This window comes from Prunus dulcis, chromosome 5 (assembly GCF_902201215.1).
Source record: "Prunus dulcis chromosome 5, ALMONDv2, whole genome shotgun sequence".
NCBI classification, from domain to species: Eukaryota; Viridiplantae; Streptophyta; class Magnoliopsida; order Rosales; family Rosaceae; genus Prunus; species Prunus dulcis.
Window position 1 is genome coordinate 10,358,323 of NC_047654.1, and position 56,274 is coordinate 10,414,596.

The 56,274-nt window shown below is 36.7% G+C and overlaps 9 protein-coding genes across 9 annotated transcripts in view; 6 read left to right on the forward strand and 3 right to left on the reverse strand.

The window, feature by feature from the left end:
- Window positions 1-856: 856 nt before the first annotated feature.
- On the reverse strand, window positions 857-1,971 carry LOC117628518 (protein LURP-one-related 17). Its single transcript, XM_034360996.1, has 2 exons — window positions 1,528-1,971; window positions 857-1,380 (listed from the first exon to the last, which is right to left on the reverse strand). Exons 1-2 carry the CDS (start codon window positions 1,798-1,800, stop codon window positions 997-999), a joined length of 657 nt encoding a protein of 218 aa, XP_034216887.1. The 5' UTR covers window positions 1,801-1,971; the 3' UTR covers window positions 857-996.
- An 8,336-nt stretch (window positions 1,972-10,307) lies between these two features.
- Window positions 10,308-19,073, forward strand: LOC117627705 (respiratory burst oxidase homolog protein A). Its single transcript, XM_034359906.1, has 14 exons — window positions 10,308-11,379; window positions 11,492-11,651; window positions 11,791-11,839; window positions 12,465-12,578; window positions 13,888-14,310; window positions 15,888-16,274; window positions 16,359-16,454; window positions 16,598-16,713; window positions 16,851-17,018; window positions 17,126-17,285; window positions 17,393-17,590; window positions 17,685-17,813; window positions 17,976-18,054; window positions 18,162-19,073. Exons 1-14 carry the CDS (start codon window positions 10,674-10,676, stop codon window positions 18,269-18,271), a joined length of 2,895 nt encoding a protein of 964 aa, XP_034215797.1. The 5' UTR covers window positions 10,308-10,673; the 3' UTR covers window positions 18,272-19,073.
- Window positions 19,074-29,510: 10,437 nt separating this feature from the next.
- Window positions 29,511-30,323, forward strand: LOC117628371 (late embryogenesis abundant protein At1g64065-like). Its single transcript, XM_034360802.1, has one exon. The coding sequence runs from the start codon at window positions 29,586-29,588 to the stop codon at window positions 30,135-30,137; it is 552 nt and encodes a 183-aa protein (XP_034216693.1). The 5' UTR covers window positions 29,511-29,585; the 3' UTR covers window positions 30,138-30,323.
- Window positions 30,324-32,566: 2,243 nt separating this feature from the next.
- Window positions 32,567-33,148, forward strand: LOC117629008. The gene has a single exon (XM_034361540.1). The coding sequence runs from the start codon at window positions 32,567-32,569 to the stop codon at window positions 33,146-33,148; it is 582 nt and encodes a 193-aa protein (XP_034217431.1).
- A 12,185-nt stretch (window positions 33,149-45,333) lies between these two features.
- On the forward strand, window positions 45,334-45,915 carry LOC117629009. The gene has a single exon (XM_034361541.1). It carries the CDS (start codon window positions 45,334-45,336, stop codon window positions 45,913-45,915), a length of 582 nt encoding a protein of 193 aa, XP_034217432.1.
- A 982-nt stretch (window positions 45,916-46,897) lies between these two features.
- On the reverse strand, window positions 46,898-47,536 carry LOC117629011 (secreted RxLR effector protein 161-like). Its single transcript, XM_034361542.1, has one exon. The coding sequence runs from the start codon at window positions 47,534-47,536 to the stop codon at window positions 46,898-46,900; it is 639 nt and encodes a 212-aa protein (XP_034217433.1).
- A 2,749-nt stretch (window positions 47,537-50,285) lies between these two features.
- On the forward strand, window positions 50,286-50,867 carry LOC117629012. The gene has a single exon (XM_034361543.1). The coding sequence runs from the start codon at window positions 50,286-50,288 to the stop codon at window positions 50,865-50,867; it is 582 nt and encodes a 193-aa protein (XP_034217434.1).
- Window positions 50,868-52,945: 2,078 nt separating this feature from the next.
- Window positions 52,946-53,542, forward strand: LOC117629013. Its single transcript, XM_034361544.1, has one exon. The coding sequence runs from the start codon at window positions 52,946-52,948 to the stop codon at window positions 53,540-53,542; it is 597 nt and encodes a 198-aa protein (XP_034217435.1).
- Window positions 53,543-56,002: 2,460 nt separating this feature from the next.
- Window positions 56,003-56,274, reverse strand: part of LOC117629014 (secreted RxLR effector protein 161-like) — an 858-nt gene continuing 586 nt past the window's right edge. The window contains exon 2 of the mRNA XM_034361546.1: window positions 56,003-56,116. Coding sequence (XP_034217437.1) covers window positions 56,003-56,116 — 114 coding nt within the window. The remainder of the gene's footprint in view (window positions 56,117-56,274) is intronic.

A 56,274-nucleotide genomic window follows, 5' to 3' on the forward strand; every position in this document is an offset into this window, starting at 1 on the left:
TTGATTTTAGATAGAATGAGAAAATCAAATAAAATCCATGAAACACACATATAAATGACATACGAAGACATGAATACAAATATAGATCGTATTCATGTTTATTATAGACATTTACATTTGTGAGAAGGATCAATAGTAAGTATAGCTTATTTTGGTTGTCCACAAATTCTACAGCTTAAACTGCTAAGACTCCTATGAACCAAAAAAAAGAAAAAAAAGAAAAACTGTTAAAGACTGAAAAATATGGGTTAGGCTAGCTAGCAATGACAGTATTCTTACTTCACTCGAGTTTGATTTCATTCTCCATCTACGTTCATATACAATTCGAATATTATCTACTAACATCACTGATTTGAAAATTTAAAGTGACTGTGTTGATTGTTTTGTAAATGTAAGTTTTCTTCTTTTGCGTGTAACAAAGAAATGACTCAATCAATCAAATTTCAGGAGGCTTCATGAAGTGCTTCTTTAGAATTAAATTTCCATTTATTGCTATTTAAAATTAGGGTAGTTGTTTAGACTTGTTTATTTAAATTTAAAAAATCACATTTGGTTCTTGTAGTTTGTCAGTTTTTTTACTTTGGTCTCTATAGTTTTAATATTATCAGTTTAATCCATGTTGTTTAATTCTATCGCAATTCAAGGACACATCCAAATTTCTATCCAAAATACCCATCCACGTAAGAGACACATGGTGTTTATTCCGTCAAGAAATTGGACGAAAATTTGGACGTGTCTTTAAATTGCAATAAAATCACACTACAAGAGTCAAATTGCCAAAATTAAAATTACATAGATGAAAGTAAAAATTTCGTCAAACTAGAGGGACAAAAATTGACTATTTGCGTTATTTAAATTTGCAAAACCCTTAGATGTTTAATAGAAATACCTAAGAAAACTTCTTCACCATAAACATTATTTTTTCCGCTTGGACTTGTATGGCATACAGCATATTCATACCGAGAAACATAAATCATAATGAATTAATAGAAATACCTAAGAAAACAACTGATCTAATACTAATACAAGAGCCATTGCAAATCCAGCATCAAAGCCAGGATGCACAATCAAATGAAAAACCTCTACCCCATAAGAAACCCCTCCAATATTTGTCTCCTTCCTCTTGATCTCAGCTACCACATTCCTATACTCATCCAATACCTTGCAAGATCGATGCGTGTAAGAACCTTCAATCAAATATGCATATCTTTTATGACCCCATGCCTCTCGATATACATAAGCAAGTATGTTGGGATTGGCGTTTAACATGTTCATGTTCTTCCTCACGCAAAACGTTGGGCTGCTTTTTGATGTTCTTGTTCTACAATAATCACCCACTTCTCCTTCGTGCACAAACCAACTGTCAACTAGAGTAAGCTTCTGCCAAGGAAACGCGTTGAACAGTCAACATCAAATCCAGTATTTTATTTCTCTCTTCTATACATGAAATTATGAATATAAACAAGCACAAAAACGTTATGTTGATAGATTGTCAATCTAAAACGACAAATCAAGTTATACATATACCTTGCGACGACGCATTGTGAGGACGGATTTTCCAGAGGCATCCATGAGAACGACTTCCTCAGGATGCCCGACGTAGTTGTCGACCCGATAAACGAGATCTCCGTTCGAATCGATCACCGTGAACCCTTTGCAGCTAATCAGGAGTGATTTTCTCCACACTGTTAATGTTGTGCAAGCCCCAACAGTATTGAGTTCCTGCTCATCGTGCTGATCATGTTGTTCTTGATTATGGACAGACCTTGACAAAGATTTCAAGAAAGGAACAATCTTCATCTCTTTCTCTCTCTCTCAATTGTTAAACCGTAAGCAGAGGTTATGAAAGCAGACACTTATCGCCGGAGAATGTTTGAGATTGAGATACTGGTCTTACTAATATTAGGAAAATTCTCTGTTTTGTACACAAGAGTTGTATATGTATACAATCCTTCTTATAGTTAATGACGTGACGATATATTATTATACTATATATATAGCTGTGTATGTGTATAATTGTATTGTATATATCTATTGCATGAAAATTAATATTTTGTCGTATAACATTGGTCGCCAGAAGCATGACACGAGTAGCTCTGAATGAGTGAATCTGGGTTGTTTTTTGCAGTATTTATATACATTGTGAAAGAGACAACTAGCCAGAAAAGTCATTGCTGGTTTCCTAGGGACACTTTGATGGGATTAATTCTATACTAATTAGTAATTAGCATAGATGATGTATCGTTATTAATTATTTTTTATTAATTCACATGTAATACTAGTATTAAAAAGGCGACACGTGTATGTTTCCCTAAATGGTCTCTGAGGTTCCAATTTTTCTCTTCTTTTGATTGAATTGGTGAGTTAGGTTTGTGTTTGTTTAATCGGAGATTCACAAGCACGAGACAAAAGGGGGAGCCATAAAAAATTAGGGAGGGTGCATAGCCTGCAGGGAGGGGTGAGACCCAAGAAATTTGCTCAAGTTATATCCGTAACCATTCATTCGATCTCTGTTTTACTGATCTCATGAATGACCTATGGTCGAAATAATATTACATTTTACTAATTGGCTATGAGAGAAATGCTTTGTTATATTTGTAGTTATTGACTTGCGTTGACCAACTATTTACATCATGTGTCGCATTGATATTAATTCACAACATTAGGTTTGTTCAGATTTTATACCAGCGATATTGAGACGAGAAAAATTGAATTTAAAACCTCAAGTGCAGAATAAATACTCTTAAAAACTTGAACTACAAATCTCTTACAATATTAATATGGTTGTTTCAAAATTTAAAGTTGTGAGGTAAAAAGTGGCTCAATTATTCACCACCCCCATCTCATGAAAACAAATCAAAGAAGCAGCAATAATATACTGTAGCTGCGTCATCAGTCATATCACAGTCAAATACGTCCTCTTGGCTTTTATATATCCAAAGAAGAAAAAAAGAGAAGACTTTTAATTACACTTGCATTGGATACGCCTCATGACAACAAGGGTGGGGACGAGATGTAGAACCTTTCATTAATTGTCCATTTCCAAATATCCATACTTGCACATCCCAGGGCTCTTCCCAAAGCTCCCGCATTTTGTTCCAATCGATGCCTTTGAAATTTTAGTCCCTATACTTGGAGCATTTACAGTGAATTTTCTAAATTACTTTATTAGATAAAATTTAATAAGGAAGTAAGAAAATCTATCTCTAAGTTCTTCCAACTATGTTCTCCATCCAACTTCTAAAATAAGGAGACTTCTAAGTACTCCTAAATTCGAAATAAGAAAGGACTCGTAGTGACACTAACTCCCTATAATTAAATGATGCTTTACTTTAATGCTATTTTTAAGTAAATGATGCTTTACTTTAATGCTATTTTTAAGTATTTATTTATTGCTAATTATTTATTATTATTATTTTATATGAAGAGGGACCATTTATACTAAACTAAAAAAAAGAAATAAATTATTTATGATTTTCTAAATTATGGAGCATGGTTAGAGTTTTTATAAGGAGCTCCTAAAATAGTTTTCTAGTATTTTTAACTAAATTTTAACTAAAACATAAGGAGCATGATTGTAGATGCTCTTACAAATCAAAGAAAATTTGCATGGGAACAACTCTAATTAATATTAGATCACATTCACTAATATAATTTCTCTCGTTGAGTAGATGCGAGATTCATCTCAGTCAATGGGGTCATATCATAGTGGAAAAGTATGTTTGGTCTATGATCAGTCAGTGATCTCAGAGTTCAAAAACCCCAAACACTAATGTGTGTATGTGTGTAAATCACTCTCCCTTCCTACCTTTGACCCAAAAAAAAAAAAAAAAAAAAATTATAGATTGGTAACGTGATATTTATATATTGTAGAAATAACATTATTCGCAAGTATTCTCAAAGTTTTCTTTGGATATTATTTTTTTTAGGTTCATATGTTGGCACGTATTCTCTATTTATTAGCTAATGGCTAAAAGAAGATCCTCTTGCAGTTTCGTTGCTAATAGCAGCCGATTGACTGTAATTATGATTTGAATTATATCGCCATCTTTCTAATTGATCACTTAATTTTCTTTCTACCTTTTCATGTTCTCCATTCATATTTTTTCAACTTATTCAAGCTTTCGGTTCTTCCTTTTCAATGTGTCTATGTATATAGAACGTAGCTAGCTACACAAGTTAACTGAACATGCCTAGACAAATATGGGTGGGTCTGCAAACCCAACCAAATTCTCACACGCCCAAAACTCCCATTGGCCTAAACTCTTAAGTCATGACCACCCTACACTATTTTGAATTAGACGTGTACGTCACTGATTATGCACGAAAGCAATTTTGCAAATGGTAACAAACATAGTTAGAACGTTAATTAAGCAGCACATCCTTCTAGATTTTCATTAATAAAAATCAAAACCAAACTTCCTATATATCATTATCATATATATAGAAGACAATGAGTTAGAGGAACTTTCCTCCATTTCTTTTTTCTTTATTATTTTGTGTGTGGAAGGGGGTGGCGGAGGTGGAGGGAGGCCACCCAATTTTGATGACTCAGATCATAAGATTCATGCATGGAGATGGGACCGGATCGCAAAACAGTGTTTAGGATTAGACTAAATCAGGCTGAGGGCCCCACTTTGATATTAGTCACTGCTAAATTTAGTAAGAAAAGGCCGTGCTTGAGCTGGGAGCCTACCACGTGTGTATATTTACTGGTTGAATTTCAGTGACTTGGCATCCTTTTAGGTATGCCTTATAATGATCTTGGACTGAATCTTGACTCGTAAACCAGGCAAATCTACATACATTCTAAAATAATGATCCTTTTATAGGAGGAGTTGCTTAATAAAATGATTCAAACACTTTGTGTCTTTGTTTTGTTAGGAAGGTAGAAATATTTATTATTCAACTGAAGCAAAGTGATGTAATCGACACAGGGAATTTGAAGAGTTAATTTTGATATTTGGAGTCTAAGAAAAAAGAGACAGATGATACAATGTGATTGGTACATGCCAAGCGAAAGGATATTCGGGTGTTAATATAGTAGACACGTGATAAAATATAAGTGGATGATAATAATAGTTTAACATAACGGTGATCAAAATCTAGTAATTCTTTAGCATAACTATCACACGGTCACACCTAAGTATTTCTTGAGAGCATAGCACGTTCTGTCAAAAAGCATGCCACTTCATACTTGTCCCTCGGACTTTAGGTAAGTTTTTAGGAGTGACTGACGTGTACGGCATCACACTCATTAAGGGGTTGGAGCATCGTAAGAACAAAATTCATGGGCTTAAGGTCTTCACATCCTCAACCTCTATGGTCCCTTGCACTGTTTGAGGCAATACTTTGTTGGCATGCATTGATTCTAACACCGCCCCTATTCGTAGCTCCCTCCATCAACATTGCTTAATTGGATTTTCATGCAGCGTTAAGTAAACTGATTACATACAATATACGTATTTCGTTTGATTTCTGGACTCTTCCTTGACCATAATATATTTGTATTCCTCATGGAAATTAATAAGTAACTCAAACTTAATTGGTAATAAAAAAAATTAGTTATATATCGAAAATGGGAAGCAACTCAAACTATTTCTTCTGGACTAGACCAACCTTTCCAAGACCAACTCAAAATGGGGAGCAATATATCTGGAATGGGTTTTAGCAGGTTTCAAAGGCCTCAGTACTAGGAATATTCTTAGCCCACTCCGGAATTCTGATTATTATTATTATTATTATTATTATTATTATTATTATTATTATTTCCCATAATATAAAATAAAAGAAATTCAAGAAGGAGCAAAGACAAACCCAATTACCATAGGCCACAAAAGCCGATCCTCAGACCGAGTCATACTATAGTGACGGCTTTATATATGACCCTTAAGGGATGTCCTATTTCTTAACTGTTGGATCAAATTGGTTAGCATGATTCAACGGTTAAGAGATATAACTCACTTAAGAGTCATATATAAGGACCTCAATATAGAATTCTTGCCCTCACACCATCTCATGCAAAATAATGGGCCAATAGAATGACCAGGTTCAGCCCAAATATAAGGCCCGTGTCTAAATCTTTTATCAGGCTTGAGGCTGATTCGTACATTATACAAGTCCACGTCTTGCTACGAGAAAGCTCTTATGCAATTTTTACCCCTATTTCAATGAGAGCTATCGACCAAAAGAAAAAGTATTGCCAAATACTCTGCATTTAGATTTAGATTATGATGCATGACCTAGCTAACTAAGGAAAATGACTAAAACGGTTTAAAAAATATATGGCAAAAATTCTTAAAAGTGCTTATGAGTTAGGCAAGTGATTTTTGGTGCTTTTTCAGGATGCATTTCCAAAGTGCTCTTGTAAATTTTAATAAATTTTTTAACATGCTTCTAAATTCTAATAAAACTGTTTGCCAACCTCTGTTGGGCTCCAGTCCACTTCGGCTTTTTAGATTACTTTGGCCTCAAGATTTATAATCAATGTAAATTTCCAAATACTTGTCACATTAGAATTCGCTGTATCACTATATATTGTATATGTTATGTTATTGATGAATGAAAATCAGGAAAACACATTTCTATAAAAATCAATCTAGAAAAAGTGCTTCCTACAAAAACAATCTCAATCAAGCCTCAAAATTTACCAAAAAAAAAACAACTAATGAATCTTATTGATAGCCTTGTGTAACACTCGGACAATGAACAGAATCGTTTGGTTTTGTTTTCTTGTGTTTTTTTGTTGTTAGCACACATAGCGCATGGTACAAACAACAGCGACCTGCACTGGTGGACTTGACACAGACTGTTTTTGCAAAGTCTATACCTACTCATTTCATCAGGACATCAGGCATCTCATTTAATCACCAGTACAAACTAGAAAGACAGAAATCAAGAAAGGCTTTCACTTTCAGTTGCAGAGATGAGGTAATGGGGGGAAGGAAGAGGTCTTTTTTACGTATGGCATCAAGCCAAGTAAATATATATATATATATATATATATATAAATATATATATATATATATATATATATTAATTGTGGTCAAGATGAGCATCTTGTAACCCTACCAACCCCCCAAAGGAAAAAGGACACACCGTAACGGGTGAGACAACGACCCGATGGGTTCACTCGTTGACCGCCAGTCACTGATTTGCCTTGTAATGGACGGGTCATCGATAGTATTACTTGCTCTATATTTCTCAATTAAGAAATAGTTACTGTCAATTAACTTCTAATTACTTTCACTGTCACTTCTTCATGTTTTCTATATCAAAATGAAATCTACAATCATCAAGAGCTGCAAAGTGTTTGACTAAATAGACAGTTATGAGAACTAATTAATCAAATGATATATTGGTATCGTAAAATTTGTAATCAAAGATAATTTTTAATTTCGTGCATGACAATCATAACATGCCGTAAATGAGAAATTATTTAGTGTGACAGTAATATTATATTGCAAATGAGAGAATTATTTGGGAGAGAGGAATCAAAGAACCAAGCTCGTTAATATTTTGTGGCCACTAATTAAATGACAAAAATTCTGATATAATTCAGAGTTGTTGAGTAATTGACTATAATGTAGTACTCTCTAATGGTGGACCCTTCAGGCCTCTGCGGGATTTGTACGTAAACATGTTCTAGAAGCCCACCTACTCACCACGACCAAATTCTTGGCAAGTAGTTCTAGGTTCTTTGTCTTTGAGAAACACGAACTTGTTTGGGATGAACTCTCAGAATACATGCATTCTTTTACTCGTTGCTTTTCACGTTTCCGCCAAGACTTAAAAACCCACTAATTCAACATCAAATTTTGCATTCATCGCATAAGAAAAAAGTGGTCTCAAGACCTTAACGATTGACTTAGAAAATTGGTACCTTAATTTAATATATATATATATATATATATATAACTTCTGTGCATGCGTATATGTGTGTATGCGAGTGTGTCTTTCTGCGCATGCACTTAGTGAATTTAAAGTCCCATTCCCACCACAAATTTTTGTGGGAACATATATATATATTGGGGCTTAGCTGTTAAGATTGTACCGTCAACATCCTAAATTCCTCAACAAAGAAAATCAAATTTAGTCACATACAGTTTATGTCTATATCCCTTAGATATCCACGGTGGTCCGGTTTTGTCTAACCTTTTATCACATTAAAGCTGACATAGAATTGTCTTCGGGTTCAAGATGGACTACAAGTTTAAATACGTTTGTTAATGAAGATATTGAAAAAAGATTGCATCATTTTGATATTCTAGATCTTTTGTGATATAGAATTGGACTTGTCCATAGTATTATCTTATCATAGTCCCATTATAATTGTGTTACCGATCGACATTACTAGCTAGGTTTCAAAAATTTAAACTGTTAAAGAATGAAAACATAGTCTAGTACACATCCATATATAAGAAGCTATATATTGTCGTACAATATATATTCGTAAGTGTGTACATACATAAATCTACGCGTTTTTTAAGTTACTAACATTTTGACCTAGTGTCAAAAGTTGGAAAATGGCTACGTATTGCACGTAATGTGTGGCTATATGAACCGATATCTTTATTTCTCTCTTGTTTATTTTTCAGTTAGCAAAGCAATGTTGATTGATGCTTGTCAAGTCGGTATAGTTTTTCGAAGACTAGTATGAATGCTGGTTAAATTTATAGCCTCCGAGAAGTCTTAGAGGACAAGTTATTTGCTGTGGTTGGGAGGAACTTCGTCTATAAAATTAAATTCTAAGGGAAAAAAGAAGAAGCTATCAACTTCAAAAGTGAACATCATCTTTGACCCTAAACACAATTGTTCTACATTTCATTACCTTAATTAACCATGGTTTTTAATAATTAAGTTACGTTAATTATAATTTTCGTGTGCTAGTTGCGATTTTTTTTTTCTTCCTTAATTACCATGAGATTATTATAAAATTCAAAAGTATTCAAATAATCGCATCTTTAGTTCAGAAATCGAATATTAAGTTTTTCAAAGATCACGAAAAGCCGTGGCATGCGTTGTACATGAATAGATTAGGTTATGATGTAGACTGTCGGTCACTGCATCACGACACTATTATTTCTATCTTTGGCATGACTAAGATCATGTCTTTAGGCACAGGATGAACATGTGATGAAGTCTGGGAGTAGTTGTCAAAGCCCTAAGTCTCCCTATAAACCTAATTTTCCTACTTATTTTAGTTTAAAATTGAATAGCACACTGCCACACTTTTCGTTTCGTAAATAATAAGGAATTATACAGTAGCCAACCATGGAAGAAAAATTGAAGCCACCAATTTCATTACACATATAGCAATTTAATTACGCATATCATGGTTTTTTAAAGCAATTTTTACTCGAAGCCTGTCATGCAATAATTTTTGTGGATAATAATGTATTTATATTATTGGATATATATAAGTTAACGAGATCTAGCATAGTGAAAAATAGTATTAACTAAGTTACCATTTATTGAGGCAATTATATCCATCCCAAGACATTAAAGACTTTTCATTGATGGAATCTTAACTTGTTATAGTTAAAAGAATAATTAAGGATATTATTGTTTTTGTAATTGCATATATAAACCATCACTTTTTATTTTTCTTCCGAAAAGCATTTGGGTGTCATCATTTTGACGAAGAAAAAAAAAATGCTTCTATTTTGTACAGCACGGTAACAAAATGTAGGCAATTTCTGGATCTAGTAGAATTGGAAGCTATAATCTAGCTCAGAGCATTGGGAGTCTAGGTATTCAGATCCACCTACCTCATCCTCATCAAGCCTTAGAAGCTCGTAATTCACCAATTCCTTTCTCAAATAGAAACCTTTCTTTGTTTTAGTTTCTCAACTCCACTTCAGCAATCAAAATACGAAACAATTCAACCAAAAAATAAAAATAAAAAACAAGAATATCTGATTTCCCATCGTTTTCTTTCCTGTCTATTCGGGAATCATTTTCTTTGTGCCTCAGATATTCAAACGGTTTATATTTAAGTCTCTTCATTTAAAGTTTGTACTTCGAAAAAGTAGATAAAATAGACAAATACATTATTTCAAAAAAATACTAACATGACAATAATTTAATTGAACGATTAAATGGTTTCGTATTGGACTGATTTTTCAGATACAATCTTTAGAAGAATACTCAAAAATAGAAGATTTATATTATTAAAATACGAGACATAAAAGAACTTTACCATAATATCTCTGAAATAACTTATTCGAGGAGCTTCCATCTTACACGTATAAATACATGTATTATATATATTGGGTGGGTGTATATCGTTTTGCATGGTCCCGGGGATTATTGGGTCCCCTTTTCAGCTCTCTCTCTTCCTCTGCTACAAAGCTTGAAGGTTTGTCTGTTTCTCTCTTTTTACTCTGTGTCTAATTGCTGCGCTCCGCGTTACATGTCTTTTCCCTGAGATTCCGAACAAACCGCGTTCCACGACCACTTCACTTGTTTTCCCTTTTCTTTTTTAAACACACTAAAATAAAGTCTCTCTCTCTCACTCATCACTCTCTCCTCTGCATTTCCACATACATCTTATAAACACCTCCAACCTCCCCCACATTTTTATATTATATCACTCCTTATCACCACCACCCTATCAATACATATAATTTATAAGTCACTGTTTGTTTCCAATTTGAGTTTCTTTCTCACCAATGAGGTCTCATCCGAGGCACGAGCGCCGATGGGCCTCGGACTCGGTTCCCGAGAAGTCGCTGGTCAGCGCCGGAACGTCGCCGGCCATGACCGAAGATTCAAGCTCGGGAGCCGATCAGGAATTCGTAGAAGTAACTCTCGATTTACAGGACGACAACACCATCGTCCTCCGCAGCGTCGAGCCTGCCACCGTCATTCACGTCGATGACCTCGCCGGCGTCGGCGCCTCACCCGGAACAGAAACTCCGGCTTCTGCCTCGGCCTCGGCTTCCCGGTCGCCGTCGACGATGCGCCGAAGCTCCTCCAACAATCGGATACGCCAGTTCTCTCAGGAGCTGAAAGCCGAGGCGGTGGCGAAGGCGAAGCAGTTCTCTCAGGAGCTTAAAGCCGAGCTGCGGAGGTTCTCGTGGAGCCATGGCCACGCCTCGCGCGTTTTGTCTGCTTCGGCTTCTCAGAATGCCGGTGCCGGAAGCTCCACCGGCACGTTCGACTCGGCGCTGGCGGCTCGGGCGCTGAGACGGCAGCGAGCTCAGCTGGACCGCACTCGGTCCGGCGCGCAGAAGGCGCTTCGCGGGCTGAGGTTCATCAGCAACTGCAAGAGCACGAAGACCAATGGCGTCGATGCCTGGAACGACGTCGAGGCCAGCTTCAATAAGCTCGCCAAAGACGGCCAGCTCCTCCGGGCCGATTTTGCTCAATGCATCGGTACTAACTACTTCAATTCATCGCCGCATTTTGAATTTCGGTTACGATTTTTAGAAAATGACCGTACAGTTTGTTATTTTGTGCATTAAAATCTTCGGTTTTTTTTTTGAAGGAATGAGAGATTCGAAGGAGTTTGCTCTGGAGCTGTTCGATGCGTTGGGCCGGAGACGGAGAATGAAGGTGGACAAAATCAGCAAGGACGAGCTTTACGAGTTCTGGTCCCAAATTTCCGATCAAAGCTTCGATTCGCGGCTTCAGATCTTCTTCGACATGTACGCAGTAATTAATTAAAGTCATTAATCATTTGTTCAACCTTGATATTATATTCATTCAAGGCAACAATTGGACGAACAGGGCAAAACCGTCATTTCACTTCATTCTTGTTTTTTCAATGCATTTTGATTCTCACAGGGTGGACAAGAATGAAGATGGTAGAATTACTGAAGAGGAAGTAAAAGAGGTACCCCATTTTTTAAATCACCTTTGAACATGCTTAAGCAGCCACATTAAATTAATAATATAAATTATGGCTCATGATCCATTAGCCCAAAATCTTCTCCGCCGACCCAACTGGGCCGTCTAAAATTATACGAGCGTCTTGCATAAGCTTCTTGGTGGTTTCATTTCATGGTCTACAGGGTGTCATTTGGGATAAAATAATCCAGGGTAGGCGGGATTGGGTGACCATAAATACATGAAAAATTCCAAAACTAACTACCACACTTCAATTAACAATAATAAATCCATTTTAAAGGAATTAAAATGTTTTCAATTTTCTCTGCTTATGATGTTTACCATGTTCCAAGGCATCTTTTTCTATTATTAGTTGGGTTATTATTATTTTTGGATGTTTGATATTGGACACATGGCATGTTCATTTTCCTCTTTTTTATCAAATTTTTGGGAATGGTCTTATCGTTTTCAGTGGGGTTGGTGGGGGCTTTTTAGTCTATTTCTGGTACTAATTCGGTCGTCGTTTTTAATATGAAGTCAGTGTTTGCTGGGAAAAAAAAAATTTAATTAACTACAAATTTTTTATTATATTTGGTTTTTAATTTCTTTATTTTAAAATTTTGAATGGTTAGATTATTATGTTGAGTGCCTCTGCAAACAAGCTATCGAGATTGAAGGAACAAGCAGAGGAATATGCAGCTCTCATCATGGAAGAGTTGGATCCCGAAAGACTTGGCTACATTGAGGTGGGTCCCTTGCTACAAATTTTTGTTGGATTTTTTTTTTCTTTATGTAGAGATTATTAAACTTTAAAAACTAGAGTCTTGTCTTTGTTTATTATAGTACGACTTTCAATTATGTGTAAATTAGTGTTGTCACATAATTAATTGGGTTGGTTTATTGTATGTCAAATAGGAGAAATTAAAGAATACTATAATTGTATGGTTACGTGGTATATCTTGTATACCTGTTATAATATGGTGGTCGATATAGTTTATTTTTCTATTTTAGGGTAGTATTAATAAATATCACTTATATTATAACACATGTACAAAATGTACCACGTTGCCGTACTACTGTAATTTGCTAATCACTTGTCAAATAGGGTATTGACCGGTTAGACTTGACTTTTTCATTTTTAACTTTCATTAGATTTTTTTATGTAGTTCAACCGTACACGAATGGAGAAGCACCTAACTCTCTATTCAATAACTTAACTGTGTTGGAAATTTGGTACCAAAAGCTAATCTCTTAGGTTTTTTTTTTCTTCTTCCAAACTTCCATGGAGAAACATCAATGACAGTTGAACCATTTTCGTTATTGTTGACTTATAAGGCCTCTTATTTTCTCATTCCTTGGCCACCTTACTTTTGTATTTGCCTGAATTTTTTGATTGCTGCTGCTAAGTGTTGATCGAGACTTGTTATTTTGTCTATGCAAAATTTGCTTCAATAAGGCTAAGAAGTAGTTGGTGCAATTCCAAAGACTTTAACCTAGTGAGAGATTTAATTTCCTAATTAAGCTGGCAAATAGGTGATCCGCCCATGCATCTTTCCTATTATAAAAAAGCCTTCACGACTGTTTCAAACACTATTCTTTTTATTTTCGTCCAAATATATTATAGCGGATATGTTGGAATAATCTAGAGATGTGACTACACCTTGTACATTTCAAAAGGGTATTATCGCAATTTCAATCGAGACTAAAATTCATCCTCTCACCTACTGCACTTTGCTAGTGCCATTTCTGACATTCACATATAGTCGTGTTCCCATGTGGCCTTTCCGTTTGCAATCTTAATTCTCACTCAAACACGTAGGCACACGTGTGCCATTTCCCCACCAGTTGTAGTGTTCTGAGTTGACATCATGCACATTTTCTGATATCTTTAAATTTTTCTTTAATATTTTGATTTATACAAGCAATCTACGGATGATTCGAATTAGTGCAAAGTGACGGACGCTCATGACTAACTGGTCTAATTTACGTCTACTTTGATGTCGTATATTTGCGCTGTAATATCGTCAGCCTCTAATGATGGAAATGTTGATGCAGCTGTGGCAATTGGAAACCCTTCTACTACAGAAGGACACGTACCTAAACTACAGCCAAGCACTAAGCTACACGAGCCAAGCTCTAAGCCAAAACCTCCAAGGGCTGAGAAGGAGAAGTCCAATACGCAGAATGAGCACAAAACTGCTCTATTATTTGCAGGAAAACTGGAGGAGAATCTGGGTTTTGACATTGTGGGTTGCCATTATGATCGGCCTCTTCACGTGGAAGTTCTACCAGTACAAGCAGAAAAAAGCTTTTCATGTAATGGGTTATTGCCTTCTCACGGCTAAGGGCGCTGCCGAGACTTTGAAATTCAACATGGCTCTGGTACTCTTGCCTGTTTGTCGAAACACCATCACTTGGCTCAGGAACACCAGGCTAGGGTTCTTTGTGCCTTTTGACGACAACATCAACTTCCACAAGGTACAAAAATACCACCAACCTTGAAAATTCTATCTTTGCTTATTTTATACGTCGGTCTCTTGTCTTGGGGCCCATTTAGGGGAGACTTTATAATATTTAGGGTGAACGCCATGAGCCATTATAATGAGAGTTTTGTTGCTTAGAAGAAAATAGTGAATTGGTTATGAGCATCACACGTCTATGAAAAATGTGCACGAAATAAATAGCATTATAATTTATACACTTGCGTTTATGGGGTAAAAGGAAAAGGATATTGCATGCCTTCTTTCTACAAATCACAGGTCTATACATATACAAAAATAATTCATAAAAAACATATTATTATTATTATTTTTTTTACACATGTCACATTGCTATTAACAGAAATATAAAAACTCCTACTTTCAAGATAAAGAGGGAAGTAAAAAGCAAAGACAATCAAGTAGTGGAAACCATTGACTTCAACTCATTCTCATGAAAAAATAAAGCAATGCTCTGCATGCGCGTGTTGACTAAGGTTCTAACTTTTGTCCCAGACAAATAATAACACCGCATGTTCTTTATGAATAGGAATTAATTAAAAAGAAAAAACACATTCATACTGTTAACAATATATAGAAGACGTGATTAATGATTAATTCATAACATAATACACAGACTATAATTAAAACGTGGTATTTTAATTTGATCAAATTTGTTCTGATGATATCTTAATTGTTAATGATTCGATAGCTAATATTCCACTTACTAAATGGAACCAAAAACAAAAGAAAAGAGACATAAACGATAGTGATGTCTGCACAATCAGTGGTTGAAATAAATGTAAATATTATATATATATATATATTTTTTTTTTTCTTGATATATAAAGTGTCGTAGGTCTAGAGATCAGCTCCATCCAGTCTTTCAGTATGCGAAGAGACAAGTGTCACCCATGCAAGATGCCACGCTTTTAGTAAAATTTTTAGAAAGGGCTTTTAAGAATGGAATGCTCACGGACTCACTGATCACTGAAATCTAATTTGATTGCTGTTGCTATCCTAGGTTTGACAAATAATGAAACAGCACATGCATTCTTAAGATTAAAGGTTAAACTATGTATATAGACTTGAATCTGAGTGAACTATTCAATTTATTTATATGCCAATTTGATTTTAAGTTACAAACATTGAATCAAATAATCAATGGAATAATTTGGTCAATTTTGGACTTATGCATAGACATGAGTGCTGATTTTTTTTCTTTTTTGGGCAAGAATTTTAACTTGGGTACTTTTAAAAAAGTTAAAAAAATAAAATCATCCTTGCATTGTGGCTCACAGCTATGTCTGGTGTATTGATTTTAAATGTGACATAGAAATGTCTTTATGTATAAAGGTTTTGGCTAAAAGACTCTTCAAGTACCATCACATGAGTTCATGACACATCAAAGTGAGACTGTTTAGCAGCGCAATGACAGAGTACTTGATTTTGTAGAGGTCCTGAATTGAATCAATTCTGTCAATCACCATCTAATTAAGCTCATTTCTAACTCGATCGAACGCCTGAACATATGTGTCGTCCCTCTAAATTGTGCTTTACTTTGATAAATCTTTGCAGACCATTGCTGCAGCCATTGTAGTTGGTGTCATTCTCCATGCTGGGAACCATCTTGCCTGTGATTTTCCAAGGCTTATAGAGGTCTCCAAATCGGACTACGACAAGTATTTGGTTCAAGACTTTGGAAAACATAAACCCAAATATATAGATTTGATCAAAGGAGCTGAGGGCATGACTGGAATTATAATGCTGACATGCATGATAATTGCTTTCACACTCGCTACACGATGGTTCAGGCGCAGCATTATTAAGCTTCCCAAGCCCTTTAACAGGCTCACTGGCTTCAATGCATTCTGGTATTCCCATCACTTATTTGTCATTGTCTACGCCTTGCTCATTATCCACGGCGTTTTCCTCTATATGGTGCACAAATGGTACCTTAAGACGGTATAATTTGAGATCCTCTGTCTTCAAATATTGCAGTCACTATGTTTAAATTGATTAACTAAGAGAGTTATCTTCATGTTTCAGACTTGGATGTATATTTCTGTTCCTATTTTACTATATGCTGGAGAAAGGACCCTGAGAATCTTCCGGTCTGGCTTCTATACTGTTCGACTTCTGAAGGTGAGCATAAGTGTGCAATTTTGTTAGTTAAAAAATTTTGTTAGTTAAATAACTAGCATATGCTGCTACTTCTTTGCTAGTAAATTACATTTTTTCTTCTGAATTATATGATCATATATTAATTATGAACCTGCTCTGTATAGGTTGCTATTTATCCTGGAAATGTTCTCACATTGCAAATGTCTAAGCCTCCCCAGTTCAAATACAAAAGTGGACAGTACATGTTTGTCCAGTGCCCAGCTGTTTCTCCCTTTGAGTGGTAGGTCACCATTTATTGAATAATACTACTCTTCTTATGAGGCATTTAATTCCAATAAAATTATGTCAATTCTATATCGACATCGTGCCTGGTTTTCTCAATTCAATATGTTGATGTGTTATTTTTATGTATGTCAGGCATCCATTTTCGATTACATCAGCTCCTGGTGACGACTACCTTAGCGTTCACATCCGCCAGCTTGGTGACTGGACACAAGAGCTTAAGAGGGTCTTCTCAGAAGCCTGTGAGCCTCCCTTAGCTGGGAAGAGCGGCCTGCTAAGGGCCGATGAAACAACCAAGACAAGGTGTATATCATCATGCTAATTAGTATTTCCATCGTTTCAGATTTCTTCCTTCTTATTTTGGTCACATTTCTAGTATAATATCTAAATATGTGTTCTTTGTACAACAGTTTGCCCAAGCTTTTAATAGATGGACCTTATGGTGCCCCAGCACAAGATTACCGGAAGTATGATGTCCTGCTACTTGTTGGTCTTGGAATCGGCGCAACGCCTTTCATCAGTATTCTAAAAGATTTGCTCAACAATATTGTCAAAATGGAAGAGCAGGCAGTAAGTATACATAGCTTGTTCAATATCCCAATCTTTTATTATAGTCACCAAGTCTTTTGAATGACTGGAATTTGCAAACTCACAATTCTGCTTTCTTTCCTCTTCAGGACTCTATTTCAGATATGAGTAGAGCATCAGACCTAAGTGCTGGGAGTACAGATTCTCCGAATCCAAACAAGGTTTATCCGAGACGGAAAAAGACTCTGAAGACCACCAATGCCTACTTTTATTGGGTGACGAGGGAGCAAGGCTCATTTGATTGGTTCAAAGGAGTGATGAATGAAGTTGCAGAACAGGATCAAAGGGTAATTGGACATGTTCTGTGGAAGCACATACGTTTATGGTTGAACATGAGTTTGATTAATGCTAACTTTGTCATGACTTTTGATTTAATTTCAGGGTGTTATTGAGATGCACAACTACTTGACTAGCGTGTACGAAGAAGGCGACGCTCGATCAACACTCATCACCATGGTCCAAGCTCTCAACCATGCTAAGAATGGGGTCGACATTGTGTCCGGCACAAGGGTAAGAGTTTTGATCTCTGGCATAATTTTGTAGCACTGAAACTGCAACCAATGCCTTAACTTGTCAACAGTTTATTGTTTGACAGAAAAAGTCACGAAAATTGAGTGGAAAAATGGTCCATTGCATTTTTACTGATTATATATTCCTGATTCTTATAAATAGGTAAGAACCCATTTTGCAAGGCCTAATTGGAAGAAAGTTTTCTCAAAAACTTGCTCAAAGCACTGTAATGCAAGGATTGGTAAGTCAATGTGCTGGAGCTATATCCACACGCACACACGTATATATATAATTATGCAGAGTTTGCTTTCTGTGAATACTGATACTTGTGTTGAAATATTGGAACAGGTGTTTTCTATTGTGGAGCACCAGTTTTGGCCAAAGAACTTAGCCAGCTCTGCTATGAGTTCAATCAAAAAGGTTCAACCAAGTTCGAATTCCACAAGGAGCACTTTTAAAGCACTCTGGGAATACATATATAGCTACCACTTTATGTAGCTTCTCCATTCAAATCCACCTCTAGCTAACACACCTTCCTTCACCTGCAGAGTAAGAAATTTTTGAAATAATCTTAGATTGATAAATAAGAAAAGGGTTTCTGTACAGTCTTGGGTAGAAAAAGAAAGGAAAAAAAAAAAATCAAGTATATAAATATGTATTTATACAGAATACTATGTATTTAGTATTTAGCCATATAAATTATTATAAAGTAAGGAAGCACTAGCAGAAGAAATATTCTGGTTAGTGAGAAGACGATAGGAATTTGAATGCTGCATTGGGCCTGCATTGTACACGTGGCCAGAGATGATAGGTGGGAAGGTGACATAAAAAAATGTCATTGTTGGGGAGCTAGTAGGGAGCTAGAGTGCGGTACAGCCAGAAGTTGACCTAATTGCTAATGGAAGAAGACATTTTCATTGGTGGGGGGTAGAAGAAGACAGTTTGGGGGAAAAAGGAAGATGCCAAGAAAGTAAGAAGGTTCTTTGGACTTATGGAGGTGGTGGGGGTGAGATTGCTTTTGTCTGTTGGAGTGATTCATCTCCTCCTTTTGTGAAGTGGGCTCAGAGAATCCTTCTAGAATGTGTATGATTATGATGATCTGCAGAGGATCCCATGCAGTGCAATTATTTTATTATACCTTACTTTTACAATAATAGAATTTTGCCTGTAAATGAGGATCATACTTTAATTATTTTTATTTTTCATTGTGGTAATCAGATCCATATGAATGAAAGATAAGATTGAAGTATCTTCGGAAGATTTTGGCATCCAGTGTAAAGTAAAGAATTGGGTCCATTGTTTTAAACTTTTAAAATGATTCTGTTAAAGATATTTTAAGCTAGCCCAACCAATAATTTTGATTTGAAACAAACAATTTGTAATTTTGAAGTTGAGTTGTGTTTTATTTTTTAAAATATACTTCCATAAATCATTGACAAAGTAATCGTTATAGAACCATAGAATTGCTTTAGCCCTAGGTTCGATTTCCCCTTTTTCAATATCGCTTGTATTTTTTGTTTCTTATTTTGGTTATAGAGGGCCGCAATGCTAAGGTCAAGCTCTGTTTTTTCAGTGGGCTAAGGTTTTTCAACACTCTCCTTTTTGGGGGTGGATTTTGGGCCCAAAACTGAACAACAGAAATAGCCTGGGCTTCGCAACCCTAACTGGATCAATGATCATCTAGCAAACACAGAACAAGTAGTCAATGATCTGCCAGAGTCCGGCCCTTTCTCTATGAATATGCTTGAGAAACGAATTCAACATATTCATGTCATACATTGGTCGTGAAAACTATTGTCATGCTCATGCTACTTTTATCAAAAGTCATGCTTTTAGTTCAATCACATTATTCGAGCACTCGACAATCTATAATTGAAACTAGAGCTGGCATGTAATGAAGGCAACCAATTAGACATATATATGTTTGTAAACAGAGGCTACATTATGTATGGGGATCCTCAATTGAGGAGATAAAAGTGATGAAACTTGATAGTTTTTACATATTTTTTGGGCTAATATAAGATGGTGGAGTAAATTAAATAAATTGGGAAGGTGAATATGGTATGAAAACCTATAATGAGAAGAACAATATATATGCTAGGAGATGATATTCTGCTTCTTAATAAATAAATTCTTTATTCAAAGCAGGTTATTACATGCAGAAGCTTGTACAAAGCATGTCTATCAAGTATGAGACACTTTCAACATCCTTTTTCACGACAACGATACCCTACAATTTCCACAATCGAGCATGTGTTAGTGGTGTCGTCAATCTCGACCTCTACAACTATGAATTGCAACTACACCAATGAAGCAAGAATCACTAGAGTTGGACCAAATAAGTGTTAGATAGAAAAACACACTTGTATTTAGTCCCACATTGAAAGGGAGTTGTTTCCTTCCATGGTTTATAAGTACCAATATTTTAGAAATATTAAATAAAGTATGGGTTTAGTGGAGGCAAAGTTGGGTCTCATCATGGTTTAAGTTTGGATTATATAATAAATAAAATATATATATATAAAATTAATTGTCAAAAGATGGGCCTTGGGACTCTATTGATTTAATTAATAATTTCTTTTCATTAATTAAAAATTCATTTTTAAGATAAAACCAAAATCTGAAATTCGAATAAGATAAAAAATTAACATAACTGTTGGATGAATGTCAGACTTCTATATATTGACAATATGTTCAAACTAGAATTTAACTTTTGAACAACATAATCATTCTCACATTTTTTAACACTTCCTGAGAGAATTCATACTATTGTTCGGCAAAAATCAAAGTCACTGTGCTGAGCCTTTGATTTAAGATAGTTTAATCATGGTGGACAGACTCCTATCGAACTATAAGCACAAGGGTAGAGGGGAAATACTGTCTAAAGGACACTGCAACTCTATAGGACTCTATCTACAATTCAAGTCAGTATTCCACAATTTATATCACTGTTGTATTGATTCAATTATATTTATATAAAATATATTTCGTTTGTTTTTATTATTCTGTTATTTTGGTTCTGTACTGATTATTCCACAACAATCTTTAAGTGTGTTTTCCTATACAAACTCTAACAATACCCCACATTTGTATTTCATTATGATGTTTTTGATATACATGTGAATACAATACTAGAATCTGTGGATGCAATATTCTTTGAGGACATTTTTCCTTATAAACAAGGAAGGTCCAATTTCAATAAAAAAAGAACTATTGATGATTCTAGAATAAATGATAATTCTGGAATAGATGTTGGTAATCCTACCTCCTCTAGTGTTCAAGAAAATGAACAAGATCAAGAACCCAGAAGAAGTAAAAGGACAAGAATACCAAAATATTTTGGACTAGATTTCTTGACTATGATAGCTGAAGCTGAGCCCTCAAACATATAAAGAGGAGATATCAAGTCCAGAAGCTCCATTTTGGAAAGAAGCAATCAATAGTGAGATTGAATCCATTATGCAAAATCATACATGGGAATTGGTTGATTTACCACTTGGTAATAGACCAATTGGATACAAATGGATCTTTAAGAAGAAATTAAAAGAAGATGGTACAATTGATAAGTATAAGGCTCGATTGGTAGCCAAAGGATACCGTCAAAAAGAAGGCTTAGATTTCTTTGACACATACTCACCCGTGACAAGAATAACATCAATAAGGATGTTGATTGCTATAGCGTCAATTTATGACATGGAAATACATCAAATGGAAGTAAAAACTGCTTTCTTAAATGGAGAGTTGGATGAGGAAATATATATGGAACAACCCGAGGGGTTTGTAGTAAAAGGTCAAGAAAAAAAAGTTTGCAAACTTGTAAAGTCTCTCTATGGACTAAAACAAGCTCCAAAGCAATGGCATGCAAAATTTGACCATACTATGATGACACATGGTTTTAAAATAAACGAATGTGATAAATGTGTCTATATCAAGATAGATAAGAATGCATGTGTTATTGTAATATCTCAAACCAAAAATTCATAATTAAGGAATATTTTATTTTGTGAAAAGACAATTTTGCCCTCGTAATATTTTATTAAGAAAAATGTGACTTTTTGTTCGAGAAGGAATTTGACAATTCCGCTTGCGCCATTGCGTAGAGCACGGTGAAACGAGTTCATAGACACGTAGTGGGCCCAAATCGGAGTTGTAACGAGAGAGTTATGGTCAAAAGATTCTCAGTGGTATAACCGTAAATATTGCGAAGTTGGATCTATAAAACCAGCCAGCCTCTCTCTCCTCTCGCGCGAAACTGGCCTGCCGCCTTCCAGAGCTTGCTGGCCCCGCCACAGGGCACCACCGGCCACGGGACAGGTGGCGATGGAACCGCCGTCGAGTCCCCTACCTTTCCCGACCCTTCCACGCCGGCGGCACGGCCTGTGCTGGCCGAAAAATGCAGAAAAGCAACGGGAACTCACCGGAACTTCAACGCCGTCGATCTCCCTCCTCCGGCCACCATTTTCGTCGACCCAGGTATGAATCTTGAACCTCTCGAGCTGTTCTAGCTGCCTGTTGGGTCGGATTAGATCGATTCGTAGTGTAGCCATCGAATTTTTGAGATTGAAGTTTCAGCCGATTTTTGGCCTCCATTTTCGGCCACTTCCAGCCACTTTTTGGGGTAGGTTCAAGAACAAAAGTGTCTCCAAATATGGTGTTTTACCTAGGGTAGGAGTTTGGAGCCGTGGTTTGAAGTTTTTCCGGTGAGCCGAAATCGCTTTAGACACCCATCGCTGCCGGCACGTGCTAGGGCACGTGGGTGAGGGTGGTGCAGTGGCACTGTGTCTTGTTGCGATCCTTATGTTGTCACGAGCGCGTAGGATTCGCGGATCTCAATTTGGATTCCGTTTGAGCCCCGAACGGATTTTCCATATTATGCGATTCCCAGGTTCAATATTACCGAATCGTTGGATCGCGCTCAATTTTGGATATGTTGTTCCAGATAATTTCAGAATCGAGTAGGATTCGACGGATCGTGAATCGGAGTCCCGGATACTCCGAAATTGCGAACCCTGAGGCTAGGGTTTGGAAATTGTATGATTTTACGATCGTGGTCAATTCGATCGTCAGTTTCAGACCAAACTTGCAGGATATGGTTCCTTAAAGGTGATGAACTTAAAAGAACTCTTAGATTGGTCATTGGAGGTCGTGAACCCCACAGGGTTCCGTATCGACCAAGGTGGAAGTTTATCGCTTAGTGAAGTCTCGAGTCTTTTTAGACGATTTTAAATATCTAAAATACCTAAGTGGGCAGGAAAATGACTTTAAAGTTAGTGCACGCACTTCTACAAGTCGGGGGTCAGGGTTTTACTTAAAAAGTTATACCGAGCAGTTTTATTAATTGAATATTCATGATGGTTTACCCAGGCACCAGGACCAGGCAGACCCGCAGGAGAGACCTTCAGGAGGTCTAGCGAGCTCGGACCAGGAGTGAGTGGACCTTCTTCCATAAATGATTTTATATAAATGAGTTTATATAAATGATTTTATATTGGTTTTATATAAATGAGTTTTTATAAATGAGTTTATATGGATAAATTTCATTATTTGATCTTGAATGAGTTTTATTGGAGGTTTTCCAAACATGAATTGTGCCGTAAAATATCTTTATTTCTATACTGCTTAGTTGAACATGCTAAAGTTATATAGACAGCAGACTTTGAGATTTATGATACAGAAATAGCAGCCTAGCTCAGATTTATCAAACTACAGTTAATTATCAGACTTTTCTAAAAATAGTTATTTAAACCACCATGTACCCAGTTATGGTGATTACCCTCAGTTGGACCGATGTCTATGGACATCCAGTCTATTTACAGTTCTGTCAGTGCACTTGACAATGCCTCACGAGTTTCGGGGACGCTCGGACCGCGAGTGCCAGGATTTGCGGCTCGGCTGACTTGGTGTCCCGAGACCTGCCAGGATTTGCGGCTCGGCTGACTGTGTGTCCCCGAGACCTGCCAGGATTGCGGATCAGGCTGACTACGGTCCCCTGAATCCTGCCAGAACGGCTCGAGTTGACTTTGTGTCACCTAGACATGCCAGCGGATCAGGCTGACTATAGTCCCCTGTATCCTGCCAGTTTGCGGCTCAGATAGACTGTGTGTCGCCGAGACCTGCCAGGGGAATTGACGGAATTACATGGGTACATCCGAGTGGTAGTTTTGATTGATTGCAGCGATTTGATTCAAGTTTTGAGTACATTGCTTTTATGCAGGTTTGATTTCAGTGCTTTTATGCGAATTTGGATTTCAATGCTTTCATGCAAGTTTTATTGCTCTTGAAAGCATTGCATATATTTCTATAAGTATGTAACTGCGTGGATTTTAAGATGTTTCAAAGATAGTTTAGATATTCAGTTTTACTCAATTGTATTTGATTTCATTGCTTTTATGCGAGAATTATCGAGTTCGAATATGATTTACATATAATGCCTTGAGTTTAGTATGCTTTAAATGCAGAATACGTATATAGATTTATTTCACTATTCTTACAATGGGGGTTAGTACATTCTTAGATATTTTATGAACCTTTATTTTTGGTCCACTCACACTTTCAACTGTTTTGCGCCCCAGGCTGTAGCGTGCACAAGACACCCACCACCGGGCCATCGTGACTTCTGCGCCTTCTGGTTCAAAAGTGTTGGTATGTAAAACAATGAAGTGATCCGTAGATTATCAAAATTGCTTTGATATATTGCCCTAGAGCGAGAATGGAACTTTTGGCATGTTTACTGAAGTGCTAGCTGTTGGTTGTTTAGATAACTATGCTCGTTTTAACAGGTGTAAGTTTTGGGATTGAACGAAATATAGGGGAGACTCTGCCGAAATTTCGGTAGAAGTCAAAGTTAAAATTTTAAGGAAAAAGGGCAAATAGGTCTTTTGTGCCTGACATTTGCCAAGTGTCGGACACGCACAGGGTTCGACTCGAATTCCAAAGCGGAATTTGATTCGGGTCCTGTCAGTTATAGTGTCTGTATGTAGATGACATGCTCATAATTTGGACAAACAAGGACATAATTAACTCTACCAAGAAAATGTTAAACTCCAGGTTTGACATGAAAGACATAGGTCTTGCTGATGTGATTCTTGGAATTAGAGTTAAAAGAAATTCAGATGGTTATATATTAACACAGTCCCATTATGTAGAAATTATTCTTACGAAGTTTGGTCATTTTGGAAGTAATCATGTTGTAACACCTTTTGATGCAAATTGCAAATTAAAGAAGAATGAAGGTGAATCTATTTCGCAAAAGAAATATTTATAGATCATTGGAAGTCTTATGTACATTATGAATTGTAGAAGACTTGATATAGCCTATTCTGTGAGTAGACTTAATAGGTATATAAGTAATCCAGGACATGATCTTTGGAAAGCATTGATTAGAGTTTTGAGATACTTGAGTTACACTTTGGAGTATGGATTACACTATACCAAATATCCTCCAGTACTAGAAGGATATAGTGATGCCAATTGGATTTCAAATGATTTAGAAACAAATTCCACTAGTGGATATGTTTTTATACTAGGAGTAGCATCCATATCTTGGAAATCTAGTAAACAAACCTGCATAGCCCGATCAACAATGGAATCGGAATTTGTAGCTTCAGATAAAGCTGGTGAAGAAGCCGAGTGGCTAAGGAATTTTTTGGAGGATATTCCTATTTGGCCTAAGCCTGTGACGACTGTTTGTATACATTGTGATTGTATGGCTGCTCGAGCAAGAGCCAAAAATAATGTATACAATGGAAAGTCTAGACATATTAGACGAAGGCATAATACAATCAATCAATTGCTCTCAAATGGAATAATTTCTATTGACTATATAAAGTCAAGACAAAATCTTGCGGATCTGCTTACCAAAGGCTTGTGAAGAGAGCAAATTAAATTAACATCGAGGGGAATGAGATTACAGCCAATTCAATAAATGAATCGGTCTAACGGAAACCTAACCTAGCTGATTGGAGATCCCATGGTCTAGATTCAATAGGCAAACTGGTTAGGCATAATTCAAAAAGAGCCAACACAGATCTCATTCCTATGATGGAAAGAAGTGTGTTGTCTGCAAGAAGTCTATTAGGGTACGAAAGTTTAATGATGTTGATTTCTTGAAATCAAGAGGAATAGAGCAGACTATTCTTAGTCAACATTACCTATGTAGGAGTAAATGTGGGGTCGCATTTATGAGAATGAGATGGCTAAATTATCTAAAGCTCCTATGAATCCAGGATTTGTTCAGGACCAAAATGAACACAAACGTAGAAATAAGTGGTATGTTAAGATGTAACATATGTGATACTTGCTGTCTCGGTTTACTACAATAGGTGAACAGTTCAAGATTTTATATTCACTGCGTCGCCTAGTAAATCCGATGAGTATTCACTAGGGTAGGTTCAAGTCCAAAAGACACCTCTCCTGATGTGTGTTATATCTAAGTTTTCTCTCAAATACGCACGTTGCAATTTTCCTATACAAATGTGGGGTATTGTTAGAGTTTGTATAGGAAAACGCACTTGCATTTAGTCCCACATTGGAAGGGAGTTGTTTCCTTCCATGGGTTATAAGCACCAACACTTTAGAAATACTAAATAGAGTATGGGTCTAGTGGAGGCAAAGTTGGGCCTCATCATGATTTGAGCTTGGATTATATATATATATATTTGTATAATAAATAAATAAATAAAATTAATTGTCAAAAGATGGGCCTTGGGGAGGGGAAATACTGTCTAAAGGACACTGCAACTCTGCAGGACTCTATTTACAATTCAAGTGAGTATTCCACAATTTATATTACTGTTGTATTGATTCAATTATATTTATATAAAATATATTTCGTTTGTTTTTATTATTATGTTATTTTGGTTCTATACTGATTATTCCACAACAATAAGAACTAAACATCTTGTTGAATACTTAATATTTTCATCAATTCGAACGAATATTTTTTCTTTTCATCAATAGGTTTATTTCTGTTGGATGTGAGCACAATGTAATTGAATGTAATTAGTCCATACCATAGTAAAATAGGTAGGTTAAATGTGAAGTAGAGTGTTAACGGATCATACTGCTACGATGAGCCGAGCCTATCATAGAACGACATGTAACCATCTCATGGCTAGGTAGCCCGTACACAGACCCGACCATATATGATGCTTCAGGTGCCGGATAAAAGGCCTTCCATCCAAAAGTTGACGAGGCGGGGTACTAGTCAGCGCTAGGCCACTCCAACACTGACCTGACCGTTGTAGTACTGTGTCTGGCCATAAGTGCATTTATGGCATGCAGGCTTAATCGGACCCCTGTCAAGTCAATCACTCCTCGTGCCTGGTGAACAGCTTGGCAAGGGGTGGCGATAAGTTAAATGCACCTCTCATCCAAGGCCGCGTGTCACCTCTCCTTCTGATCCCCAATGAGCAAAAGCTAGTGATGGTGAGGGATCATTTAATGGGTTTCCCATCAAAAGCCACGTGTCGTCATATTTGTTGACCTATGTTAGACAGCTTGGTAATCTGAACAAAAGCCATTATGAGTGATTTGAGTCCCACTAGGGGGGCCCAGGGAAGATATCTTAATCTCTCCTCCTCTCCTCTATAAATACCCCTCACCAATATCTGGACAAAGAGGGAATAAAATATTCTCGTTCAGTAAACTTTAGATCCAATTACTCTACCACCAAATAGCTTCTAACTTAACCATCGAGGGGGCTCAACTGGGATCAACCCTAGTTTGCTCCTATTCTGACAAACTGTTCTTAGAGTGCAGATCTCCTACAAGATACTTCTCACCCCCAGAAGATCGAGTATAGGCCCCGTATTGGATCCCTATCCAGGCCATATACTATACGTGGAGAACACTAAGTTTACATAGAGGAAGATAAACCCATAAACTTAACTGTTGCAACTACGTTATTATAATTTGCATTGTATAGAAAAATCTTTTTTCAATAGGTTATGGCACTTATGTGCTCATTGAAGTAATAATGAATATATATATATTTTTAAACTCTACATTGTGAGATGGAGCTCCACCCGAGTTTTAAACAGCCAAGCTTTTTCCTTTCTTTAATTACATATAGTTAGAATGATGTGTGGATGATTGTAGAATGGAGAGACTATAGATATGGACACACTAGACCAAAAGAAAAGAAAAGATAAGGACCATGAGGTTGCTTGCTTGTGCTGTTTGTTGTTAGTAAGGCAACACAAATGCGATTGAACCCAATAATAACTTGACCCTACCATCTCCATACTGAGCTCAAATTAATGTTTGACGATCTACAAAGGCTGCTGCAGAAACAGCCCCATCCATTTTTGTCCATATGCCTTTTTCACGGACGTTTCCAACATGACAGCCTTTCTTGATAGTCTCCTATATATGTTTATCTTATGATACAAGATATCTATAATGTTAATTGTAGTCACGCGCCACACGCTAAGTCGTCAACTTGTAATATTCTCAAGGCGTCTTTCTCTTCCAGAAGATAAGAATTGGCATCTTTACGTGGAATACTACCCTATCCACAGTCCCACTTGACAATCCCCAATGTTTTTCTTTTCTTTTCTTTAAAACCCACAAGTCAAAACTCTATTTAGTCCACATTTGATCGAATTTGAGTAGATAATCTTTGAAAAGTATTGTAAATTATTGGTATTTAGTATCAACCAATCAATCCCTTTCCAGACCATCTCCAACCCAATGCAGTTCGGGCAAACTAGCAAAAATGATTCCGGTCCAACCCAAATGGTGGTTTTCACTTAATAGCAGACCAAATCTACGTGAAAGGGAGGGAGAAAATCAGACCATCACTCGTTAGCATCAACAACATTTTTTGTCCGCAACTAGCAAGGCATCTTTAACTTTGTTTGACGCTGAGATGATCTGACCGTTGCGATCGAATAACATAATTCAAAATATTTTTTGAAATGAAAATCTAGCAGTTATCTTATGAAGGAAGTTGAGGTTCCACCCCAAAATCAATTGATTATGGAAGAAGTAGTAAACTCCTTATAAGCCTTTGCAATGTTTTATAACTTTCACTCCCATCCTTAGATTTAGTCTAAATAAACCTAACAGTAAAAGAAGATCCAACGATCAAAGTGTTAACATTAATTAATCTAAATCATATCCAACCCCCCAAAAAAAAAAAAGAAAAAAAAAGAAAAAGAAAACTCTATAAATACCCACAATTCATTCATATTTATGAAACAAAATTTTGTTTTCCGAATTTGTATATTTTGAAGTTAAAATGTTCATAAAACTAAATTAAGATAAGATAAACAAAAAGAATTGAGGTTAAAATAATTGTTAACCAAATAATACAACTGGAGACTCAAATTTTGAAATTGCAGGTTGGGAGAAAAAATTATTGTATATAGAGTTGAATAGTTGCATTGGAGGAAAATATTTGAGTTTGAGTTTGAGTTTTCTTAGTATTTACAGAGATGGTGTGTGTGACAACCTTTTCTATTTTGAATTGTCTTTTCCGTACTCTGTTGGTCGTAAGCGTACAAGGAATTAAAAATCTGAAAAAGTACTAGCTAAAAAGATTATTAAACAAAAACCGTTTTCATGGTGGAGATATTTGATAGAACACCGTCAAAAGTCTTCCAAACACGCTTCGAAATGTCAACACGCGTCTCCATTTGCATTTCTCAAACTGTTTTGAAGTATCTGACACCACAAGAATTTCATAAATACACCACCTCCTCAAAGTCTTTTGCAAATCTTTGGCACCAAAAACCAAGAACAAAGAGAAACAAAGTTTATTAAAACAAAATGAAAGGAGAAGGGAAAAACAGGAAGTGCCTAGCATATGTTGCTATCTTCATTGTGTTTCAGGCCATAGTCATCACAGTGTTTGCACTCACCGTGATGAAAATCAAGGGCCCAAAAGTCAGGTTTAGTAGCGCAGTAGCAGAGAATTTCAGCTCCACCAACTCCAACTCATCATCTCTGAGCTTCACCTTGGTCACCAGATTTTCTGTGAAGAACACTAACTTTGGTCACTTCAAGTATCAGAACAGCAACGTCACAATCTTGTATGCAGGGCAGGCAATCGGGATGGCTGATGTCCCTAGGGGAAGAGCCAAAGCTCGATCGACACGGCGAACCGATGTTACCATAAGCATCAACACAGACAATCTTACAGGAACCACAAACCTTGCAAGTGACATGAACTCAGGTCTAGTGCCTCTGACCAGTGAGGCCACATTGAAAGGGAAGGTTCAATTGATGAAGGTGATGAAGAAGAATAAGTCTGGCAAAATGAGCTGCACCATGTCAGTTAATTTGGCCAACCGTGCTGTCCAGGATTTGAAGTGCAAGTGATCAAAAATTTCTCTGTCTGTGTGATATATATATTTGTTTTTGTTAGTGTTTTTTTTTAATTTTTTTAATTTTATAACTTATGGGTATTTCACCTATTCTTTGTAGTTGGCATATGGATTGTTGAGTTATATTGATTGTACATTTTTTTAAAAAGATTATATTCATATGGATTTTGTTTTTTGGGTAGTGAAAGGCTTAAGTTGCATGAAAGGTCTATCAAATCAATGTCCAGAATTATTTGACCAAAAAAATAAAATAAATCAATGTCCAGAATTATATGTTACTTGCTCCCCAAGAAAATTGAGTTAATTAATATAGGCCCCAATTTTCTCCATTAGAAAAAGAAAGTTGCTTGCATTATAAGTAAGTTTTTCTGCCTCTTTGGAGTTGTTCTCATAAAGTATGGCTGTCACTGTTGGCTGCCTCCAACCTTAAATTAATTGGTAACATTTGTCATGGCAAAAGGTAAGGAGAGGCAAGAGTTGTTACTATTCATATGAATAGTTTCTGTCCTAACAATTTTTTTGTTGGTTTTCCACCTATTGCCGTGGCAATCCAATGACAACTACTATTCACATGAGATATGAGGAGAGGAATTTGTATAAAGTTTTGGTGTGGGAAGTGAAGAATATGGCTAGGTATTTATAAAAAAAGAAAATCTGAAAATTTTGGTATTTTGGTAATTATTTAATTATTTCAATTTTTTTGTTATTTAAATTGGCTGTTGACGCCACAATGGCGTCAACATTAGGTCATCTTGCCCAGGTAAGTCTTGCCCCAGTTGGTGGAACCCAGCTCTTGACCTGGCAAGATTTGAAAGTTGGAAACGGGATTGAGGGCCTAGGGGGCCTCTTGCTCGGGCCGAGGGGAATGGTGGAAATGCGCTAAAGGAATCAAATATTAAATTTTGCCCAAAAACAGAAAAAAAAAGAAAAAAAGAAAAAAAGAATCAGCAATCCAAGATTTAAAGTAGCATTCTTATACATCTGTTCTATTAGGCAAGTGGTCTTTGTGTCTTGTTTCATTACTTTATGTGTGAAATGATAAAATATAAGCACACATTACTTTTTCAAACTTTAAATGTGAAAAGATTGAATAAAAGTTCTCATATTAGAAAACAAGAAAAAAAAGAAAAAGAAAACCTAATTTTTTTGGGCGTTTGCTGGATTTCAATTATTCAATTGGCCAAATATTATTATACAAGCAAAACCCTACCTCTCTCCATTTTTGAATAAATATGCAGAGGAGCTGAATCTGGATTGGAAAATCATTCAGGGTCAACTAATTGTCTCTGAACTCATTTGGTTCTAAGTAGATAATCATCCAAGCTTTGTTCATTGTCCACCATGTTTATGTGCTACGTACTATGAATGTAAAACCTCAAGAGTACCCCACCCAAAAAGATAGAAGGAATGTAAACCGGTCCAGTTGAGCTGGTTCAAGTCCAAAAATGTGATCAATATAATTTAGGGTTAACTACATAAAATTCTTTAATGATATATTCTCCAAAATCTGGGGTATATTTCAAATTGGTATATATTCTCCACTTTTCGTATTCAATCCTTGTTTTCGAACGGAAAAAAAGAAAAAATCTTGTAAGCATACAGATGTGTACATATTTGGTCCTCATCAAACCTTTTTGAAAACCGATTCTTCAGGTTATAAGGCAACGATTAATTTTCACGACCTCTTGTATACGAGTTTATTTGGGCACATAAGTGATTGATTGTAAAAGGAGTGTTCTTTACAAATTTACAAGCCACCAGAGAAAGAAAAGGAAAGAAATTGGAACTTTGGACAATCTGATTGAATAGTGGTTTAGTTTGTGTCAACGCAACTGAAATTTCTTTCCTGGAAATGCCAAAATGTAACCAAACGCGCATAGTTTGAGGTTCTGACTTGTAGCCTTCTAGAGACTAGAGAGGGTCAAATCATTCCCATGAGGAGCTCACAACAATAATAATCCGTGTGAGATGAAGTTTTTATGCCAATGCCATGCCATGACATAGTTTACAAAGGGAAAAGTCTTTAAAACCCTCCGAGCTCCCTATTATTCTGTAGTTCTTTTCCTTATCAAGTTATCAGTTTCACATTTTCAAAGGGTCAATATGCGCAGCAAATCTATAATAGTATAATAGCGTTTCAAGTCACGTTCTCAAATAATAGTATGGCTTCTGGAAGTCAATAAATTACAACCCAATTAATTATTTGCTCGTTTTGATTCCAATTTCCAGGAAGTTTACATACACCTCCATATTATTCTTGCAACTAACTCATTAGCCAAATTGTCTATAAATACCACACAGCCCTCACCAACATTCTCACAATCAATACACTTTCTCATCCCTTCATATTTTACAGAGCGAAACAGAGAAAAAGCAGAGCATTTTCTTTTGAAGCTTTCCTTCCTTCCACTAAAAGAAATCAACATGGGTGATGCAGAATCTTTGCATTCCGCTGACGAGCTGAAACGCCAGAAGAAAATCAAATTGGCCATCTATATTACTATTTTCGTTGTGTTTCAGGTCATAGTTATCACCACAATGAGTCTCACTGTCATGAAAGTGAAAACTCCCAGGTTCAGGCTAGGCAACATCAACGTCGAAAGCTTCGTATCTGACTCGGCAGCGCCTTCATTCGACACGAAATTCACAACCCAAATCAAGATCAAGAACTCAGCCAACTGGGGTTCCTACAAGTTCAATGCTGCCAATATCACGTTTCAACACCAAGGAGCGACTCTGGCAGTAATTGATATCGCAAAGGGCAAGGCTGGATGGCTTTCGACCATAAAAAGAAATGCGGAGGTGAGTTTGAATTCAAATGCAATAACTGGTTCAAACTTTGGAAGTGAATTGAGCAGCGGGGTGTTGACGCTCAACAGCGTAGGAAGATTGAACGGAAAAGTTGCAATTATGTTCATCATGAAGAAGAAGAAGGCCGCCAACATGAACTGCACCATAGCTTTTGATGTGACAGCCAAGACCCTCAAATCTTTAGAATGCAAGTGAGCGAAGTAGCTAAGCATCCAGGCTGCATCTTCCGCATTTGGATGCGACTAGTTAGTTTTTGATTTGTGGGTTTTCATATTCTTTTCATTCGTTGTATCTGTGTGGCGATTGGATTTGTTATAGAGTTATAATGGTATTTGTTTTCGTTATTAATTAATAATTTTCTTGATTTGATAGAATTTTGGATGCCATTTTCGTCAACAAATGCATTGAATTTGGATGTTCTACACTGGCATAATCTGACAAATCAAAATTATAAGATTCTTCATGAAACTTCACTTAAATTACTGGGATTAAAAGTGAAATTTAGTATAATTTTTACAGAAAAACACAGTAGCCATTTTTATTTTTAGTGTTAGTTTTTTAGTACAAGCGATTGTAACCTAGTAGCCAATTTAGGAGATTGGCCCCAGAGCTTACCAGCCCAAGCTCAGTAGGCGAAAGCTGTGGGGAGTACAGTGAGTGTCGGAATTCGCCGGTGTAGGGAACTGTCCTAGCCAATTGCAAATGTCTTTATTTCTTTCTCCGAATTCTATGTCTCAAGCATAGTGCACGAAAGAAGAGTATGGCATCTCTGCTTTATGCTGGATAGTTCAAGTAGGTAAGCCAGTAAGCAAGCCTATTCATTCCATGCAAGCAAGCTAGCCAAGGGGCCAAAGAGTAGTAGGCTTTCAAAGAATCTCCTTCCCTGCTGTCTGTCCTTTCCTTTCTTTTCCTTCTTAGGCGTAGTGGGAAGAGACGGTGCTATTTTTCTTTTTATCAAACCTAGTAGCCAATTAAGCAAGGAAGAATGTCACAAAAAAGTGTAGGACCTTGTTGGACATTCGAAAGTCCCCAAGTTCTTCAGTTTGGGCCTCTAATCACATCTCATGTTCTTAGTTATAGTCCATGTCCTTGGTCTCAATGTCAGTTTTTACTAAACTTTTATACAATAATACTAACCTTGTTCAGCCATTGTAGCATTAGAGTATCTTGATTTCGTCTAGAGAGTCTTCTACCCTATGCAGCACTTTATTTTCTCTTTCTCTTAGATAGTGAGATCTGATTTGAGAGCGTGTTTGCTGCAAGGGGAGGGACCTCTATTTATATGTGCATCACTCATAAGCTTTGCCTATCAAGAAGCATTTGAGTGTCCTTTTTGCATTAGAATAGGTTTGTTTCAATCCATGTTATATTAGGAATCCTGATAATACTTGTGTTTAACTTTAATAAGCTTTGTACAAGTATTATCTCATAAGGATTGAGTTCTATTTCCTGATCAAACCAAAACTCAAATCCTCTTGGGATAAGAAGATCATCTTTTATGGGCTGAGACAATAAATCGTCTTACATTCTCCCACTTGATCGATTAATCCCAAAGTTTTGTGTTGATCACTTAAGGCCTTTGTGAAATATAACTCAAACTGATTCCATCAAGCAATTGTCAATTTTAAAGAATGAAATGGAAGCATCAAGACTTCACTGGATATCTAATGCTCCAGGATCTTTATAATTATATTAATCATTCTTTAAAACCACATAAGCTTCCATCAAGATTAAACAGAAAAATAAACACATTCTACTGTAAAGCTTTATGAACATGTTCATTCAATGTCCCTTAATTTGACTACTTAAGGTCTTATCACTTTTAAAATGATATCCTATCATGAATGAAAACCGTATGCAGATATCTTTAGCTAGCTTTCTGCTTAATTCATTCAAGTATTTATAAGCATATACATATACAACATTTAAGCATGTAAACTGTTTTAATGAGAAAACTTTATTTTTGAATCACAAAATAAAATAAACATCCATCGAAAACCATACCCAACTGTGAATTAAGGCTATAACAGAAAACTACTCAAAACTTCACAAGGCTCCCATTGATTTAAGCATTCAAATCATTCCTTAATCCCATGCTCATAACATGCCTGTGAAACACTGCATTTGGGATTCCTTTTGTGAGAGGGTCTGCAATCATTCTGTCTGTACTGATATGACTTATATTAGTATAGCCTTGAGCAATTTTCTCCTTCACTATTATGAACTTGACATCCAACAGTCTCGAACCCTTTGTTCTTTTGTTTCCTTTTGCAAACAAAACTGCTGCACTGTTGTCATTCCATATTTGAATTGGTCTGTGTATTGATTCAACCACATTCAAGCTGATGATGAAATTTCTTAACCATATGGCTTGAGAGGTAGCTTCATAGCATGCTAGAAACTCAGCAAACATAGTTGAACTTGCTGTCAGAGGTTGTTTTACACTTCTCCACGACACTGCACCTCCGCTAAACATAAACACAAAACCTGATGTAGATTTTAAGGAGTCTTGACATCCTGCAAAATCAGCATCTGCATAACCTTGTAATTCTAGTGTATCACTTCTTTTGAATGTCAGCTTGTAATCTTTTGTCCTTTGCAAATATCTTAACACTCTTTTCCCTGCAATCCAGTGAGCTTGTCCAGGATTAGACTGAAATCTTCCCAGTACACTGACTACAAAAGCCAAGTCAGGTTTGGTACAAACGTGCGCATACATTAAGCTTCCAACTAGTGAAGCATATGGTTTATCAACCATTTCCAGCTTTTCTTGCTCAGTCTTAGGTGCTTGTTCAGTGCTCAGTTTATCCCCTTTTGAGATAGGAATGTCACTTCCTGTGCAGTTTTGCATATTGAATCTCTTGAGCACCTTTTCTATGTAGGATTTTTGTGATAGTCCAAGTACCCCATTCTTTCGATCTCTGCTTATATCTATGCCTAAAACATATGATGCCTCAACTAGATCAGTCATTTCAAAATTCTTAGATAGGAAATTCTTGCAGTCATGTAGCATGGTGAGGTTTGTGCATGCTAGTAGAATGTCATCCACATACAGAACTAGTATAATGAAGTGTCTCCCACTCATCTTCATGTATATGCATTCATCTAAAACATTCTCAACAAAACCAAAATCTTTCACTACCTTATCGAACTTTAGGTACCACTGTCTAGAGACTTGTTTTAATCCATAGATTGATTTGCATAGCTTGCAGACCAAACTTTTTCCCCCTTCTTGAACAAAACCTTCAGGTTGTACCATGTATATGTCTTCTTCCAAATCTCCATTTAGAAAAGCTGTTTTGACATCCATCTGGTGCAAGTGGAGGTCAAAATGTGCTACAAGGGCCATAATAACCCTTAATGAATCTTTGGTTGAGACTGGTGAGAAAGTCTCATTAAAATCTATTCCTTCTTTCTGTGTGAATCCCTTTGCAACCAACCTTGCCTTATACCTGTCTATCTGTCCTTTTGAGTCCAATTTCATTTTATATACCCACTTACAACCAATTGGTTTGCAACCTTGGGGTAAAGTTACAAGCTTCCAGACTCCATTTTTCTCCATTGAATTCAGTTCTGATTTCATTGCTGCAAACCAGTTTTCTCTCTTTTCACTTGTCATGGCCTGTTTGAAGGTTGCAGGATCTTCTATGATATTCACATCATGTTCTGCTCCCTGCAAGTACACAAAATAATCATCTCCTAAAGCAGGTTTTCTTTGCCTTTGTGATCTTCTTAGTTCCATGTTAGGTTCTGGATTTTCTACTTCAGATGCTTGAGCCATGACTTGGTTTTCTGCTGGCAGTGCTTGATCATCATTTAATTCCATTGGTTCTGCAGTTTCAAGTCCATTTGTATTGATCTCCTCAGTGTGTACCAGCTGAGTATTGCTTGAATCAATTTGAGGTAGTCTGACAATATCTTCATTCGAAATCTGTGGCATGTCATGGTTCAAGGTTATTTCTTCAAAACTGAAACTTTCCTCCTCATCTCTTTCTTGGTCAGTTTCAATAAAGACTGCTCTTGAGGTTTCTATGAATCTGGTAGTGTGTTTGGGGCAATAAAATCTATATCCCTTTGTTCTTTCAGGATAGCCAACAAAATAACCACTTATGGTTTTTGGATCCAACTTCTTTTCTACAGGATTGTAAGGTTTTGCTTCTGCTTTACAACCCTATACTAGCAGATGTTTAATGCTAGGCTTCCTTCCATTCCACACTTCATAGGGGATTCTATTTATGCTTTTGGTTGGAGTTCTATTTAGAATGTAATTTGCTGTTTTTAAGGCTTCTCCCCAAAGAAAAATTGGTAAATTTGTACAGCTCATCATGCTTCTTATCATGTCTTTCAAGGTCCTATTTCTTCTTTCTGAAATTCCATTTTGCTGAGGTGTACCTGGGTTGGTATACTGAGCTATGATTCCTTCTTCTTGAAGAAATTTAGCAAAAGGTCCAAGATTTCTTCCAGTCTCATTAAACCTTCCATAGTACTCTCCTCCTCTATCCAATCGAACCACCTTTATTTTCAAGTTCAACTGGTTTTCTACTTCAGCCTTATAAATTTTGAACTCGTCCAATGCGCTGGATTTCTCTTTAATAAGATAGATATATCCATATCTTGAAAAATCATCTGTAAAGGTTATAAAGTAGTTAAACCCTTCATGAGTTGGATTTGGAAAAGGTCCACATATGTCTGTGTGAATGAGCTCTAGTAAACCTTTGCTGCCCAATGCCCCTTTCTTTCTTAAGTTGGTTAATTTCCCTTTGATACATGGAATGCAAACTTCATCTATGTTTTCGTGATTCAATGGTGGTAAGATAGATTCTTTGCACATTTGTGTTATCCTTTCTTTTGAAACATGTCCAAGTCTCTTATGCCATAATTTGAAGGAAATCTCATTGGTTTTAGTTTGCACAATGTTTATTTCCATTTCAGTTCTTTTACAGTTTAATCGAAACATTCCATCAATGAGACTTGCTTTGCCAACTAAATCTTTATTTCTGAAAATAGAACAACCAGTTCCATCAAAATTCAAACTGAACTTTGATTTTACAAGTCTAGTAACTGAAATCAAACTCTTCTTCATAGAAGGAACATAAACTACTTCATCTAATTCCAAAACAAAACCAAATTCTAGCTTGATTCTAACTGTCCCTATGTAATTAACTTGGACTTCTTCTCCATTTCCCACGAACACCTTCACTTCATCCTTGCTTGGCAGCCTCTTGCTTGTATACTCCTGCAAGGAATTAGCCACATTAATAGAAGCACCACTATCTAACCACCATGAATCACACAAGAAATTAACCAAATTAGATTCAAAACAGACCAAAATCAGATTGTTATTACCTTTTCCCTTCTTCTTTTCCAGCCACTTTTTGTATTTCCTGCAGTCTCTTTTCATATGCCCAGCTTTCTTGCAAAAGAAACAACCCAATCCAGTTGTAGGTTTCAAAGCCTTTTCTGTAATGCTATCTTTTTCTTTCCCAGTTGCAGTCTTATACTTATTTTCCTTGTTCTGTTTAGTCTGAACCATGTTGACCATTTTGGCTCCCCTTTCTCTTATGTTGTTGTGCTCTTGTTGGACAGAAATAGTAATAAGATCATTCAAAGTCCAGTTCTCCTTCTAAGCAATGTAGGTTTCCTTGAGAGATTTAAATTCTTTAGGCAATGAATTTAGTGCAAAATGGACCATCATATCTTCATCTACTGTCATATCCAATTCCTGTAGTTTTGTCCCTAAGTCAATCAAGTTCATGATATGAGCTCTCACACAACCTTGCCCATCATATTTCATATCAATCAATTGATTCAGCAAGGTACTCTTGACAGCTTTTTCGGATTCCTTAAACCTCTGTGCAATTGCCTCATAGTATTGCTGTGCATTCTTAGATTTAGGAATACTTCCTTTCATTGATGAAGACATAGCCCTTTGCATGATTAACATAGCCATCTTGTTTGCCTTTTCTCATTTGGCAAACTTAGTCTTGGTTTCTGCAGAAGCATCTGCAGCTGGTTCTTGAGGAGGTTTCTCTTTGAGCACAAAATCGTAATCCAGAAAGCCTAGAGATATTTCCAGATCCTGTTTCCACTTGCTATAATTCGATCCAGTCAAGGTTTCAATGGAGTTGTGATTCACTGTAAAATTTGCAGTACAAATTAAATAAAACTGTCCCTAAATCTTTACTTAAACATGTCAACTTATACATGTGGGTTTAAGTTTAACGTGTTCCAAAACCCTAAAAGGTTAACTGTACAGGCTTCCTGCGCAAGTAACTCACATCTGTGGATGTAAAGATACTTACAAGCCAGTGCAACTAACTGTCCAGATTGTTCCATCAGTGGTGATCAATCTGTACAATTTTCATCTGTGGATGGAGAATCATATAGAAGGCTATAAACACTGATGCAATTTTCTGACCAAACTGTCAAATTCAAGAACTCCTACATAGCCTGAGCAGCTGTGGCTTACTCATTCTGCATAGCAGTTTTCAAATTATTGGTCAAAACTTTATGAGCAGAGATAACCTTATGCTCTTAACATTTAAGATTTTGAAACAAGGAAAAACTGCATACTTTTATAGCTTATGATCAAATGGTTAGATTAAAGGACAAAAGCCTAGAGCTCTGATACCACATGTAAGTTTTTACTAAACTTTTATACAATAATACTAACCTTGTTCAGCCATTGTAGCAGTAGAGTATCTTGATTTCGTCTAGAGAGTCTTCTACCCTATGCAGCACTTTATTTTCTCTTTCTCTTAGATAGGGTGAGATCTGATTTGAGAGCGTGTTTGCTGCAAGGGGAGGGACCTCTATTTATATGTGCATCACTCATAAAGCTTTGCCTATCAAGAAGCGTTTGAGTGTCCTTTTTGCATTAGAATAGGTTTGTTTCAATCCATGTTATATTAGGAATCCTGATAATACTTGTGTTTAACTTTAATAAGCTTTGTACAAGTATTATCTCATAAGGATTGAGTTCTATTTCCTGATCAAACCAAAACTCGAATCCTCTTGGGATTAGAAGATCATCTTTTATGGGCTCAGACAATAAATCGTCTTACACTCAACCCATGTCCTTTCCGATGACCACCCTTCAATGGCCAAACGGCACCTCTTCGATGGCAAATCGCCACCTCGTCAATGACTAAACAACAGCCCTGCTATGGTGAACTGGTACCCATTCGATGACCAGACGTTAGCCTGTCAATGGTCGAACGACATCCATTGTATAGCCGAACGAGACCCCTTCAATGACCTTTCAACATTAAGTATATCATTGCCACATCCCGTTGGGAATTAAATTATGCTATTTGTATTTCTTTAAAAAAAAAAAAAGGAAAAAAGAAGAAAAGAAAAGAAAAAGAAAAGAAAGATGAATTGATAAATATCAGTCCCGATCTCTTGGACCACAGTAGTCCATAGTGAGTGAGTGAACCATTGAATTTACATCCAACAGTGAGTGACCACAAATCTCTTGGACTCCTGTAGTTCAAGAGATCAGGACTGTAATACATATTTTTATTTGATTTGGATTCGTCGGGACTGACGAAGCTCGAACCTGTGGCTTTTGCCTTGACAGGCGGTGCTCAGGTACCCACCAATTCTAATATATATTGAAAGGTTAGAATGAAATCATAAAAATATATACACTTTATTTTATTATGGTATTTACTTGGGAGTTTACCGTGGGCACGATAAGTCGTACACTAGAGGTGCGTCCTTCATTGATGCAGGAGCATAGGGGTGGATCAAGATAGATATTTACCATTAAATTAGTTATTTCATGATATATTGTTATTTTCTTATTTAGGTAGTTTTAGGATAACTTTTATTATTTATGTGTGATTTTATAATTAATCAGTTTACTTTTGGACCAAGTAGCCTTGGTGCCCAAGTCTTGTAAAGCCTATAAATAAGGCTAATGTAATAGTTGTAGGGGAATATATGTTGATGATTAATAAAATAGTTTATTTGTGGCATGGATTTGCTACGATATATGTGAGTTTGCACTATCCCTATATTTCGGTGCTCGTGTATGTGGTTGGTGACTTGTGTCCTAACCTCAATCCCCATCAATTGGCATCAGAGCTATGGCTCAAGATCTGCTTTATCGGGGAGGTTTTTGCATGGAGGGTCGTGTTAACAACTGCAACAACATGGTGGAAATTAGGAGGATGCTACGGCAACTTACGGAACGCATTGCTCACATTGAAGCTCGAACCCAGATAGGTAAGAGTTCTGACGGGGAGGGAGGTGTGAATCCTTATCTGAACCGAGTAGCTCGCATCGACACTCTAAACCGTGGGCGTCTCGACGGGGAGTACGAGGGAGATAGCCCTTTTCATTATTGCGCTCCGCTATGTGAGTCAAGTGAAGAGGAGCACAGTTATTCTCATTGTGTCTTTGAAGGTATAAATGAATTTGATAATTTTGGTGCATCTTGTTATTCATCAAAGTTATTAAATTTGGATTTACCTCCAATATTTGATCCTTGCAACTGTCAAAATTGCAATGAAAATTGTTTGGGTGTTCAAAGCAATTTTGATAAGCAATTTATTGACCAGAACAGTGAAGAGATGAGAATTGAGAAAACTTTCGAAGATATTATTGATATTATGGGCATTAATATTTTCACTTGGAAGGTTGCCAAAAATATGGTTGATTTTGTCAATCGGTTGAAGATTCTAGAGAGAAACATTTGCATTGCTAGAGGGAGTAAGAAGCCAAGAATAACGAAATATTCCAAATATATTTTTATTTGGAAAGGAAGGTTTCAATTGTATGCTAAAAGATCCAGAATTAATATGAAGCAATTGAAGATTCTACTCGGATTTTCCTCAATCAAAAGCTTGAATTCGAGGACGAATTCTTTCCAACCATGGGAGTCTGATGCAGGAGTATAGGGGTGGATCAAGATAGATATTTACCATTTAATTAGTTATTTCATGATATATTGTTATTTTCTTATTTAGGTAGTTTTAGGATATCTTTTATTATTTATGTGTGATTTTATAATTAATTAGTTTACTTCTGGACCAAGTAGCCTTGGTGCCCAAGTCTTGTAAAGCCTATAAATAAGGCTAATGTAATAGTTGTAAGGGAATATATGTTGATGATTAATAAAATATAGTTTATTTGTGGCATGGATTTGCTACGATATATGTGAGTTTGCACTAGCCTAGATTTCGGTGCTCGTGTATGTGGTTGGTGACTTGTGTCCTAACCTTGATCCCCATCATTCATGGTCCTCTCGTACTAGGGAAAGGTCCTGTCAATGCTCTAAAGCCCCGAAGAAGGGGTTGCCTCAAATTCTCTCGTTATTCAATAGCCATAACCTTTACAGGTGGAACCCCCTAATTGTTCAACCCGATTCGACTGGCTTTTGGATAACAAGAAGGCTAGATGATCTGATTTGATCAAGGAAAAAACCCAGTTAGCCACCACAGAATCGACTCCCCCTTGATTGTACAGGAATATGCAGAGCTCAACATGTCTGGAAGTACATGAGAACGTTCTTTTGCTGATATTATTACGAGTATTGGGTCATTCTTAGCATTACTATACCTTCCTTGAATTCTTGTTTGGACAGTTCATACTATCCATACATAATGTTTTGATACAAGATTTTTTCAATTCTTCCATGTTTTAGCAACAATTAGAATATTGTTCCATGGAGTTAAGGTCCAAAATATGGAAGAAACAGGTGTTTCCACGACTCTACGGCCAAGTCAATTCTATTTCACTTAATCTCAATTTCATGGCCACATATCTTTCCGGCTAAGGAATGAGAACCATTTCTCTTGTTACCTGAATCCAATTTTCATTTCATCTGGGGAAAAGCCATCTTTTTTTAAACAATGTCTTTGTCATTTGATCCAATAACGTTCTGTTAGACAGGAACAACTTTGATAAATACTGACAACTCTCGGATGGAGTAGTAGAACGGAAAAATCCACTAGATAATGAAGTATTGGTTCTAAGCCATCTCAGGTGATGAATCAACAATTTGAAGTACCTTTCTTGAGTATTTTTGATAAACCATCATTTACATATAGATGTAGGAAGATCTGTTTTGGAGGTAAGAAGCCCATTTGACAACTCTTCATCTGCAAAGAATTCTCAATGTGAAAACACAGAGATAAAAGGCTGATCTTTGACTAGGAAAAAGAGTGGATCCGCATAGTCCCAAATATGCAGTACCTCGACGTGACATGAGCGTGAAAGGGTTCAAGAATTAGTTTTCTTTTTATAAGGGCTAAATTAATTTATTTTGGCCTTTTAGCCCCATATTGTAAGGTGGATCTCGACTACGAGTGTAATATGAGCATATATCGACTAACGGATCACCCCAAGCCCAAAGTATGGAACCCTAAAAAGAGACTAAACCAACTTAAATGAGATATGATAACTTCTTTATGGTCTACCATTCTTGCCAATCCATATGATGTCCTTTTCAGGAGCTAGAGGAAATGCAGACAAAGACCCCGTTTTTTCCTCTTTTCGGATAGTAAATATTTCTCAAAATATGGAGTGTGAATAACCCTGACGTCACAAGTTCAAATCCCGTCTTCATAACCCTAATTGAAATCCATACATTTGTCTCATACACTATAGGGATGGTGAGAAAAGATATATTTTACATCCCAAAGGGGCTATAATTGGGGAATAAATAAATAAATCAAATTCTGGGAGGTGTCTTGAAGTGCTTCTTTAGGAGTTAAACTTCCATTTGTCCATATTTTGAGAAAAAAGTATTTTCATTCCCATTCACATAAGACTGAATGCTATGATTCGCATTTCGAACATGCATGAATTCAACATCTAGAGGATAACTTTCAACTCATTAGTACATAAACCAATTGTATACCACCATTGATAAACATGAGAATAAGCAATATTTACCAGGCCAAGTTCTGGATATTCCTCAATGTCTCAGCTATTCACGGAACGTGAGAATCAGATGAATAAGCACTTGCTTTTGAATTAAAAAAATGCGTGGGTCCCATCTCAAAATCTGTAATCACATTGCCTTAAAACCATGAATTAGATCAACTAGGGAGGGGTAGTTGATCCGATTCCCATTCCATTTTTCCCTTACTACCTTCCAAAAATACCCTTACTACTTTAATATAATTACAAAACACCCTAAACCCTAGAAAAATAAAAACTCACACCACTTTAATATTTTCAAGATAATGCTTAGGTTATTATTATTCGATTGCGTTTAATATTATTTGAAAATGGTTAGTTTAGCACCACAATTTGGAGGAACATGGACATAAAACACAAACTATAATTGACACTTGTTATGTTCTTCCACTCCATAAAATGAAGAAACCAAACTTCGAAGCCTTTTTGTTTTAGAAAAAATTCAATGGCTGTTTATTAATCACTGTTGGAAAAAACAAAAATTTTCCCTTTTCACCTTAGTTGCTAGCCTCTACTTGTCCTGTTATGCTTCTTATCACTGTGTCATATTTGTTTTTTTGTTTTTTTCTATTATATTCCTTATATTTTTATATACAAGTTTCATCACTCGTTATATAGCATCTTATATTATTCAATTTACTTTTTTACAAGTTATTTAGGTTAAAAATATATACTTATACGTGGAGGGCATTTTAGTAATGAAATTAGTTTAGGTTCTAATTCATGAGACTTAGTAAACAATAACAATGAAAATCAACTTCATTTATGTGTTGATTCCATATGGTTAGTAAATAGCTTAATGGGAATGATTCTTCTCATACCTATACATTACTTCCCCGATTCCTAAATTCTCTGATTCCTTACTTCCTCCATTCTTGGTAAGTAAACTCCTGTAGTGTTTGGACAATTGGATTGAAAAGTTGTTTTAGTTTGTGTCAATGGCATTTAAGGTTTTTTTTCCTGGAAATGCCAAAATATAACCAGACGCGCATGGTTAGAGGTTTCGATTTCTAGTCTTCTAGAAAGGGTCAATAACTTTGAGGAACTTGGTCTTTGTAACGAGACACATACAGATCTTTGTTTGTGTAGAAGGTAAAGTCTTTAAAGCCCTCGGAGCTTTCCTTTATTCTATACTTTGATTATCTTCGAAGGGTCAATACGCGCAGCAGATTATATACTAGTATAATAGGGCTTCAAGTCACGTTCTCAAACATCTAGAAGAAGGGCTCTAGAAGTCAATAAACTACAACCCAGTTATTCGCGCGTTTTGATTCCAATTTCCAGCAACTTTATACTCTCGATATTATTCCTCCTCATTAACCAAGTTGTCTATATATACAACACAGCACCCACCCACATTCTCACAATCAATACACTTCCTCATCACTTCATATTTTACAAAGCATTTTCTTTTGAAGCTTTCCTTCCTTCCACTAAAAGAAATCAACATGGGTGATGCAGAATCTTTGCATTCCGCTGACGAGCTGAAACGCCAGAAGAAAATCAAATTGGCCATCTATATTACTATTTTCGTTGTGTTTCAGGTCATAGTTATCACCACAATGAGTCTCACTGTCATGAAAGTGAAAACTCCCAGGTTCAGGCTAGGCAACATCAACGTCGAAAGCTTCGTATCTGACTCGGCAGCGCCTTCATTCGACACGAAATTCACAACCCAAATCAAGATCAAGAACTCAGCCAACTGGGGTTCCTACAAGTTCAATGCTGCCAATATCACGTTTCAACACCAAGGTGCGACTCTGGCAGTAATTGATATCGCAAAGGGCAAGGCTGGATGGCTTTCGACCATAAAAAGAAAAGCGGAGGTGAGTTTGAATTCAAGTGGAATAACTGGTTCAAACTTTGGAACTGAATTGAGCAGCGGGGTCTTGACGCTCAACAGCGTAGGAAGATTGAACGGAAAAGTTGCAATTATGTTCATCATGAAGAAGAAGAAGGCCGCCAACATGAACTGCACCATAGCTTTTGATGTGGCAGCCAAGACCCTCAAATCTTTAGAATGCAAATGAGCGGAGTAGCTAAGCATCCAGGCGTCATCTTCAGCATATGGATTGCGACTAGCTAGTTCTTGATTTGTGACTTTTCTTATTCTTTTATTCTTTTATTCTTTGTATCTGTGTGGCGATTGGAATTGTTATAGAGTTATAATGATGTATTTGTTTTCGTTACCACTCCCCTGTAGTTATTTATTTCATGATGATCTATTCCTTGATATTTACTTATTTATGGTCTGCTTCTTTGAAGTGCCCGATTATTCTCTAATGGTGGTTGCAAGTAAATCTTCAAGTTATACGTATTTGTAAATGATGACAATTGCCCAAATGCTGCAGCTACACTACGATGCAAAACAAATAAATGCTCCAGGGGGCCTCACTACTTGACTCTATATGTTGCAAAGAAATCTTCATTTTTGATACCCAATTGATCATCAGCCATGATGGAGCCTGACAAGTTCCCCATATTAGTAACTAAGAAAATGCACAACATAAAATGTTATGCATACATTGCTGCGTTTGCTGTGTTCCATGCCTTAATCATACTGGCTTTTGGATTATTCGCGATGCCAACTGAAACTCCTACGGTCAGGGTGAGATCTGTGGCAATCAGAAGCCTAGACTACTGTGCTTCAGATGAACCCTTCTTCAACATTACCCTGGTTGTTGAAGTTGCAATGAGGAACAAGAATTTTGGGCATTTAGGTTTGATCCCAGCACAGCTAATGTCACATATGGGGGGTGTCATAGTGGGCAATGGAGACATAACCAAAGCAAGAGCCAGTGCTAGGAAGACAAGGATATAATGAATGTGATGACTATTGAAGTGAGATCAGCTTTAGATGGTGCCAGGGTTAGCAATGAGCTTAAGTTAAAATAACAACAATGGCCTTGTAACTAAAAACCAAAATAATATTATAGTTCTACAACAAATCCAAGTTTCCCACAAAGAAGAAAAATATATACCAAAGAATAATGAAATAACAAAATGATCCAATTAGTCTTGATCACTCCCAAGCTCGGTCAAGCAATCCAAAGCTTTCTCATCCTTATGAACCGTCTCTATTTCAATGTCTCCATCGTTCACCGAATCCCTTATCCGGTGGTACCGTACATCAATATTCTTAGACCTTCTGTGAAACACTTGATTCTTGACTAAGCATATAACAGTTTGACTGTTACTTTGTATCACCACCAAGTCTTGGGCTATCCCGAACTCTTTAGCCAATCTTGTTAGCCATAATGCTTCCTTAGAAGCCTCTGTTAGCCCCATATACTCAGCTTCGATAGTAGACAAAGCAGTAATTGATTGTAGCACCACTCTCCAACTAATCAGTCCTCCACCACAAGTGAAAACATACCTCGCTGTGGATCTCCTTTTCTCTATGTCTCCCGCATAATATGAATCCACATAACCAGACACACATGTCTTTCTTTGTTGTCTTTCAAACAAAATCCCAAGCTTCTTGGTGCCCTTCAAATATCGAAAAATCCACTTCACCGCATTCCAATGTTGTTTGGCCGGATTTGCCATGTATCTTGAAACTACACTCACAGCTTGAGCTAAGTCAAGGCATGTGCAAACCGTTGCGTATATGAGAAACACTACCGCGTTTGCATACTGAACCTTACTCATTTCAACCTTCTCTTTGTCACTAGAAGGACTTTCTTAGGCACTTAATCTAAAGTGCTCTGCCAAAGGAGTAAACATGGGCTTTCAATCCAACATGTTGAATCTTTCAAGTACCTTATAAATCCTATGATAGAAATCTTTAAAATCTATAATCCTCTATTTGGATGAAGGAATTGAAAATTACATAGAATTCTAAAATGACATAATTTAGATTTCCATCATTTCAATTTCTGGCAATTGAAGATTTCAATGTTTGGATTTATGTATGTCAAATGTTGTAAATGGCATTATGGAAATTGTGAAACGACACCTATCTTTGTGGAAACTAAACTCAAGAATTTGATGCCCTAATTTCCACTATTTTTTCCGAGTGTCATTTAATAAATTCCGTGGTTAAGTTTCCAAACAAGGGAATTGTCAATTTCTCCTCTTAAATTCCCAATTTTTAGTTAAATTCCGAGTTATTTTCCTTTATCGAAACGGAGAGTAAGTAAAAAGATCTTAATTATAGAAATCCATTAAAAAAATCCTATAAGTCATTGTATTCTGCTTAAATATGGAAGACTTTTTTATATCCTTAAATAGTCTTTTAAAATCTCAATTGAATACACTCTCTTAATTTTGTTTCGACTGTGAGCCCTTCTTCCTTTTGGGCCCAATCATCACCATAATGTGACTGCCACGTCATTTTCCTTTTGTGGGCCCAAAGGGAAAAAAAATCCAGGTATAAGTTATGCTTCTTGCTACATTTAGGGCTTGTTTGGTACACCGTATTAGACTTTGGATAGGAGTAATAGACTTTGGATAGGAGTAAATAGTCTATCTCAGGTGTTTGGTGTCAACTTGTATTATTTAATTACCCGAATATTTTATACGGGTTGGGTTTTTAATACTCTCCTTACCTGACTAACTAATACAACTCACACACCCCGGTTTAGATAATACACACTTAATTATACGGCTAGGGAAAAAGAACACGTGTTCTACGAAAAAAAATCAGACGCTCTTGTCATCTTCTTCTCCCTAGGGTTCTTCTTTGCTATCTTATCCACAGGTTATTTTCTTCACTCTTCTCAAGGTATCCATCTCTCACTCTCTCTCTTTTTCATACTCTCTCTAATATGCTTCTTCTTGCTTCTTCTCTATTCTTTATATATTTAAATTTTTTATTAAATTTTTGTGGAAATTAGGTTATGAATTTTTCTTTTTTGACATTTTTTATAATCGAATGTTTTCTTTCTATGTGATATAGTTATTCGACGTTGTGGGAATATTTAGATTGTTGTTATTAAACAGAGTAGTGCAAGTTTTCGTCCAAAAACAAACAACTGTGCTAGTGTTGGTAGTTTAGTTGAATACATACATCCCTCATTCAGGTTCGTACAAATCCGCTTCAATAAAACTTCGGGTTAAATTGTTGCTAGGCTTTTGTATAAGTTTCGTCTCAAAAAAAGAAAAAGATTTTTCTGAAGTTAATTCTAACATCAATTTTGACAGAGTCTTACTCATATTTGACCAAATGCATTTGAACCATCAAGTAATAACTAAGATTGTGAATTGTAAAAAGAAAAGAAAAAGAGAAAATTTATCAATCATGAAAATGGTTCAAGAGGTATTGAGTTTGCGGCCTTGGCTCTTTTGATTGCAATGCTTCTGTTCTGCTGCTACTTTCTCCTTCTTCTTGTTGTAGATGGAAACTTTGATGTCTAGTACAGACATATGCAGATCAATATTCATAATACAATTATAATAGTTAAACCACATATATTTCTGTATATGCAAGCAGGATGGTATTTTGTAGTCTTATGTCATGTGTAGAATTCTACTTATTGTTGTATTATTCTAATTTTACATGTAGTCTGTGTGTAATGCATGATTATTTATATTGCTAAAATTAATGCATGGTTATTTATATTACTTTTACTAAAAAATTTCCTTTATATTATGCCAAGATATGGATGAAAGAAGGATTGTGGCATACTTTATTACTAGATTGTGGTTCTCGCATATCATGGTTTGCATATGAATCTTACTAAAAAAAAATTCGTGTAATTTGAATCTCAAATTCCATTAAAATTATCAAAGATTTTTTATTAATAAAAATATAGTATGATATGATGTTATCCGGAACATCACCAAACACAGTATAACTTAGTCAGACTATTTATTCGGAACAACACCAAACACCTTATAAGATTATAAATAAATAGTCAGTATTCTCCGGAACAAATAAATACTATCCAACAAGCATTTAAGTTTTTTTCCTGGAAATGCCAAAATATAACCAGACGCGCATGGTTAGAGGTTTCGATTTCTAGTCTTCTAGAAAGGGTCAATAACTTTGAGGAACTTGGTCTTTGTAAAGAGACACATACAGATCTTTGTTTGTGTGGAAGGTAAAGTCTTTAAAGCCCTCGGAGCTTTCTTTTATTCTATACTTTGATTATCTTCGAAGGGTCAATACGCGCAGCAGATTATATACTAGTATAATAGGGCTTCAAGTCACGTTCTCAAACATCTAGAAGAAGGGCTCTAGAAGTCAATAAACTACAACCCAGTTATTCGCGCGTTTTGATTCCAATTTCCAGCAACTTTATACTCTCGATATTATTCCTCCTCATTAACCAAGTTGTCTATATATACAACACAGCACCCACCCACATTCTCACAATCAATACACTTCCTCATCACTTCATATTTTACAAAGCATTTTCTTTTGAAGCTTTCCTTCCTTCCACTAAAAGAAATCAACATGGGTGATGCAGAATCTTTGCATTCCGCTGACGAGCTGAAACGCCAGAAGAAAATCAAATTGGCCATCTATATTACTATTTTCGTTGTGTTTCAGGTCATAGTTATCACCACAATGAGTCTCACTGTCATGAAAGTGAAAACTCCCAGGTTCAGGCTAGGCAACATCAACGTCGAAAGCTTCGTATCTGACTCGGCAGCGCCTTCATTCGACACGAAATTCACAACCCAAATCAAGATCAAGAACTCAGCCAACTGGGGTTCCTACAAGTTCAATGCTGCCAATATCACGTTTCAACACCAAGGTGCGACTCTGGCAGTAATTGATATCGCAAAGGGCAAGGCTGGATGGCTTTCGACCATAAAAAGAAAAGCGGAGGTGAGTTTGAATTCAAGTGGAATAACTGGTTCAAACTTTGGAACTGAATTGAGCAGCGGGGTCTTGACGCTCAACAGCGTAGGAAGATTGAACGGAAAGGTTGCAATTATGTTCATCATGAAGAAGAAGAAGGCCGCCAACATGAACTGCACCATAGCTTTTGATGTGGCAGCCAAGACCCTCAAATCTTTAGAATGCAAATGAGCGGAGTAGCTAAGCATCCAGGCGTCATCTTCAGCATATGGATTGCGACTAGCTAGTTCTTGATTTGTGACTTTTCTTATTCTTTTATTCTTTTATTCTTTGTATCTGTGTGGCGATTGGAATTGTTATAGAGTTATAATGATGTATTTGTTTTCGTTACCACTCCCCTGTAGTTATTTATTTCATGATGATCTATTCCTTGATATTTACTTATTTATAGTCTGCCTCTTTGAAGTGCCCGATTATTCTCTAATGGTGGGTGCAAGTAAATCCTCAAGTTATACGTATTTGTAAATGATGACAATTGCCCAAATGCTGCAGCTACACTACGATGCAAAACAAATAAATGCTCCAGGGGGCCTCACTACTTGACTCTATATGTTGCAAAGAAATCTTCATTTTTGATACCCAATTGATCATCAGCCATGATGGAGCCTGACAAGTTCCCCATATTAGTAACTAAGAAAATGCACAACATAAAATGTTATGCATACATTGCTGCGTTTGCTGTGTTCCATGCCTTAATCATACTGGCTTTTGGATTATTCGCGATGCCAACTGAAACTCCTAAGGTCAGGGTGAGATCTGTGGCAATCCGAAGCCTAGACTACTGTGCTTCAGATGAACCCTTCTTCAACATTACCCTGGTTGTTGAAGTTGCAATGAGGAACAAGAATTTTGGGCATTTAGGTTTGATCCCAGCACAGATAATGTCACATATGGGGGGTGTCGTAGTGGGCAATGGAGACATAACCAAAGCAAGAGCCAGTGCTAGGAAGACAAGGATATGATGAATGTGAGAGATCAGCTTTAGATGGTGCCAGGGTTAGCAATGAGCTTAAGTTAGAATAACAACAATGACCTTGTAACTAAAAACCAAAATAATATTATAGTTCTACAACAAATCCAAGTTTCCCACAAAGAAGAAAAATATATACCAAAGAATAATGAAATAACAAAATGATCCAATTAGTCTTGATCACTCCCAAGGTCGCATATTAAACTAAACATGTGGCCAATAGCTAAATTTCCAAATTTGCAGTCCTTATAAAGTGCCTGAATTGCGACCCTCCGGCACTCACTGCCCACTTCCATTGTAAAGTTTTGGCAACCTTTGTGAACAAATCAAATGCTATGGTGCAGTCCCCTTGTGGAAGACTTCCTCTTCTTCATGATGAACATCAATTCCTCCTCTACAGTCAATTTAGCTTGGCTGCTTAGAATCAAGACCCCGTTCCTCAACTCACTGCCAGAATTGGAACTCTTCGGCAATGCGTTTGAATTCAAACTCACTGTGACATCAATCTTTTTGGTGGAACGCATTCCAGCCTTGCTATAGGATTCAGGATGCCCCACAGCCAGGACTTGGTACGTAGCAGTGCCTGCATTGACTCTTCTGGCGCTTTAGCTCATCAGTGGATTGCAAAGACTCTCCATCACTTTTTGGATTTCCATTTGCTGGTGCCAATGGAGCCAGCATTCTTTGATTTCCTGGAAAGCTTTGAACTAGAAAATGTTCTTTTGATGTTTGGGTGTCTAGACTCTAGATTGTAAAATGAATTGAGCGTGATATACCTATATTTAGTTGTTTGTGTAATCAAACGCGCGTCGTTAGAGGCTTTGGCTTATAGTCTTCTAGAGAGGGTCGATTAATTCCCATGAGGCGCTTATAACAATAATAAATAATATATTCGAGCTTCTTTCTTGCAAGACGAAGTTATTATGTCCAAATGCTAGCTTGGACTTCATCAGTTTCACATTTTGAAAGGTGTCCATAGGCGCAGCCGCGCAGGTAACATATAAATATAATAAGTATAGCAGAATAATAGTAATGGTTCTAGAAGTCAATAAACTACAACCCAATTAATTATTTGCGCGTTTTGATTCCAATTTCCAGCACGTTTACACCGTCGATATTATTCCTGCAATTAACTCATTGACCAAATTGTCTATAAATACCACACAGCACTCACCATTGATGCTACTACTCATCAGTTCATATTTTACAGACCGAAACAGAGAAAAAGCAGAGCATTTTTCTTTTGAAGCTTTCCTTCCTTCCACTAAAAGAAATCAACATGGCTTGGAAAACAAATGATGCAGAATCTTTGCAATCCTCTGATGAGCTGAAACGCCAGAAGAAAATCAAAATGGCCATATATATTACTATTTTCGTTGTGTTTCAGATCATAGTTATCACCACAATGAGTCTCACTGTGATGAAAGTCAAGACCCCCAAGTTCAGGCTGGGCAGCAACATCAACGTCCAAAGTTTTGAATCTGTCCCGGCAACGCCTTCATTCGACATGAAATTCACAACCCAAATCAGGATCAAGAACTCAGCCAACTGGGGTTCCTACAAGTTCAATGCTGCCAATGTCACGTTTCAATACCAAGGCGCGACTGTGGGAGTAATTGACATCGCAAAGGGCAAGGTTGGATGGCTTTCGACCATAAAAAGAAATGTGGAGGTGAGTTTGAGTTCAAGTGCAATAACTGGTTCAAATCTTGGAAGCGAATTGAGCAGCGGGGTGTTGACGCTCAACAGCATAGGCAGATTGAATGGAAAAGTTGCAATTATGTTCATAATGAAGAAGAAGAAGGCTACCAACATGAACTGCACCATAGCTTTTGATGTGGCAGCCAAGACGCTCAAATCTTTAGAATGCAAATGAGCGGAGTAGCTAAGCATCCGGGATGCATCTTCAGCATTTGGATTGCGACTAGCTAGTTCTTGATTTGTGACTCTTCTCATTCTTTTTATTCTTTGTTTCTGTCTTGCGATTGGATTTGTTATAGAGTTATAACTTATAATGGTATTTGTTTTCCTTACCACTCCCTGTTTCTTCTCTTCTTCTTATTTTTTCATTGAATATGCAATGGTAATATTCCTTCTGTGAGTGGGTTCCGTTATTATGTATTTTTTTTTTGGTTGAGAAAAGATGGTATTTCATTCAACGGAAAGGAACATTGTAAGAACTAGCATGTTAACGGCTGCATCGTTAAAACCTTACCAGATAAACAAAATCTCGGGGTAGGAAAGAGTACCACCCATGCTATTGACTAAATAGAAGAGTCTAATAACTTATACGAAACAAACAAACCTAAACCCCAACCACGAAACCCTTAAAACAACATCCCATCACTTCGTAGGTATTGTCAAAGAAGTCCTCCTATGATCTAGAAAAAGTATCATAGTTCTTCGTATAGAGTCAAAAACGTACTATGGGTATCAGAATAGATCCGTCCAATCACCCAACCGCAAAGCCATTAGAACACATCCCATCACTACGCAGATACTATCAAAGAAAGCCTCCTATGATCTAAAGAAAACATCATAGTTCTTCGTACAGAGTCAAGAACGTATTGTGAGCATCATAACAAATCCCGCCAAACACCAACCGCCACCTCCAATTTTCGTGATCCAGAACCCTAGCTGACAAGCAAGGGAGGCCAAGATTGGCCTCTTAGCTTGAAGAAAATTCCGAAGAAAGATCTTCATAGTAGGAACATTCAACAGTTGCCAAGCCCACAAACGTTCCATAGGAGAATTATTAGGGAGATCTTGAAGACCCCTCGAGGTTGGTCTCCTTTGCCTTGTCAATAAAATCCACGATACAAAAACTATACTTACGAGAAAAATCTGTGCCACTAACAATCAGATGCCTAACACTAGTTTTCATACGCTTCTGATTCTTGCTTGGTGCCGCATACTTGTCATTCCCTTGAGCAGAAGAGGCGGTGGCGATCTCCACAACGTTAAGATGGAGACCCCTCACCAACGATTGGCTCCATAGGAACCCAAAAAGGAAGCCAACGCAGCCATCCCACGGAGAACAAAAGAGCAAAAAAAAAAAAAAAAAAGTCATACCTAATTCACCAACAAGAACCACAATAGCCAATTAGAGAAGACTAAGAGAGACGGTGCACAAAATTAGTAAAGAAAACTGGAGAAACCATAACCCTAGCCGTCAAGGCTCTCCTCGCATGAACGAGAGAGCGACCCATTATTATGTATTGTTTGTTGATGACTTTTATGTGTTTTTAGTTAACCCTATTTTTATGTAGTTAATCCTATTTTTTATGTAGTTAACTCTATTTTTTAATTAATAAAACTGACAGGGTTAGACATTGGACTTGATTTGTTAACTAATGCAAATACAGTGACCAAATTGGGAAAACTGAATGACGGTGACCAAATTTGATTTTGAGCCAAACCCTAGTGACCAAAAATATTATTAACCCTATTTAAAATAATAAGGTTAATTTCTTTTATGGAGCAAAGAAAAAGGTTTTGCTTCTTGTTAAATGCAGCGTTCCTTTTTTTAATGAGGGCATGGGTTGCGTTAAAACTAAAGCATAGATAATATCAAAACCAAGCGTTCAAAAACAATTGGACTTTATGAAAGTGGAAACGATGACGTCGCAGATGCGTCTCCTTCCTCGCGTGGTCTTCTTCTTGTTGTGCGAAACATTTTAAGACCTTGTCGTTGATGGACTACGCAACTATCATACACAAGCCACACAAAGATAAAGCACACACGAAACCACAGAGTACACACACACACACACACACAGAGACAAAGAACACAAGAATTTATAGAGGTTTAGCGTTGTGCCTACGTCCTCTTGGTGATCCTCGAGAAATTCACTAGTATGAAAGAACCCCTTTGGTTACAATGAAGAACCCCCTTTGATCTCTAACAAATCCTAGGTCTCTTTTTTCTCACCCCTGGCTCAAACCCAATTTGATGCCTTAGCTTTCTAACATTACAATAACCTAGTGCTAAGTACTTATTTATATTTCATAGGGCTTTAGTACAATTATACAAGGAATAGGAAACTTAAAGGACTCCAAAACTAGGAGAAAATATGTCAAGATTCACCAGGTATACGCGCTGGATTCTTGCCTATCGCTCGAGCATCACTTGCTCCACTCGAGCGCCTATGTCTGCTCGAGTCTGAGTTCTACCACTCAAGTAGGCGCTCAAGCGCTTGGGTCTGGGTGAGATGCATCGCTCTGCTGCTCGTGCGCCTGTAGTTTCTGCTTGAGTGGCAGAGCCCAGTCAAAACTACTGCAGCTCTTTTGACTGTCTGTTTCCTTCACTCATTCTGCATCTTTAAATGAAACAACATCAACAGTCTTCACCTTGGCGAGCCTTAAACACCTTGTGAAAATTATTGACCCCTAAAAATTCTTCAAACCTCTTGGAAACAGTTCTAGTAATTCCTAAGAGCTCCACCTCAATCTTTAGCATGTAACAAGATTGAGCAAGCTCAAATAATGTCTGAACTTCTCGGTTGTGGCTGGCTCAGTCAAGCAATATGAAGCTTTCTCATCCGTATGAACCGTCTCTATTTCAATGTCTCCATCATTCACCTAATCCCTTATCCGGTGGTACCGTAC

Bases quoted from the DNA above. Each gene is read 5' to 3' on its own strand.
- LOC117628518 (XM_034360996.1), bottom strand. From the start codon at position 1,800: ATGAAGATTGTTCCTTTCTTGAAATCTTTGTCAAGGTCTGTCCATAAT. The intron at 1,381-1,527 runs GTATATGTATAA...TTTCCTTGGCAG, and splicing joins TCACAATGCGTCGTCGCAAG to AAGCTTACTCTAGTTGACAG.
- LOC117627705 (XM_034359906.1), top strand. From the start codon at position 10,674: ATGAGGTCTCATCCGAGGCACGAGCGCCGATGGGCCTCGGACTCGGTT. The intron at 11,652-11,790 runs GTACGCAGTAAT...TGATTCTCACAG, and splicing joins CTTCAGATCTTCTTCGACAT to GGTGGACAAGAATGAAGATG. The intron at 18,055-18,161 runs GTAAGTCAATGT...ATATTGGAACAG, and splicing joins GCACTGTAATGCAAGGATTG to GTGTTTTCTATTGTGGAGCA.
- LOC117628371 (XM_034360802.1), top strand. From the start codon at position 29,586: ATGAAAGGAGAAGGGAAAAACAGGAAGTGCCTAGCATATGTTGCTATC.
- LOC117629008 (XM_034361540.1), top strand. From the start codon at position 32,567: ATGGGTGATGCAGAATCTTTGCATTCCGCTGACGAGCTGAAACGCCAG.
- LOC117629009 (XM_034361541.1), top strand. From the start codon at position 45,334: ATGGGTGATGCAGAATCTTTGCATTCCGCTGACGAGCTGAAACGCCAG.
- LOC117629011 (XM_034361542.1), bottom strand. From the start codon at position 47,536: ATGAGTAAGGTTCAGTATGCAAACGCGGTAGTGTTTCTCATATACGCA.
- LOC117629012 (XM_034361543.1), top strand. From the start codon at position 50,286: ATGGGTGATGCAGAATCTTTGCATTCCGCTGACGAGCTGAAACGCCAG.
- LOC117629013 (XM_034361544.1), top strand. From the start codon at position 52,946: ATGGCTTGGAAAACAAATGATGCAGAATCTTTGCAATCCTCTGATGAG.